General features: G+C 42.5%; 1 protein-coding gene across 11 annotated transcripts; it reads right to left on the reverse strand.

Moving 5' to 3' along the window:
* Nucleotides 1-10,038: 10,038 nt before the first annotated feature.
* On the reverse strand, nucleotides 10,039-38,750 carry LOC308397953 (transducin-like enhancer protein 3-B). Of its 11 annotated transcripts, none has more exons than XM_080884257.1 (22): nucleotides 38,260-38,750; nucleotides 37,513-37,736; nucleotides 36,984-37,084; nucleotides 36,741-36,804; nucleotides 34,764-34,808; nucleotides 28,346-28,408; nucleotides 27,513-27,617; nucleotides 24,846-24,884; nucleotides 22,494-22,696; nucleotides 21,970-22,027; nucleotides 19,498-19,620; nucleotides 18,991-19,041; nucleotides 18,427-18,582; nucleotides 17,397-17,535; nucleotides 16,748-16,920; nucleotides 16,079-16,155; nucleotides 15,737-15,986; nucleotides 14,609-14,856; nucleotides 14,331-14,478; nucleotides 13,999-14,149; nucleotides 11,985-12,061; nucleotides 10,039-11,493 (listed from the first exon to the last, which is right to left on the reverse strand). In XM_080884257.1, the coding sequence occupies exons 2-22, from the start codon at nucleotides 37,534-37,536 to the stop codon at nucleotides 11,386-11,388; spliced, it is 2,403 nt and encodes an 800-aa protein (XP_080740383.1). In that variant the 5' UTR covers nucleotides 37,537-37,736; nucleotides 38,260-38,750; the 3' UTR covers nucleotides 10,039-11,385. The 11 variants fall into 11 exon arrangements, with proteins under 11 accessions (XP_080740383.1, XP_080740385.1, XP_080740384.1 ...); XM_080884259.1 differs by having other exon boundaries at nucleotides 27,543-27,617; nucleotides 38,260-38,749; XM_080884258.1 differs by having other exon boundaries at nucleotides 22,494-22,699; nucleotides 27,543-27,617; nucleotides 38,260-38,749.
* Between the last annotated feature and the right edge of the window lie 33,339 nt (nucleotides 38,751-72,089).

Genomic DNA, 72,089 nt, shown 5'->3' on the forward strand with positions numbered 1-72,089 from the left:
CCACATGACTGTACATTTAGACATATACGTAGTGACTATGAAAGACTACAATGTTGATCTTGTGGCATACAGAGGAGTTTTGTTGAGCTGAGCTCTGGCTGGGACTGTGAACTCTACTGCAAGCGAATTAAGTTGTCTCAGCTAATCCAGTTTATTAAATGTAATATATTAGCTACATTAAAATTTGGTGTTTTCTTTAAATACGTATGGTTGACAGAAATAAGAGTTATATACACACACAGGTAAAGCTGTTGCTTGTGTAAACTAGAGCTGAAACAATAATTAGCCGACTGGCAGAAAATTAATTGGGTGCTGTTTTAATAAATGGCTGATTTCAGTCATTTTTTTCCAGTAAGCATGCCAAATATTTACAGCTTGCACCCCATTAATGTTGATATTTTCCAGTCCAGTCAATCAACAGAGAGAAAATTGGCAGATATAATGTTTAGTTGCTGCTGTGGACATAAAGAAACATGTTTATGTGACGGATGTTGTGTTTCAGGCTCCCGATCGGTGTGAGCTCCTGTTTTGGTCTCCTCCTGCTGCTGTAATAACTACTGAATTAATATTCACCGGTGCGCATCATGAACCGGTGCTGTAGGTAAAGAGCAGCCTGTGCTTTCAGTGCTGAGGCTGAACAACACAAAAGTGAAACAAAGCTGCAATTTTGCAGGTTGTTTGCAAATGGATTTCTCTGCAGCCCTTTCACAAAACACCGAGTAATTTGATCAAGTGTTAATATGAAAAATATTGCTTGTGATAATGTGAACCTGACAGTTATTTGTAGTAAAGTGTTCTTGTTGTATTTTTTTTTTAATACGGTAATGAGGAGTCTCCCTCTGAGTTTCTCTTAAGTGGCACTTTTGTCCTGTGATCCTAATTATCTCTGAGGACCTCCTTATTAGGAGGAAAGAAGTTTATAATCATGTTCAATTAGTGCTCCTTCACATTTTATCTGAGCCCTTCCACTGTGCTAATGACTTATTTGTACCAATTATTTGCTTTGCTGAGCTTGTTAACCCCCGCATTCACCTTGGCAGTTAAAGCGATTGCTATGAGGAGTGCTTTAGCGTTTCCCTTTTACAGGCCTTATGAAATGAAAAACTGAGTCCTCCGTGGGTCTGTGAGCTGCTTTTTTCTTACCGTAGGTCACAAAATGCACGACAAACCACAAAGTACTTCAGACCTCATAACTTAACGATCTGTCACAGTTGCGTGTCAGCTGAGACGCTGGTTTGAGCTCCGATCTGGTTGAACCCAGGTTGTTTTCCCATCCTGGAAAAAAGTCCTGGAAATAGTATGGATAAAAAGTTTAATGGACATTTTAATGCAGTGTAGTGAAGTTTTCAACATGTTAAATCAGTTTATTACAGCAGACGAGTGATGGTCGTCTCATATCTGAAGTATAGCCTGGTTTATATGTTATTGTTGTTGATTTTAAAGGCACGTGCCTTCGTTTTTAAGCATAATATTCAGCATATAAAAAGGGTGAGAGGATTCACGGTGGATTTCTTATTTTTTGCACTGTTGGTCAGATGTAAACTGAGAGGTTTTGAAAAAGCAATGAGTCTATAGCCTCAGCTGAAAGATATTGAGCTATCGAGTCATTATTTCTTGCTTTTGGGTGTCAGTCATACATTATGAAATGCATCTCTCCATCTCTCTCACACCCGTGCAAGCACACATTATTTTTTTTCTCGTTCTTCACTCATATTAATAGAGATTGGTGTGCAAGAACTAATCAACACCCCCCAAAACAACGGTCTGAGCTGCCGTTATTAAGAAAAATGGTGTCCGGCAGACAGGGACAGATGACAGAAACCCAAAGTTAATGACTAATTAATTATCAGTTCAGTTCAGTTCAGTTCAGTTCATTTTTATTTCAAACATTTCAAACATGTGCCTTCACAATCATTACAAAATATCATTCCATTATTTGTTTGAAAAGGAGTAGGCTGAATTATCACACAAAATGTGATTAACTATCAGTATGTCAAACTTGAACAGAAGACAGCATTCACTTCAAGATGGTTCCACAAAGTGGGTACACTTAGTAGACTCATTAAAGTCAGCATTGTATACAAAGGGTTAAGTGGTCTCAGCAGAACATGTAACAGAAACCACGTAAAACTAAGAACTAAACTCAGTGTGCTCAAGTTTAATAAGCAGGGATGGATGGATGGATTTATTTATTATATGTACTCTGTGCATGTCTGAAAATCAGAGAAGAAAGAAGAAAGGTTTTCTCAAAGTTATGGAAACCCATTGGCCAAATAAATTAACCAGCATCCTCTCTGGTTCAGAAGTCAAACAAATAAACAAAGAACAGAACATGCCCTTCATCTTTGTTTTTTCACCTCCTCATAGTGAGAGGGTGGAGTGTGGAGGGTTACTCATGTTTGAGTTAAAAGTCAAGTTTTGCTTTGTGTGCTTTATGAAGCCTTCTGTTGAACCTCCTGTTGAATCATTGTTGAAGAAATATTGTTTCTGAAATAATTACCAAAAGTGACTAAATGTGCCGCATGTTAATTTGTGGATGCTGGTGCGTCTCACTTTTTCCACTGAAGGGGAAAGAAAGATGAAGTGCCGCTTCAATGAACATGACAAAAATAGACCAGAATCTGTTAAATGAAATTGAAAAAGCAGCCTTGGATTCATCATGAATGACACATTCATACCAGATAGGTTGAGGCCCGGGTTAACAACAGCCGCCACCCTGTTGACCAGTGGAAAGTGTGTTAAATGGACTAGTTCTTTTCTGTTCTAATTGAGCACTCAAAGTGCTTCAACGTGTATCCAGGGATCAAACCACTAACCTTCCAATTAGTAGATGACCTGCTCTACCTCCTGAGCTACAGGCATATATAACTGCTATCCCCAGGCAGTTTCATATCCGAGTGCTAACAGGCCTGACCCTGCTTAGCTTCCAAAATCAGACAATAGTGGGTGTGCTCGGGTTGGTGAGGTTGATCATAAGCCAAGTTTACAGTACCTGGTATTCACAGGCGGCCTCCCATGCAAGTATTAAACCAGGCCCAACCCTGTTATGCTTCCGAGATCAGACCCCAATCAGCTGCTATTGGGCGAAGACAGAGGAGGAGGAGAGGGGAAAGGCACGTTTAAAGGCAGTAAGACAGAAGTACATGTATGAGTGTGGAGGTGACTGCAGGGGCTGACTGGTAACAGGAGACCAGAGAGAAGATTCATGGAAGTATTGAAGAAGCAGAAGGTTGGCGTGACAAGGAAACAGAAAACTGAGCACGAGCATCATTGCAAAGATCTGTTGAATTTCATTACGTTGTGACATGTTTTTGGGGGGCAGGGGGGTTGCCTGCCCGTGTATAAAGTCTGGCTGCTGTTAGCTTGCTGCAGGACGGGCTCTTCAACTGTTTTGTTTTCTATTTGCCTAAAAAGCTTTCAAAGCCTCCTCCAGTCCCTCCCGGGCAAAGAAAATTTTGGAAAATCCAGTTTGAGTACTGCTCTCGCTAGTCTCTGTGATCAAAGATCAAGGGAAAGGCTTCTATAACAGTAAAAGCATTGAATTATACATAACAATATGAAAACTCAATGCACGCACACACACAAAGCCCTCCTCTAATTTGAGGCGCTGATCCTGAGTGGGCTCTTGTGTCCTGCAGAGACTGATGAAAGCTTCTCATCTTAAGGACAGGTCAGAAGATGGAGCGAGGGCTGAATGCTTTCAAAGGGACTCAAATGACCTCTGAGAGCTGAAGCACCAGCGCTCTCTGCCTCTACACAACCTCCCTTTAATCTCACTCTGCTCTCTGCCAGCACTTGGTTATCCCAGTGAGTGAAAGAGAAAAGAGAGAGCCTCTTGTTTTTATCTGTTGTCTCATACACCGAGTTTTTCTTCAGGCTACTTGGTTCAGCCCAATCGATGTGCTCATAGGAGCTGCCATCACAGGAGAGAAGACGTGAAGATAGAGAAAAGAGAGCCGTGCAGGCATGTAACTGCTGAAGAGATAGGATGGGGGGAAAGGAGGTGGTGGAAGTGGTAGATGAAAACATAAAAGGCTGTCTCAGTGAGGAAGGAGAGATGGAAAGGAGAGAAAAGGGCTCATCATTTTGCTCTCCATTTCATCTCACGGTGCTATAAAAGAGAAATGAAATCAGAAGGCTGTCAGGTAAAGAGGAGTAAAACCTTTGCCTCCCGCTGAAATGGACCGAGGAGAGAAATGGGGAGGAGAGAGGCAGAGCAACCTGCATCAGTTCTCCTTCACAGGAAAAGCTCTCGACTGTCAAGAGAACAAAACACCTTGCATCAGGCAGAGCCTTTCAGAGTGGTTAGAAGCCTTTACTGGCGCACAGTCAGCTTTTAGCACAGATTGAAGGGAAGTCTTTTTTATGAATTGAGAGAAAAAGTCTTTAATGGATTTTTTTTTTAGGTAAGATATCGAAATTTATGCCGACAACAAAATGTAAAGAAAAACAGAAATATGAAATGACATCCAGGCTCATTTCTCATACATCTCTGAAATAAAACAGCTAATGAAATCACACTAGGATGGATGTCGAGGTTAAAAAAATATCTAAGTGAAGGTTGACTGGACCTGTGTGTGGATACATTATGTGGATACTAGACCCCGATCATGAGAATTTATTTCTGTTTGATTCAGTGTGCCTCCCTTTACATTTGGTGCCGAACAGGCCGCTAATCGAAGATCGTGGGCAGGAAGGAGGGTTAGTGAGCATCCTTTTGCAAACTCATTCTCATCAAAAATCAAATCAGTAACAACAAATCTGAAACTTTAGATCAAGGCTCGGGAGTTAATTTTCTTAAGGGGTCACATGGCAAACTGGGACTGTTGTGGAGCGCCATGCCAATAAGTTTATGCAGCCCTCCTCAACAGTCCTAGTTTGCCATATGACCCCTTGGGAAAATAAATTGCCCATCCATACTTTGGACATGGTGGATCTTATACTCTCACAGCTTGTTGCACTGCTTTTCTGTGTCAGTATAAGAGCAAGAAATCCTTTAATAATAATAATAATAGTGCCACACAGCAAGAAGGTCCTGAGTTCAATTCCATCATCAGGCCGGGGTCTTTCTGTGTGGAGTTTGCATGTCCTATGACAGCTGGGATAGGCTCCAGCGCCCCCACGACCCTGAAAAGGATAAGCGGAAGCGAATGGATGGATAATAATAATTGCATTTATATAGCGCTTTTCGGGGCCCTCAAAGCGCTTTACAATACCACTATTCATTCACTCTCACATTCACACACTGGTGGAGGCAGCTACAGTTGTAGCCACAGCTGCCCTGGGGCAGACTGACAGAAGCGAGGCTGCCATATCGCGCCATCGGCCCCTCTGGCCATCACCAGTAGGCGGTAGGTAAAGTATCTTGCCCAAGGACACAACGCCCGAGACTGTCCGAGCCGGGGCTCGAACCAGCAACCTTCCGGTTACAGGACGAACTGCCAACTCTTTGAGCCACGATCGCCCATATTTAGAATTAAACATAGACAGTAATCACATCGTCTTAATTAAAGCTGTTCCTTTACTTTTTAATTGCGTAGTAGTGTGGTTAATTTCTCAATTGCAACAATCTGATTTTAGTTGTCAGTCAATTTCAGTTCTCTGTGGTGTACCCCAAGGCTGCATTCTAGGCCCCATTCTCTTCCCTCTAGTCATTCAGTGCTGATGATATGTGGCTGTACATATGCTTAAAATATGTGATGTGCACACATTTAAATCAGCTCTGTAAATACTCATCTTGACCTTTAAGTTGTCTATCACAATTTTTTTTGTTTGTTTTGTCTTTTGTTTGTTTCATTTTTAGGGGGAATTTCACTTGCCTTAAATTATCTGCTTTTTGGGCATTTATGCTTATGTGTAGGAGTCAGAGCTCTTTCTAGAAATGAAAATTAATTTCCAAAAAGAACTTTGAATCATGACTCGTCTGACCACAGAACAGTCTTCCATTTTGCCACACTCCGTTTTAAATGATCCCTGGCCCAGTGAAAACGCCTGAGCTTGTGGATCTTGCTTAGAAATGGCTTCTTCTTTGCACTGTTAAGTTTCAGCTGGCAACAGCGGATGGCACGGTGGATTGTGTTCACTGACAATGGTTTCTGGAAGTATTCCTGAGCCCATTCTGTTATTTCCTTTACAGTAGCATTCCTGTTTGTGGTGCAGTGTCGTTTAAGGGCCCGGAGATCACGGGCATCCAGTATGGGTTTACGCCCTTGACCCTTACGCACAGAGATTGTCCCAGATTCTCTGAATCTTTGGACGATGTTATGCACAGTTGATGATGATAACTGCAAAGTCTTTGCAATTTTTCGCTGGGTAACACCTTTCTGATATTGCTCCACTATCTTTCTGCGCAACATTGTGGGAATTGTTGATCCTCTACCCATCATGGCTTCTGAGAGACACTGCCACTCTGAGAAGCTCTTTTTATACCCAATCTTGTTGCCAATTAACCTAATTAGTGTTAATTGGTCTTCCAGCTCTTCATTATGCTCAAATTTACTTTTTCCAGCCTCTTATTGCTACTTGTCCCAACTTTTTTGGGATTTGTTGACACCGTGTAATTTTGAATCGACATATTTTTCCCTTGAAATGATACATTTTCTCGGATGAAACTTTTGATCTGTCATCTACGTTCTATTCTGAATAAAATATTGACATTTGCCATCTCCACATCATTGCATTCAGTTTTTATTCACAATTTGTTTGGTGTCCCAACTTTTTTGCAATCCGGTTTGTAAATGATGTTGCCAGTTACAGTCATGACAGTCCACAATCCTCACCAACTACCTCCCAGCATGTGTATGTTACACCCAGCAATTAATGTAACATTAAAATACTGCCAAAGACAGTCACTTTTCATATTATGCAGAAGGTTACGCGAGGTTAGCTTCAGGTCCTTGAGCTGGTAATTGATGTGGAAGTATCTGTACAAAATATGTCCATGGATGCATGAGCTCAGCCATATGCACAGCGCCTTCAGCCCACACGCGCAGCTAAAATCACCCCATATTGCATCCCTAAGCACCCCGTCTCCCCCTTCTCTCACATGCACAGTCAGAAATCACAGCCTTACAGCCAGCACCCCCACAAAAGTGAAAATGAATGTACTCGCCACCTGTGGTGGGAGCAGAACAAGAGAGTGGGAGAGGAAGAAAGAGAGGAGAAAAAGAAAAGACATGGCAAGTGTTCATGGCAGTGAGTCAGTACAACAGGATTCAGACGCTGACATTAATAGTATGTATCATGAATCATCTCCTGTGGCCTGTACTTGACAAAAATGCGTAATGAGAAAAAAAAAGAGAAAAGTTGCAGTTTGACAGTCTATATAGCTGTTGGTGTTTGCGTGATATTTATTTGTGAGACATTTTATCCAGAAATGCTGCCCAACAATCATTTCAGATATCAGTACAAAGCCACAAATTCCCAGAGTAGCTTGTCTTTTTCTTAGGTGTGTGTGTGTGGGAGTGTGTGAAATGCGAGTGCGACTGAATGTGTCTCTTCTGGCTGTGTGATTCATGTGAAGCCACCGACTAGTCACTCTCTAGCCGTGCGTGTACGTGCATGTCTGTGCATGTGTGTGGTTTGGTGAGCCACACTGATCCAAAGCTCCATGTCTCATCCCTCCCACCATTACTCCTGTCAGCAGGCCCGAAACCACAAACCATCCTGTCTGGAAACAAAGCCATTAAGTCACAACAACCGTCTCTGTCTCTCCCACGCCCTTTGCTTCAGTTCACAAGTCCTCGCTCCACCGCACTCCACCGTTTCATAGCAAAGTGTGCGCCGACAATCATATTCAAAGGAACAACCGACACTGAACTGTTTCTGTGAGCAAAAATTACACCTGCAGTAATCACTGCACATCTCTATAAACGTATGTACTTCTGATTTTTTCTTTGCACAGCGCGGAAGAAGAACAACCGAGCTGTTTCTATTAGCCGATGATTAATGAGCAACGTCAACTGTTTTTCCTGACAGCAAAGGAAAAATTGAGGTGTTTCTTTATCCTTTGCCTTAAAGTAAAAAATCATAATAATATATAACAAGTGGTATATTTTAAAATCAGGAAAGCATTGCAGAATTTCAGATGGCAACCGAATCTTTAAAAAAAACAAAAACAGATAACTGATGTGATATGAAAGCTGTCCTGTATCTGTCGTCATGGCTGCACAGCTCCATCAGTGTGTTAGAGAAGGTGCTCTGCTGCCTGTCCAGTAAGCGGTGCAGAGGATTATCTGCTTGTTTAGTGACCTCCTCTCCATCACTGCTTCAAAAGTATCCAGTGTGCAGCCAATCACAGCCTTCCCGATCAGTTTATCCCATTTGCTGGGTGTCACCAGCTCCCATGCTGCCCTCCTAGCAGACCGCAGCAAAGCACCCCCCATTATTTTGATGCACGTTGAACGGTTTCAGCATCCTTAGGAAGTATGAAATGCTCTTCTTCTAGTATACAGCCTCGTTGCTGGGCTTTCAGTTCCAGTGCTCCTAGACTTGTGCTTCTCTGCCACATCAACATCCTGACCATGTAGTTGTCCTCTTACATCTAAAGTTGATCGTCATCTAACTGGTCTCATTTACATTCAAACATAGATGATCGTTTCCAGAGCACTCCACAAAATCATCCACTGGTGCAGCGTCCTCCTCCAGCCCCACACCAATACATCCAACCACTGCAGAACCGTGTCAGTATTTCTGTAGGTGGCATGAGCTTGTGCTGTGCTGAACGTTTGTCTCATTTGTTTCAGTGCTGAATATCAAAAAAGCATTTTTGTTTGCACTGACAGAGTATTCAAAGAAGAAACATATAGCATAGGATGTAGTCTTTTCAAGTTTGGATTTTGCAGTAATCAGATTAAATAACATTTTTTGTTATACTTTAGATTATGTTGCTAGCTGCTATATCATTTGCATTCAGTAAGTCAATATGCCCCTTTATTATTATTATTTATACTTCTAACCACCTTAGTCTGAATGTTAAAAAAAAAGAGGGCAGTAACAGCAGTTTCAGCTGAATCAAATGAAAACTGGGTTTGAAACATTAACCCTCTCCAGGCAGACGTTGCAGATTTGCAACAGTTAAGAACTAACAACCTGATTAGCCCACATACATATTTTATGAGTTTTTTTTTATTCAGAAGTACCACTGCAGGACTTGGTTGTGCATTAGCAACAAAAAACTTAATTTGGGCCTGAGAGGGTTAAACATATTTTGTGATTTTTCATCTATTCACGTCAGGTTTGATGCCTAAGAAGTAGATTTTTGAACATGAAAAAGGGAAGCAGTATTCTCATTATCCACTTCCATGATTTGAACTTATGGTTGGACTGTATCATTAGAATTACTATTAGACACGCGTTAACTTTCTAATGCCTGAGCTTAAAGATGCTAGAATATTATAATAATTATAATGACGGCTCAGTAGTCCTTTTCCATTAAGTTAGAAATACAGAGCGGATGCTACATACTGACAGGGAAAAAAGGTCTAGAAAAAAAAAGATCCCAAAAGTAGCCAACGATTATTTTACCAAATCTAAAATTTTAGAAATCAGTTTAAAATGGTTTTTCTTTTCTTAAATGTAAAAATAACATGCTAGTGTTTTCTGGAAGGATCATTTTCGGCTGAACACAACTTTAAAAACTAATAAGACTCCACAAAGTCCCAGTGAGAAAAGTAACCTTCAGCCCACAGACCTCCATGAAAACCACAATCCACGCGAGTTGTTCTTAAACTTGGCCTTTTGTACAGGTAAAGCAAACAAAGCGTACAGTTACCTTTGATCAGAGCTACGCCGTTTCCCTGTTTACACTCAGTTTGCTAAGCTAACAGTCTGTGGGTTGTAACATCATATTTATGTAAGAGTGCTATCAGGAAGCAGAATTCCCCAAAATGTCAAAGCATTCCTATAAAGTTCCATCCCCGCGATGCTGGCTTGCGTGTCGGAGCAGTCCTTCACAATGCACGGGTGCTTGTCGGGAACACCTGATGAACACCGTTGGGTCAAACAATATGAAATGGGCCAGTCTAGAAAAACAGTTTTATTGATTTTATTAACAACTGTACATTTCTTTTCAGTGCCGACAGCATTTGCTACATACTTTGGTGTTACTCAGAGGGGACTGGTGCATTTCACCCCATTCATAATTTCTTGTGGGAAATGCTGACAAGAACCAAGAGCACAGTTTGAATTTTACACCACCTTGATTCACTAACTTGAGTTTTTCTGTTTATATTTAAGTGCCATTACCACCTCCTCATTCTTCTTTTTATTATTAACAAGCATCTACAGGCATCGAGCACGTCTGTAGACGGACCAATCCGCGCAGTCAGTCGGGTCAAATGTCTGCCTGTCTCCCCGTCACGGCCAAACAAACACGTTCCAGGAATATTGATAAGATACAAAGGGCAGAGTAATTCCAATAGCACAGATTGGACTGTTTGAGTTTGGTCTGTAGCCAGGAAATCAATGGAGCAATTCAACATCCACATTACGTCAAGTTAGCAAAAAGCACATTGTCATTCAGTTTGTGCCCGTCGCTGTGCTTCTGCTGCCAACTGAGGTCCAAGGGTTAGGCTGAGCTTAAATGTTTCCCCATCTCCCTTAAACTAACAAGGTAAAACAAACAGGGGAGAGATAGCACAGACAGAGCAGTACACTTAGTACACTTTAAAAAGAATTTCTATATATATATATATATATATATGAATGAAATTTACATCCATGTCTTTTCACGAATCATAGTGCACCGTTCGATCCCACAGTAGTCCAAAGCAGCCGAAGCTCCATCTCACACAGAAACCGTGATTTTTGTCCGTAAGAGCACTGTGACAAAAAGGCCATTTAAAAAAAAAAAAAAAAAATCTACAAGTTTGGTGCTCCTCTGATTTCCAAAAAAAAAAAAAAAATCAGCCTGCAGAATGTGCTTTAAGAAAAACAAAGCGCAAAACTGTTAAAAAGTTCTCATGTCCCACTCAAATATCAAACAGAGTGGGAGGGGGAGAAAAAAAAATCACCACAAGTACACCCAGGACATGAAAATATATATATTTTTATAATATATATAAAATGTCTTATTTATTCCAATATGTACACTTTGCACAAGATGTCTGGGGAAGGAGTTTCTCACAATGAAGCGCTGCTTCACCAGGTTACATCCAAATATTCTTGAGGAAAGAAAAAAATCAAAAAAGTGCAACCCAAAAATAAACCCAAAGACAAAAGGACGAAAAAAAGTTCATTTCTTTCCAGTACAAGCATCCTCAGGCCGACAGCGCCTCTGATTTCCACGAGTACACTTTGAGAAATCTGCAGCCCGCAGACGGTTGGTCAGGGAGAAAACTTTAATCTCAGTAGAAGTGCTGAAGCAGAGCGGAAGCCTCTTTCTCTCTAGTAGATGACCTCGTAGACGGTGGCCTTCTTGTCACCGGATCCTGTCACGATGTATTTGTCATCTGCTGAGATGTCGCAGCTCAGGACGGAGGACGACTCCTTCGACTGTGGAAAGAAAAGAAAACAGGATTACCACTGAATATTCCAAGTCATCATTTCTTTTGTGTCGGTTTTCAGGTTCTCAGTCTTGGACTCAATATTTTAACCACAAGGAGAGAAAACTATGTGATTTGTTCAGCACCATGTGGGTACACAGCTGTTTAATTCAGTCAGATTACTCATGAATTAGCTGCCCAACTGTCCTTCAGGAAGAATCGGCTGATGTCACATTAGCTCAAGGACAAAATATAAACCAGAAATCTGAACTGGAAAAGCCTCGGCTTGCATTTTAAAATTAAGAAACAAAACTAATGAGTTGTATACAAGTGCAGTGTGAGATTAAAACAATCTGAATTTAGCCATTTTTCCAGCCAAAATTATTCTAGGACCCATCGGCCTCTCTTTGCACTGCAGCTCCAGTTAAAAAGTTTGGACACACTCGCTCCTTCATGTCCAAACCTTCGACTGGAGCTGTGTGTTCGTAGTTATCCAGTTACCTGGAATATGCTGGCACCATAAGGAGTCCTCCATGCATTCAGCAGGTTGTCCTTCCCTGTGCTCACAAACCATTTACCTGCAAACACAGAACACACCTCTTTAGAGTACAATCCAATGTGTGTGTGCTGAGAGAGACACACAAACATGGTCACTGCTGTCCTTCAGTCCTGCAATAGAGCTGTGCAGAACACAGCCAACACGTGACTGTAATAACATCATCAATGGCCATAAAAACCTGAAGGGGAAAAATTGCCACTACACCAGCAATCATAAAATGCCCATAATGAAGGAGACTCGCACCACTTCCTCTTAGATAATTATTTTAATCACCCTCTGATTAATTACCCAATTGACTATTTGGCTAATGATTTAATTAGTGACAGCGCGAGCTCTGAAGCAGTGAGCTTTATTTGAATGAACTAGTTCTGTGGCGGCAGAGATATGAGACGGTGCTGTGGGGGGTCTTCGGAGACTAAATGAATATGGACATTTCTAGGAGAAGTGCAGCAGTAAAACCTCATTTGTCTCAGCCTCAAACTGGAAACCAGCTGGTCTGCCTAACAGGCACAGTGATCCTCGCTAAAAAGCATTAACAAATTTCCCTAATGATCCTGTTTGTAAAGTAACTTCTCCCATGTTCACGCGTACAGTCCTCACCCCCTGAAATTCAGACTCAGTCATGTGAGCTGCATAAGTGTCACATTTCACTTTTTACAAATAAGCTGCACTCATTAAGAGTTCATAAAAATATTCTGAAAAGCAAACAAACAGCACTTTAATCACATTCAGTCATTTCTGGATTTACACAAATGGTGGTCCTGTTTGTTTTTATAGTACAGAGAGTAGTAACCAGCTGCACAGAGACTGCAAAATCCTGGCCAGGCAGTGTGTAAAGATGTGGTTTCGAGCCCAAGCGGCTGTCAAGACAAGTTAAAGATCCGGAAAAATCCATGTTCACCACATTTAACAGGCGGCCAGGTCAGGGATGTTAGGTCAGGAGTCCAAATTCTCTCACCAGTACCCCCCAAAAAAACCTATAGAGTAGCAGACTAACCACCAAGCGTCTCTAAATATTTCACATTTTATGCATTTGTTTAACTTTTCAGTTATGTTTTCTTAACATTGCTAATACATGTTAAAGCAAGCATTCCCAAGCTGACTTTTTTTTTTATATACAATTCTGGTTGTTGGTACCAAAACCCCGTTATCAGCAATGGTTGCTCATTGTGAATGCAGAATCAATCAAGACCACATCTTCTCATCGACAGGTATGTGATACCTGCCACACACACAAGAAGATTACAATAGCTTAACATATTTTTGTACAAAAAACAAGCCAGTTCCTTTTTTTTTTTTATATAAATGAACTGGCTCTGTTTGGGTGCCATGATGGTTCAGTGGTGAAAACTGTCCACTTGAAGAAAGGAAGTTTGCGGTTTGAATCCAACAGTTGCCTTTTCTTTGTGGTGCTTGCGTGCTGTCCAAAGTCCTGCACGCTAGGTCATTTCTAAAGTGGATCTATGATAGCTGAGACAGGCTCCATGCCAACGTGACCCTTAACTGGATAAACCATTAAGAGAAAGGATGGAGAGCGCAGCTCACTGGTATTACTCATCCTCTCTGCTGCTATGACTACACTTGCTGCTCTACAGGTACTTATGTTAGAGTACACGTCCACTATAAGCAAAGACAAGTATAGTCACCGCATGATTAGCTTTTGTTTGTAGCACAATCATAACATTTCGCTATCATCATGTCTGTTTGCTTCATGTCTGTCCCTGCTTGCAGGTTCTGTTACACGTAGGGAAGCATTGTTGTCATCAGCTCGAGTAGCACACAATTTCATGTACATCCCTCATTTGGTCGTGCCGTCCTTCGTGTGGGAGTATAGGATTCATGCCAAAATCTGGCGCCACTCAAACATTAAACACTATAATTGCCAGATAAAAGTGAAATGAAACTTTCTTGCTCACAGGTCTGTAATATATAAACAGCTCTTCCTCTAGTACTTACCACAGTAGGCGAACTTGAGTGAAAGAACGCAGCTTTCGTGCAGGTGCAGCTGGTACTTGTCAGGCTTGGTGTGGTGGAGCACCTCCACATTGCTGCTCTCCATACCCACGGCCAGCCATTCCCCAGTGGGACAGTAGCCCAATGAGAAGATCTGCAACAAGCACAGAGCAGGATCAGCAACAACATCAAAGCAGCCAAGAATCCCCTAACCAGAATCATTAAAACAACCCTTAACTGCTACTTCTAAACTGAATGCCTAAGACATGTCAGAAAGGTTACTCAGTACTATAACTGGATGTACAGAAAAGTTTTTTCCCCCCACTTTTTGTTACCTGTGAGGTAAAGTCATGCTGCTGGAGCTGTCGCCCTTCCCTCAAATCCCAGGAGCGGACCGTGTTATCGAGTCCTCCGGTCCACAGTTTGGTCCCGTCGTGGGAGATGTCAATACAGCTGGCTCCATCCGTGTGGCCCTGGAACTGCCTGGAACAACAAGATGCCAAAAATTAGACCAGGAACAAAGAAAGTTCTCCATGCAGGTGTCTTATGTTGACGTTTGGCCGTTTTGTTAAATGCAGTGTTTAAAACAAATCCCCTGCTCCAAAGTACTGACCTGACCAGGGTCTGGTTATGGAGGTCCCACACAGCGATGTTTCCATCGGAGCAGCAGGAAAAGCAGACCTTGGCGTCAGGGCTGATAGCCAGTGCGTAGCAAGCTGGGGCAGAGGAAGTGAGCTCAGCCTTTATGCGGGGCGTCTGTGAGGCCAGGTCCCAGATGGTCAGTGTGCTGGCCTCGCCACCCACTATTAGGGTGCGGCCATCAGGCAACAGCTTGCAGGAGCGGATGTAATTGTCTCTGTTCTGGAGCATAAACAAAGACAGGGTATCGCCCCAATCTTAATGACTGGATATAATCTGTGTGTTGTGTTTTTTTTTCCTACATGTGAAATATCTGCATAATTAGTGATTTGAAGAAGACGGTTATATTTCTGCTGAAAAGCAAAGACATCAGCGACGCACATCAGTGTATTAATTTAAGGCTTCCTTTTTTTAAACTCAAAAGCAGATTTTCTTTGACAAGTTTTCACACTGTAGCCGACTCTTGTTTCTGATACAGCGAATATGTGGATGTCAGCGTTAACAAGAGATGCAGAAAGAACGTGTGGGGCTGCAGCTGTTGGCCAGGCTCCGAGAAAGCAAGAAGACAGATCAATAGGACCGTGGGAGCTCTTGGTGGAATTAAAACAGCACCCTGATGACTTTATAAGACCCGATTGCACTCTGGACGAACCTTAAGGGTGTTGGAGGCCAGACGAGTATAACTGCATGAAGCTACAGTATCAAAATGAGAAACGGGAGGCAGTTGGGAGGAAGTAATGAGCTGGGTAATGGCAGACAGGGTTGGCCAATCAGAACATCATTACTCAGCAGGCTTTTTTTCCCCCTCCCCCTCCCCTTACCAAGGATTATTTCAGCACAGCAGTGAGACACTATGCTGAATTATTCACATCTGTGTCTGCTGGGATCAGGAGGAAAGCTACTGGGGGATGTGGGGTCAGGCTACATTTGATGCTTAAGAAAACTCTTAATGAAGTGACCAATCACACAGACTTCATGAAACATGAATGCATTATGTCTGTGCTCTGGTTGGAAGCCTTACAACAGCTAGTCTAATGACACGCATCTAAATCACATTTCACACTTTCTCCTCCTGAGACTTCTAACGAAATAACAAAGTTACCAGGCAGTCGAGTTGGGACACTGGGCTCTTGCTGCCTGGCTGGCTGATGTCCCAGATCTTGACACAACCCTTGCCACCGGTGTAGACGTGACGTGTGGGATTGCTGATGGTGACGGCGCACACCACTTCCCCGTGGCTGAGTGTGTTGATCTGGCGAGCGTGCCGTGGGATGCCTGGCCCTATCAGTGCATCTGGAGGGAAGGGCACGGGCTGCATCTGACCATCTGCACTTACGTGAAAAGAATAGGCTCTGCAGAACAGAGAGGAATGGAAAAGCTCATTAGAAGTTCAAGCAATCCATTAAATGCAAATCTAGTTTAAACACAAAACCTAAATACTCACGGTTTTCCTCCAGAAATGGAAGTGAGGCTGGCTGGCAGCCCAGAGGCTCTCATGTGAGGATGTGGGTCGAAGCCCGCCTGCATGAACAAAACGGCGGAACAGTTAGCAAACAACCTGCAAAGATAAATCAGGCTAAGCTAACATTCGGATTGCAGCCTTGCTTTAGGTGCTTACGCCTCGGGGAACCCTTGTACCATTGTTTCCAGGCAAATCCCTTGAAAGGCACAGACTGAGCTTCACTGCATACAGCGGAGCTTTGCACAAGGCTATAACATCCCACATGCTAATGCTAATGAAGGGCTCAGAGATTTTCAAACATGGAGATGCATTTGAGGCCAAGATTTATGTATTTTTCTCTAGTCTTTAGAATGCTAACTAGCCAACATCAAAGTAAAGGAGCTGGGCCGTCTTTCTACTTTCTCATTATGTACACACAACAAGCTGCAGCCAGCCAAGCAGAAATATTCACAATGAGTTATGGAAATGCAGAAGGAATGCTCAAGTTTCTCAAAGTCATTTTGCAAACACAACCTACTGTAGCGGCGGATAATAAATACAGCTGTTCGCGAGGGCTGCCGTTATCTAACGGGCAAATCATTATTTATTCAGATGTGTGTGATAAATCCTCATTTTCACTAATAAATGCTTTATAGAAGCTGGAATAGTTACAATTGGCGAGCGTCCGTAGGCGGCGGCGGCTGCAGCGCTCATCTGTGGGGAAATGAGACCCGGATACACGCCAGGACTCGTCAGGGATCCGTTCATCTCGTGATGACCCATCATGGCAAAGGGAGTGGCATAAGAACCGGCGATGGACAGGGGGGTACGCAGGGCTGGCGCGGCTGACGGAGAGAAAAAACAAAACAAAAAAAAAACAAACAAAAAAACCCAGATAAAGATAAATATAAAAACCTCATAGAAGAAAGAATCATTCATTCTGTTAGGCATCAAACAATGATTTGTTACAGTGAGCGCAGGGTTGCATTGAAAATTGCATTACATTACATGGTTAGGGGGTTAGGAATTGGGAGCAGCTTTGGGTGAGGTGTTTTTGTCAAATTTTAAAATGAACTTTAAATGTGAAGGAGATTTTTTTTCCCCTTGGTCCAATAAGACCCCAGTCAAATTCAGTTGAAATTCAAATTATTAGTTGTTATGGTGGTTGGTGCTGGGAACTATACATTTTTCCTAACAACCAGTCGGTGCTGGCTTGCCTGTGGGCCTGTATGACTGGATGTGACATTTGGATGATTTGATTACAACCCCCCCCCCCAAAAAAACAAAAACAAACAAACAACAGTATCTTGCAGATACTCACCCAATGCCTCCATCATGCCGGACGGTTTGCCCATAGTTAGAGGCCGTAGTCCTGGAGTGGTGCTTGTTCCAGGTGTCGGCGCCTCGTTCCTCGGTGTAGGCGTGTTTGACTTCAAGCTTGGCGTAGATGACTTGTCATTCTAAAAAACAGAGATAGTCTTCAACTTTTAACCTCAGTGTGATTTGGATCCTATTACTGAAAGTTGTAAGTTCACATGTGCGTGCACATACACATGGGCACACAAACAGCATCCATACCAGAGTTCAAAATCCCCCACAGAGTCAAAAATACCCTCACTGGCAGGAAAATCCAGAGTGACAATCTGAGTGGACGGCTTGAGGTAATCCAATCTAACACTGACACTTCCATTACAGCCATGGTGTGTGTTTGTGTGTTTGGGGGTACGGATATAAACCTTTGCTTAGAAGTCAAGCTTATTAGGAGTGGCTAGACATTCAAGATGATGTCCCAAACACCTCTTATAATTAATCCAAATCCTTCAATGTTTGGCAAATGGGAGGCTGAAGAAGTGGGGGTTTAGCCTAGTGACATTATAGGTGGAGAGAGATGATGTGGATTAAAAAGCTATCCTAATCCTTAGCTTTACAAAAAACATTTCACTAACATAGCCGTGTCAGTGAACACTTCAGTATTAGAGAAAGTGGGAGTTGGAAGGAGAGAAGATGAGTTGCAGCATAAAAAGACAGAGACAGCAGTTCCCCCGCTGCTGTGTCTCTGGGTTATTTACAGCCTGAGGCCGAGGGAGAAATGACCATTTATTGGGTAAGCCATAAAGGAGATTGAGAGGGCTGAGCCATAGGGTTTGATTTCCTGAGAGTGCATCTACCCTCTGCCCTCGCAAGCCCCGCATAAGAGCTAACTGCTAAGCCTGCGTATTAGTCTTTCACACAGACATCCACTTCACTTGACAAATGCTCTTTAGTGTGTCAGTTCAGCCTCCCCTGCCCTTCCGCTGTAACCTCCTTATTTCAGCTTCTCTCTAGTCTTGCAGCATGTCACTGACACTCACATGGGCGTGGTCCTTAGCTTTAGAGGACGGCGTGCTGCCCGAAGAGGCGACAGAGGCGGGGCTGTTGGGGGCAGCATCTTTCTTCAGGACTCGTGATTTATCCAGCCCGTTTTCAGGAGGGGAGTGAGCGGGGCTAACTCGAGGGGTGGCCGGATCCTACAGAGTTAAATGAGACAGACAGAGAGCGAGACTGAGCAAACAGACTGGAGGAAAGCCACTGGCATGTACATGTAGGTCAAACAAACCGGGGCCTCATGTGCAAACACAGATAAATATACTCATGCACGTTCACATTCTCCTTCTCACACACACATGCACGCACTTCTCATTCACCTGTCACCCCCTTTTTCTTTGTATTCTTTGTCGCACTTTCTGCATGAGTGGCAAAAGAAATACAGCAAGTAAACACACACTCATCGCACACAACCAATATTTTGATAGACTTTTTGGCAATGTGGAAAGGTGTTGAGGCTTCGGCAGACAAAAGAGAGCTGTGTTTAGTTTTGTGTTCAGCCTTCACACTGAAAAATGTGACTGAGCAGCTCAGTTTAATTGCAGTCTTACCTCATTGGAGACATCCACCACCAAGTCATCACTTTTGTCTCCATCACTGTCCTGAAATGACGGAGTAACGGGTTAGCTCACTGGGACGGCAAAAATTACAGCATAAACCAAAGTGGTCCACATTCTTGACAGACCAGATGTGAAGACTGAGAATGAATGAGCTACAGGGTTATTTGCTGCACACAGAGAAAAGTTCAAAATGCTAAATGTAACACTTTGCCACAGTTTCTAATATTTACATCTTCAATGAAGTGTCTTTGGGAGAACTTTGCAACCTGGCATTAATTTTAACTAATATGAAGACAAGTCTGTGGATAGAAACAGTATGCACATAATAAACTTTGCATTTAGCGTTAAGTAAGTTTCATTACTAAGCTAACTGAATAAACTCAGGTATACCCTTCCAGGAAAACCGCAATTAGCAATTGAAAGGTAAATTTTGAAACGAAACAGGCTACAAACATCATCATTTTTTATTATTTGGACGAAAAGTAAACAAACACTCACATATCTGCTCATGCTGTCTTTGTCGTCCACTTTGCGTTTCTTGGACTCGAGACCATAGTCTGATGAGCTGCGGTGCTTCTCGCTTGCTGCCCGCAGGCTGTCTGATGGCGAAACTGAGTTATTCTGCCAACAAGAACATGCAGACAGACCACATCAGTCTCCAGTTCCCTTTTAGTCTCTTTAAAACAATAAATATCCTGAACTATATGTGCTTAGAGAGCTATGAGGACATTACGGTGTGTTGCATTATGTAGAATTGCATTTTAATAAATCTCTGAAACAATCTTTCAGCACTTTAAGCTGCTGTCTTGGCAACCCAATATTGCAAATGAATGGAGTTATCGGTTGAGTGGAGCCTGTGATGTAGAGCAAACTCTTTTCTGCCAGATTGTGCCCTTCAGCAAAGTCACTGTTTTGTAGTTTAAATGCAGCAGGTGACAAACCTTGATGAGAGGCGCATGCTACCGAGCAGTGCGTTTTCACCCAGAGAGGACTCTAGTGCCCTTTCCTTTGTCAGACCAGTAACACTATTGGGTGCAAAGCTAACTGGACAACAGTCCTAGACTGAGGAAACAGCTAGCGCATAAACACAGAGAACACCAATGGGAGAGTGGTACACAAGGTGATGAAAGAGCAGAGGCAAAGAGGAAAAAAAATTGAAGCATGCACACACACAAGAAAGCCAGAAACACGCTACCAACTCAAACTCAACAAGCCACATTCATAACAGTACTGCATAACAGTAAGTACATGCAAATAAAAACAAAACTGACCACAAAAACCAAGTCTAAGGCTGCTGCTCCTGTATGTGTGCTTATCTCTGTAATGTGACAGGTCACAGTGAAAAAACACTGACTGTAGAGTTCATGAAAATGAACTAATGTTTTTAAAAAAGAGGAAGCAAAGAAAGAGGCCACTAAGGGAACCTGGACCAGAGAGCAAAGTGAAAGAGGGTGCTGCCAGCAGAGAAAAGAGCCATGAAAGAGAGAGTGAGAAAATGAAGGGGAAAGGAAGAAAAAAAAAAAACCAGAAAAGAAAATGAAGGCAGACAAGAGAGCAAAACAGGAAAGGAACTTGGCAAGCAATGAGAGCATAGCAGTGTGGCAATGAGTCCTCCCCACTAGTGGGAATGCTCGGACAGGCTGGCACTCTCTCAGAAGCTGCAAACAGGGTTTTTGTAGTCTGGGCGCTGGTGTGGTGGGGTGGCACTGCCAAACAGGCCAAAAGGCAGGGGGAGAAGGAGGGAGGAAGTGTAGGCGAGAACACCCTGAGGATAGCCCACACTGTTAGGTAGCTCAACAAATCCCTGCCTTCATCAGAGACAGAAAGGCCTGGTGAAAGAGGCAGTAGGGAGGTTTCTGACATATTGGCTGACTCAAAAAGAAAGAACAGCATAGAAAGGTAACAGCTTGAAAACCTAGTGAGATAAAAACCTCCTAAATTGAGGAGAGTGTGAGGAAAAAAAAGTGTGCTGGAGGAGTTAACAACATACACTTCCACTACAGTTGCCCAACCATTTACGCTAACCAAGCAGCTTTTGGCCTCCTCCTCAGGTTCAGCTGCTGCTGTGGAAGAGTTTTAATCTGGTTTGGTGCAAAGATAGACCGATAAAAATCTACTGCAGCCTGTCTGTGTATCTGAAGCCTTTCAAGGATTGCTTAGACTCAATAACCCTGCACTTGCCTCCAACTCCAGTATCAGATGACCTGACACAAAAGGACAGGAAGACTGTGTGCGCAAACTGGAAAAGAGAGGGAGAAGACTGTGGCGGGGAGATCAGGTAAGGTGGCGTTGGCAGCCGCTCGTCACCACATGAGAAGAGGGACGAGTTTGGGTTCCCTTCAGACATGAGTGGGTCCATTCAGGATGGTCAGTCAATGGGAACTCAATCTGGCCAAGCAGATCCAACAGAGCGTTGCACTCTGGCTAACTGAGAGCTTTAAGCTAGCCCAATAAACAAGGACCTTAACATGAGAAGGAAGAGACTGTGACGGCGAGAGACTGGAGGGTGAATCAAAAAAGCGCTGGAAAGGAATGAATGACTAAGATAAGAATACAGAGCAGAAAAATAATAGAATTAGCAAAAGAAAAGGAGACAGGTAGATAAGAGGGGATGTAAAGAGCCAGGTAGGGGACACATGCAACCAGTAAATCCTTTAAGGTGGTTAGGGATGAAGAGAAGGAGAGTCAAAGTCGCTTTTAATTGTGCTGAAATTAAAGGAGGTTGCTGACTACTAATCCTTGCTCAGTGATTGGAGTCATTTTCCACCTGGATTAGATGGCACTGGCTTATTTGGCCAGACGTAATTATTTGATTCAGTCAGCTTATACCCCTGTGACTACAGCAGTGTGTGTGTGTGTGTCCGCACATGAGTTTCTATTGAACAAAGAGCTGTCGTCTATGTAAAGACACCTAATCACCAAACACAGTAAGCAAGAGAGCGACACACAGGAGACGGAGAGTCAACGTACCGTGCTCGACTCGCGTTCTTTCAGAGGAATGGCCAGGGGCGAGTGAAAAGATGAGGGGCCAGGAGAGAGAAAAGCAAAACACAAATTAGTATGGGTGTCACCAGGATTACTCATATCAGCAACTCAGCAGTATTGATTTTGATACCACTTGGAAGACATGTTTAATTTTCATATTTAAGATCAACAATTATTAACCTGATACCTCAATTGCTGATATGTTAATGGCTTTTAAAGCCTTAATACTAATGGTAAAGGAATGATTACAACTTATGTTGTCTTGTGTCAGAATAAACTATTTTCATGCTGACACAATCAAGGGATTGACAAGAAAAACATCTAAAATCTAATATAAAATTTTTTTTGTCACACAAGCATTTGGTACAAAAACATTTAAAAACCTATATTGATGTGTTTCACTGATTAATATATTTGGCTGGAGAAAGCAGTGCTTGGCAGCTACAGTTAGCCATCATCCCTAAAATGCCATAGGCAGCGTGTTTGTGTGTGGCAGGCTTTGCTCCTCACCTCGGTGCTCCAGGTCGTGGTGGTTCTTCTCATCCTTCACAGGCAGGTGGGCTTGGCTGCCAAGAGCGCCTAGAGCCAGCAGGCCGGAGCCAGCGCCCGTCACGGGGGGGATGCCGGGCGGCTGCAGGCCTGAAGGGTGAGGGGGCAGTTGGACCGGGGGACCGTGGGCAGCGTGAGAGAGGTGCTGAGCCTGAAGCTGCTGCTGCTGCAAACAAACGCAGAGAGACGAGAGACACGACAGAGGACAAGTGGGTCGGCTGGGAAGTGGATCCATGAATGAGCACACTCTGCTGCATTAGAGCTGGCTTTGACGACATTCAGTTGAAAGCCAAACAGTTTATGCGTAATAGCTGCCTGCAAGTGTCCGCCAACATGTGGATCCAGCTCCACCAGGAAATAGTGTGAAATACCAATCACTACTTCCCAGAAAAACTGACAGGTGTTTGAGTATAAAGATATTCAATTTAAATTCCTATTAAAGAAAGCAAATCAGAACAAGGAGGAGCTGCAGCCACATGATATTTACCATTTGAGGCTTGAGCAACACTTGAATTACAAACTGCCCCAAAAAGGCTGTTTCACCAGCGATGTAAAAGTTAGCAAACCCGTGCAGAGTTTGCACACAGATGACTCATAATGTTCCTCCTCTGAAAGGACCCCGACCTCACGTTTGTTCTACACGTCTGGTTCTCTTTAAAAATCACGCTCTGCACTCATTACCACACTGATACGCTTATCACTGCAAGCTTTACAAATTGCTCATTGTTTTGGTACGTGACCTTTATCTGACAACTGTGTTTGACTCAATAACACGTCACCTGTGGTCGCCAAAAACGATACAACGCTTTTGTTCACTCCCAAACCGCTGTGCTTCAATCATAGCTGGGACAGTTAAAAAAAAAAAAAAAAAAAATCAATAGGTCTACACTTGAAAACCTCAAAACCTTTCAACACTCTGGAAAACCAAGCAAGCATGCACTCCTTCAGCAAAATGCTGTTAAGCAGAGACGGCGGAGAACACACACGGCTCCCATGACGCCCTGAATGTGTCTGTGAGAGAAGCAACCAGAGAGGAGAGAGAGTAGATAGACAGGAGTTAAATAGCCACTCAGGCAAGAGGGAAGCAAGTGCTTTAAAACAAGATTAAATAACACTTAGCACATCCATCAACTGCCTCTCCAAAAAGGGAGAAAAAAAAAAAACAACATGATTGCTATTCTGCTTGCTAGACAGAACTTCAATAAGCTCATCCATACATTCATTACATAAAATGGAGAAACTAGACAAGGGTATATCTAGTGACTTCCCACATTTAAAGGCTTATTTAGCAGTTGGCCATTATTCAGTCAGCTCATTATGCCGAGCTGGACCTGAAATCGCACAATGGATATAAGCAACTGAGGGGTGGCATTGTTAATCGATATTGTACTGCTTTGCCGAGCAGCCTATTTGTTGTGAAAAAAGGGAAAAAGTGAGAAGGGGGAAAAGAAAAAACGAGAGAGAGAGGAAGGGGCAGCCAGAACAAGAAAAGGAGGGAGAGGCAGAATCAGAAAATAACAAGAGAATGAAAGAGAGTGAGCGAGGGATTGAGGCAGGGACGTCCCTATTGAGTGTGCCTAATGAGGAAAAGCGTGCAGGGATCATTATCAAGAAGCCTCATTAGCGAGCTATGGCTGAGGAGGAGGAGGAGAGACGAGGGAAGGGAGTCGTGAGGTGCAGAGAGAGAAGAGAGAAGAGAGAAAAGAAAAAAAAAAAGAGGGGGAAAAAAAAATTTCAGAAAATAAATTGCCTCCAATTCAATATTCATGGATAAAGAGCTGGCTTCCTTTCACACTTATCTTTTTTCATTATGTGTAAATGCCGCAGCAGCTCAGGCAACTTCCACAGGAAACAGGCAATTAAAGTTAACTAGGCGAAGCTGGCTCCCTGCAGAACAGTACTGTCAGGTGGAACAAGCATCAACAGCACCAGCACAAACCAGCTGGCACCCTGGCTTAATAAGTCTGGCAATGATCGCCACATTACCCACTTATTCTGTGCTTTACAACAGTTTCGAGCTCATCGTATCTTCTTCGGTCGTCACAACAAAGACTCTAAGATTTGGATTACAACCTATGTTTGAAGCAGAATACAGCAGTGGAAGAACGGGGGTAACATTTCTGAGGTTAGTCGTCAAATAAAGAGATAACGTTCTGTCAAATGCACAACACCAGAGTCGGGCAGAGTAGAGGCCAAAAATAACCTGACACGCCCCAAGCTGTCCTTTGTCTCCAAAAGGCATCATTCCCCTTCACAAAAAACAGACATTTCATTGCAAGCTAATCATTCAAAACCCTCCTCTCAACACTGACCGTGAAGGCTGGGTAGACGCCACGAGGCGGGTGCAGGTGCTGGGTCAGAGGAGAGAGCAGAGATTCAGAGGTAGGGCTGCACCTGATGGCTATTTTTAATACAATCATTTATTTTTCCTCATTAAATCGACAAAAAGCCCCAAGTGATGAATTCAAATCGGATGAAGACAACATCTCACAAAAGCCGGTGATAAGTCAAAGCATGTGTAAATTTGGACACTGTAGTCACACTATGTAAATGTAGACACTCTTACTCTGTAATAAAAGACATACGCATAGCCAAATAAAACATGCAAAGGAGAGGAGATCGCTGTTACTGGAGTGACAACAGCAAAACTTGACGCTGTGAAGGTTTATGTCGTGTTCTGCGGATTAGCATTTACATGATACGTGATAAGGAGCACACCGGCTGTAACTGACTTGTTAACCATTATCCCAACTACAATCTCGCCCTGTGTCAAATTCATGGAAATGAGGGTAGGAACATGGAAATGAGTCTGCACCTCTGACACTTGTCAAATCAGACTCAATCATACGCTGCTTCTGGCCAAAAACTCATGCAAAATAGGGGAGAGACCAGTAGAGACCAGCCTTATGATGCTGTAAAAATTATGCTAATCTAATTATTTTTAGCCCTTTTATTTAGGAACGACTTTTAATAAACTACACTACCAAACCAGCTAGAAAATTGACCGATCAGCTTTCCTACGGCATAATGCTACCTAACAGATTTGTTTTTATGAGTGAGGCCCACATTGAAAGAAAAACTGTTTTTGGCCTCAGTCACTAACAGCTATTAAGAGAGGGTGGGGTGGTTCTGTTACGTACTCCATACAGTATGTGTGTATGGATTCTTTACAGTCAGGTTGTCTTTACATGACAACCTGACAGTACAGCAGGTGGTGCCTGCAGGGCAAATCTCTAACTTATGCATGTCTCAAATGCACTTTCTGATCCAACTGAGGTGAACACTCCCTGAGTTTGATGCTCCGAGTGTTTCTGAGGCTCTAATGTTGAGACGCTAGAGCATCACTGCCTCACCCACCCTGTGGGGGCATGGAGATTGATCACCTGCCATCTTTTCAACCCTATAATTAAGCCTGTTTTCCTGAGTGTATTATTGTGTGTGTGTGTGTGTTTCAGGCTAGCCCTGCCTATCTTTAATGAAGGCAGGGTCAACTCCTGTTGTGGAAAGGACTTCGTTGGGAAAACCCCCCCAAAAAAAACATAGAAGCGCCAATAGTGGATAATTACCCTCGGCTCCTGGCTCATTAAACTAAACCGAATTTTAAAATCCGCTGCTCAGTCGACAGCCTCCGATCACCATGTAACCTGACTATCAAAACCAAATACGCATGTATGTTTTTAAGAAAAGCAAATGCAAGATCCGGGCAGTGCACAGGCTATATTTCAGAGTGGATTTTTTGGGGAAAGAGTTTCCCTGTACTGTCTGCTAGATTTAAACATCTGGGATTTTTATTTGATTTTTTTAAAGAAATAAGCTCCAACTGTTAAGTTAACCAATGTGATTTATTCGCCTACTGTTCATATTAACAGCTTTACAAATAAACAATTTAGTTCTGCTTACTTTTTTAAAGAATTAAAAGCAAAACATTGTTGCAGCTTGTCCCAATCATTTGCTCCATTAAATATTGGATTGTAACAAATAACGCCTGAAATGAAAACTTTATTTATTGTCATCATAATTCAAACAAACAAACAAACTTGTTGCACTTTTTACCCATAGCAACAACATAAATAGCTAAATTAAGCTTGTTAAATGACATGACTTAATTATAGAAGCTGTGGCAACCATCAGGGAACAATGTAGTAAACAGTAGGGAGGAAAAAAAGATGTTCCTGTTCTCCCTATTCTTCCACAACTGCCGAAATCTTTTATCCACTACACCTTTCAAATGCTTAGTACCTGCTAAGTTCATGCTGCTGTAATCTCTGTTGTAATCACAATGGCTTGTCCTGACCTGACCACTCTTAATTCCTCGAGCTATTGGGTCAGAGGTAGGGGTAAGCCTGTTGGCTGGGTCCTTTTATCTAATTAAAGTGCAGCCAAAGTGAAATCTGAGAAACACCATGATCTGATCTCCCAGTCTGGACTGTGTTACTATATATCAGATGTTCTTTGACTCTGGCTGAGAGGAGGAAAATCAGAGCGGAGCTGCAACCTGGGTGCTGACGGGTCATGGTTAACCAACAATCAGAAATTACAGCAAAAAAAACAAACAAACAAAAAAACGCCATACTGACAGCACATTGCAAACATTGTCAACTCAAATAAAAACATAATAAACCACTTGAGACCAGGGCAAGTCTGTACAAGTGAAGAGGACGTGATGTTACTAGTAGCATTCAGTCTAAAAACTCAAATGCCACAGACGGGTGAAAGAAAATTGCTGCAGATTAATATGCTAAGCTACTTTTATCCCCTTTTCACCCCCATTTCCCCTGTGAATCTATTGCCCTTTTCCCCGGTTATTCTTGACATGCGACACTTCAGCCAAAGCTTAGAAAGGTCAAATACACCCGTGAGCAAAATGTAGCACGCTTCAATAATCTACATATCTCTATCTGAATGCTGGTCCTCCTTCACGTATGCAGTTTTGCCTCTGGTCTCGGGTCAAATGAAGGAAGAAGAGGGGATATACACACAGTCAGAGGCAGATTGGGAAGTCCACGTACCCCGATGATAGCATTCAGCTCAGTCATTGTCACCTGCTTGGCCCGTTCAACAGCCTGAGCCACCTGCTGTTGATGCTGCAGGACACATAAACAAAGATTAGATCACTGATGGAGAAGAATAGTTCCCGCCTGATGGTTCATCTAGACAAGTAGACACTTAAGCTTGGGGGGGGGGCCTCCATAATGCACGATAGTCATTTAATGGCACTTATCGTCAATAAAACAACACATCAATGTACTACATAGCACTCAACATAATAGGAGAATCTTCTACTAGGTAAAACAAGACATAAAAAAATACTCCGTATTGTATTTGTTATATGTATTATAGAAATGCAGGTCAGAGTGAATCAAAGGAACACTGAAACTGAAATCTATTGTCTGGAGGTTTGCCGCTTGAGGCGTTTGAAGGTTTGCTTTCATTTCATTTCCTTGTGCATTAATTCTCATCTCAGTTTTCCAGGAAAGCCAGTTCCTTCAGAAGAACTGATTTATGTGTTTATGTTTGACTATTTGCTCAATGTTGACAGGATGAGCTCGAAAAGGGGCGATATTTTTAGAAGTGGTCAGTAGTTGTTTGACGTTTGAGTCAAATACATTATTTAGTGGGCTAAAACTGTCAATTTAAAAAAAGAAGGGGGGGAAAAAAAGGGTTTCCTCATTGTTATGTGCAGTGAATCATCTGTTGTTCCCCAGAGATTATCTGCACAATAGTCATCATCACAACTACAGTAACAGCAGAATGTGAAACAAATGAGTCTCAGTCTCATCCCTGAAATGCTGCTGGCTGGGTTGACACTCACCTCTTGTGACAAGAATGGCATGATCTGAGCCAGAATTGCATTGAGGCGCTTGGCAATCTCAGTCTGTAGGAGAAGAGACAGAAATGATTAGAATGACATCCTTCCAGCATACTGCATGCCTCAGACAACAGAATAGCCAATAACATAGCACTAAATGTTGCAGTGTCCATCCGGACACACCATGTATTTCTTAACTAAACTGGGACCGCCTTAGAACAAATTTGCTTCCCCCTTTCTCCTGCCTCCATTAAGCTCAGGCCTTATTTCATTAAGGCCTGAAATATGCTAATACCATCTGGCTGGAGAAACCCTAATGAGGTCCATACTTCATAATTACGGCCCATACAGAGGGGGGGGTAGGGCGTGCTGAAGCAGACAGGTTAACTCTGGCCCTATCTATCAGAGGCATCTTTGGTATCGACCACAGAATATTAGCTGGCAGAGTAAGCTGATACTGGAGGGCTCACCATACATGGAGCACTTTACAGTGCTGCATTTGGTCAAATGGATATGCTGTGCTGCCCGCCTACCGCACTTGAAGGTCCCTAGACATTTTGCCCAAGCCCATTTCCTTTTTTTTTTTTTGAATCTGCACTTTCCATAGAAAGAGATGAGGAAGATGCATAGGAGAGGAACACAAAAGTAGAAAGCAGAATAAAAGAGAAGTGGTGGGGTATGTGTGGGGGTGATGAATGGTGAAGTGAAACCCTCTGATGTGACACTAAGGTAATGTGGTTTGACTGGACCGGGGGAGGTGAACTAATTGATTCTGAGAGATTAGGGGTGGAGGCCCAGCAGGTGTGTGTGGGCTGAAGAGGTCCTTCCCGCCGTTTTATACGATGCTGCACTTCACTCATTTTCTCCCTTAACCTTGTTTGACTGTGAAAGGGGGGGAGGGAGGAGGTGCCAGTAGCTTTCTGCACAGCCTCTGAGGAGGGGGGAGAAACGAGAAAAGAGGGAGAGAAGAGGAGGAGAGAGACCTTTGCTGGCCTGTCAGGAATTATCTCACAACCCCCGTCTGACCTCAGACGCACTGTGCTTTCTCCCCTCCTTCCTCCTCCAAACGCTTCTTCGCACCCCTTCACGCTAATCTCCACTACTCTCTCTGCCCTCCCTCCTTCCTCTTCCTCTCATCTCCCCCCTCTTCTGTTGCTGGGGCAACACTATCTGGCACGGCTGATCGTTATGTAAATTGGGCTGGGGCTCTGACCAGAACAGCCTGTAAAATCATATTAGGCGCAGCACAGAGGCAGGTCATTAAATTGAATTTTCGGCCTGTCGATCTGATCAGCACGGGAAATTAATGAGGGATAACTGGGAGACTGGAAATGGGGGTGGTGATGGTGGTGGGGTTCTTCGGAGACTCATAAACCATCATCATTAGGGGAGGCTGGATACAATGACACATGGGTAGGGTGAGAGTGTTTCAGTATCACACCACTTCTCTGGAAATGGCTGCAAGGGGAGCAACATGGGGCCTGTAGAAACGGCGTTGCGCTGATACACTCGGCTATTAGAGCAACCACCATACAAACCCTCCCTCACGCAGAAAGGCATCCATTTGTTCGGTGCAAATCACCACTTCAGAGCCACCACTTTTAAGCCAAAAAAATAAATAAATAAAATTCACTGAATTCAGGTGCACCTTTGCTTTTTTTGAGTTGTTTAGTACTGTGCTAAAAAACACAGATTTCTCTCAACAATTCATTCTGAAACATGAGCTGAAGCACCAGGTGCTTTGAGAGCTGAGCTACTTAAATATTCCCAAAACCCATGGCTTCCTCTGAAATACCCCCCACCCCACCCCTCCTCGACTTTAAATATTACTTTGGAGCCAGGAAATAAAACAATGGAGCAGACTTCCTTTGCATCCATTTCTGTTGTACTTTCTGGGCCCAATTTATTGCAGTGTCACACAGGACCGTCGATTTAAGAGATCATGAGGGCAAACACGGCTCGCATGTCAACCTGTGACTGTAAACCCCTCAACCGAATCGCTGATGCTGCCAGCTACATCTCATCCTTCCGTGTCGTATTTAGTCACTCAGCTCTGTTCAGACAGAGTTCATGCGTTAAGGAGAGCAAAACAGGCAGATGGCATATCTGCACGTCTTTTTGACAGCCAGCCATTCTGAAGGGTTAAAATAAAAAAACAACAACAACAACAAAAAAAACAAAAAAAAAACCTGCACACATTGATAACAAATCCAATGACTTGCAGCGCTCGTAACGACTCCCACTTTACTTTGCAGGCACTATTTTCCACAGTGCTTTTAGTGGCAGAGATGGGCACTGGAAAGAGTTTACTGTCACTTAAAGCCACTAAAAACAGAAGCCTTTGAGCTGGCAGAAGCTTTTCACTGCAGCTCCACAATTACAGGTACTCAGGGTTGTCTAGTAGCACCAGAGTTTGGAGAGGCTCTCACTCTCACTCTCTGTCTCTCTCTCTCTCTCTCTCTCTCCATTGCCTGCCCCCCCCCCCCCCGGTCAATGGTGCGTTGAAAGCCATTTGGCTGTTTGTCGCTCCAGGCATTAGCCCCCGAGTGGAGAGCTGAGTCTCTGACGAGGATTCAATTGGTGAGGAAAACAAGTGGCATATGATGGTGGGGGGTGGGGGGCGCAGAGATGGCTGTTTGGGAATTATCTTCTCAGCCAGAGCAGAGAAAGAAAGAGGCACTTAGAGGTATCTTGTTCATTACAAATGCATGAAGAATATTTTGCATGTGCATGTCATTCTATTTTGAGCACACACACACACACACACACACACACACACACACACACTTTTCTGCAGGGGGAGCATATGGAAACAGGTTGTTTTCCAACAGATTACATCTGATTTTGTTAACGCTCAAATCATCAAATACACAACATTTTTTTATGCTTCTTATTTCTGAATTATGTAGTTTACATGTACACACATATTCATGACAGGCCTGTCATCAGCTGGTTTTAGCGAGCGCGCACACACTCATTGTGTAATACTGATCTTCCAGTCCTTCTAGCCTGGCTATCAAAATAAAGCAGGTCTCTCAGCCTCCGGTAACCTCGTCAAGCTCCCTTGAGACACACACAAACACACACACAGTGTGTGTGTGTTCTCATAGTCAGTTTGTTTTGGCTTTGAGAAAGATCGGCCATCATCACCTTGGCAAACAATTCCAGGAATCCTGTATAAATTATTCATTTGCATAAGCTCTCCCGTCTCCCTCCCTCTGCTCCTCCTTTCACCCTCTTCCTCCAGGAAACGGACTTCACTCTCCTTGACAAAGCACTTTCTCTGTTTCCCTCATTCATTCAACAAGTGAGGAAATGGATATGTGGAGCAAATTCACAAAATGGCTACCCAAGGTGCAACTAAGTTAAGCAGCACAGTAGAAAAATAGAGGAATTTATTCATCAGGCTTTCTAATCATGTGGCACTCACTTTGCCAAAGAGAGAACATTTGAGAGAGAGAAAAAAAAAAAGAATAAAAAAAATCAAAATGTAGGCAAGCGTACGAGAGATAAACAGGGACCACAACAGAGAACAGAGGGAGCGAAAAAAAAAAAAAAACAAACAAACAAAAAAAAAAACACAAAGCATCCCCCACCACAAAGTCAGCAGGGCACGATGCTGAGGCAGCCTAATGAGCTGCACTAATTAAAATCACTTATTGACAGCAAGCGAGGGTGATTACCTCCACCCTGCACTCTTTGCCATCATAAGAGACACTGTCAAAACAAATTACCCCCCGGCAGACGCACAGATCCCTTTCATAGCAACTATTCAGCTCGGCGGCAGCAGTAGGGGAAACTGTATCTGCGGGAACTTGAATTGCAGTGTTTGTGTGTAAAGATTGATTGAATCTTTATTTTGAACATGTTGAAAAAGTATAAAAAAAAAAAAAATAGAATTAAAAGAGACAAATGAACAAAGCAAACAAAAGGAAAACGAGCAACCACAACTCCAAATAACGTCCATGTTCAAAAAGGAGCAGGAAGAAGCATAAGCTTATTTAAAGACACAACTGGTGCTACCATGTAAGGGATGGGGAGTAGATATTTATGTGCGCCCCGTGTTTATACCTATTCCCCCTCTCTTTTCAATCGCGCTCTTAGTTTATCATTTCTTTGCCACACTGCAATAAATCTTCAGCACAAGCGAAGTAATATGCCTGCCTGCATCCAATAATCCAGCCTCCCTCCGGTCGCACCAATAACAGGGACAGCTGAGGGGCATCTGTTTACCACTCGCTGATGTCACCACAGACACTCGTTCACCAGGGATGGGAGATCGTGTGTGTGTGTGTGTGTGTGTGTGTGTGTGTGTGTGTGTGTGTGTGTGTGTGTGTGTGTGTGTGTGTGTGAGAGAGAGAGAGAGCGAGCGAGCGAGAGAGAGAGAGAGAGTGTGTTGGGGGGGGGGGGGGGTGGGCATGCATTATTCAGAGATCTCAGTCGTCTCCACCGGGCTTATTGATAAACAAAGGAGATGCAGAGGAGAGGACAAGTCGATTAACCCATTTACCCTGAAGGCCCTCACTTCTTTCCTGTCTCCACCCCTTACCCCACCACCACACCCCTTTTTTTACCCACTTGTTTTGTCCACCGCCACCATCATCTAACCACAACAACCAGCTCCACCCCCACCCTGCATCACTACAATCTCCTTGTTGCTTTACAGAGAAACGCTCAGCAACGTGAAGGAAGGGGGGTGGGCAGCTCCACGATAAACTGTAAACACACCTAGTAAGCGCGCATGCACACACAGAGACACACACACACCACGTGCCTACAGAAAATGTCTACGCTTGATGAATTGCGCAGTGTGCTGCTGTTCCAACTGGGCTACCCTCCCACTGATGCCATTAACCTTCTGGATCTGAGGGCCATGAAGCCTCCACCCCACCCCTCTCCATCTCTCTCTCTCCCCCTCTGACAGACTCCCACTCTCATACATCATATCACACAGCTAATGACACAGGACCATCATTCACATCACATCGTTGGGGCGGCGGGGGCAGAAAAGGGAGGAGGGCGCAATGAAAAGACATAAGGGCGCCAAGAGGAGGTGGAGAAGGAGAATTAGGGAGGCAAAAGCGACTGAAGGAAACAGAAAGCAAGTGTGAATCAGAGCAAATGGAAATGTAAGTGCAGGAAGATAAAAAGGGGGCAGTCTGGAGATTATGTTCATCTTTTGTTCTTCTCCTTTTAAAGTAAACAGAATAAAAACATTATGCTGATGTGATTTCACACAGCTGACTACAGCCTCGGGTCACATCGTTAGCTAAACGGAGCAATTTTGCTGTGCTGTCTTCAGGTGCAATCTGACTTTTACAGAGGGTTGATTCTTTATTTGGGCCTCTGGTGACTACAGTATGTGTGTGATTACAATATCTTACTCCAACTATTCCAAAAATTCTCTGGCATACAGTCCAGATCAACCTGTGCGTGCATCAAAACTCATCAGGTGAGATTTCTCAGAACAAGTACAGACATCTTACAGGTAGAAGCCACAACTTACAGCTATTTTTATTCTCTGGATTCATGTTAAAAAAACAAAAAAAAAAAACAAAAAACAAACCTAGAGCCCAAACGAACATTCTGAGGGAATAAATTGTGTCCAATAGCCAGTCCAAAACACCCCAACCCCACTGAAAACATTATTCATGTTAATTCTCTAGATTTGCAACTCTATAGTATTATAGATTTAAAAAAAAACAAAAAAACACCACACACACACAGGCCCTCAAAGCACTGCTGGAGTTACTCAACTTTTTGTTTCTTGCTAGAGGACTGTTCAGTAAGTCAATTCACTATTGACTACTTCACTACTATCCCATTATCGGGACGGTTTCCACAAAACAAAACAGAAAAGCAAAAAAAAAAAAAAAAAAGAAACCACCAACCTGCTTCAAACAGTCTGGACATGACAGACCAAAGATCAACTGGAAGTACACCAACAAATGTGGCCAGCGCTTCTAAACCTAACTCAACGGTAACGTGACATGGAGTGAACTGTGGACATTTTTGATACAGCATGATGCCCAGTACTGGGTGGCAGCTGAACTAATGAGCTTTTAGCTCAAATGGCACTTGGGAGGCTTGGAGAATAAAGCAGGCAACGTATGTGCTCACTCACACACTCAGAAAGGCAAACCGCACACACGCACCATCTTCTCAGAATTTGCGCCAAATACTTCACTTTAATCTTATCAAACCATCCACATCAGGCAGCGTGCCCTTCGTGTTGTTTAGCCTGTCAGCGTTTTCACTACAGGAAGCCAGTATGTGTACGCTCCCAGAAGCATTTAGGGATGAGGGTAGAAACTAAGATCAGGTATGCATGTGTATGTGTTTATATTCTTAATCACTAGGAAGGGATGGGGGAGGGGGGTGTTTTGGCTGTACACAAAGCATCTCTGATATGGCTACATACCTGTTTGTGCATCTCAATGTTAAGCCCGTAGGACATCTCATAGTACTGTAAAAGAACAGAGAGAGAGCAGAAAAAGACATTATAAACTTAAATGAATTCATATGTTGAATTAATTAGAGACAGATGTTTATACATAATGACACCATTCTTAATTGAGCAAAACGCAAGACAGTCCAAACTGCTCTAGACTTTTCTCTGAACGCACAGAGAACTCGTGCAACAAGACAAACAGTGGTTAACTGGTGTGACATCTTATCGGTCCCCTCAAGCACCCAAACAAGAATAAAAGAAAGTCAATCACATGTAGAATAACAACTGAAGCGCGGGCGAACTGACATTAGCCGACGAGGCTGACATCTCAACGTGCATTTTTCAGCCGCGGCAGACGCTCGCCTGGCTGCAGCGCCTGTTTACTTCTACTTGGCACGGCCTCGTCTTTGAGCGCAAACCCCGTCCAGACAGCAAGGAGAAAGCCAATACTATTATTGAAAACAACATTATCTGCTGCTGATTGCCAAAAAAGCTTGCAAGCCCACCAACAGATACAAACTAAAGCCTAGTAGTTTGTCTGCCTTGTTTATCAAACACACAGCAAACAGCTTCCATTTATTGTAGCTACTCCCACCACCTTCTGGTTCCTCACAGGGAAAATAATATTTAACAAACGTACTGCTGCGTTTGGTTAAAGTCATTCCTTTCATGTACAAACAAGATAAGCACGCACATACACAAGTGTGAGGTCTAAGTTACACAACTTGTCAGATAAAGATTGTTCTTTTTTTCTCTTTTTTCTTGCCATGCACACAATGAAGCCTTTCCTGTATTAGCAAGAAGCTTTGAGCTGGCTTGTCTTTACAGAGGCACAGATTTCTTTGTCTCCCATTTGATCATCAGAGAGCTCTGAATTGACTATAATAAGATTTAACTGCACTCTTGGAACTGTTTTACATTTAACCCTTTGCAGCACTTTGATAAGCATCAAGTATTATCTCACTTCTCAAGTGTGGTTTCCATTAAAAGGTGAAAGCTCTGACACATGCAGTGCACAAAGCAAGCAAAATGACATGCAGCAAGTACGCAGGGTCAGATTTTTAACTTCCTGCTCTCTGACTTCGAACGTGATTTAAGCTGCGACTAAAAGCTACTCATCTAGTAAATGCCCCTGGGTGTTTTTGGCAATGTGAAACCCTTACAGACACATTTTGAACTTGCATGCTTTTGAGTTTATAATCAGAAACAATACAGAAACATGAGAACATTTCTCATCTGACAAACTGTGATCAGCACATCTTTAACATTTTTGAATGAAAGGGGGGGGGGGGGGGGGGGGAACCTAAATCCATTTCTTACTTTGATTATCAAATGTAAGTTTTTTCCATTTTCCATCCATTTTTTTTTACTAATAGAGAGATAGATTTTACTGATATTTCAATAACAAGTAATTATCCAACAAGTAGTTCATTATCGTTGCAGCTGGAAGGAAAAACACACAAAGTCTCCCAATATGTGAGAAATCTCTGGGTGTGACCACATGGCTCACTCTGGGAGAGTTAAGATTTAAAACTTTCACACACACACACAGGAAGCTGTCTGATTCACACACACACACACACACACACACACACACACACACACACGCACACCCGGCAGACCAGTCATTAACCCCCAGTGGGCCATGCTGGGTGTGTTAGGGAGGGGCGGTGGAGGGTCATAAAGAGGACCCCAGAGCCACTGAGAGGAGGGGTAGGGGGGGTGGTCACACCCCACAATCAATAGTTGGACGTTTGACCTCGGCTAGAGTTTCACACCCCCTCCCTTCTTATCCCATGAAAACTCAGACGTGAGTCAACAGTCTTAACACAGGCTCTACAAAAACAACCAGGTTCTTTTCAGCACCTGTGACTGTTCACCACCTGAGGCGAAAGGGAGGAAACGCCATTCAAATCCTGTTCTCGGCTTAATAGCTGTAGTACTCACCATGACGTAGTGACGCTGCATCTCCGTCTTTTCGTTGGCCAGTTTGTCGTATTCTACTTTAAGGCTGGGTGGAGAAGAAAAAGCATTGCGTTTGTAAAAAGGATCGGTACACCGCTGCAAAACGTTTGGTTTTTGTGCGCCACGTTATGATTGCACAAAGCTACAGTAAGGGAACAAAACATCAACGGCTTCTGCTTCATGTTTCCAGGAAGCCGTTGGTTTTTACAGTAGTCTAGTCATTACCTGTGGTACTGGGCCTGCAGGAACTGAAATTCATCTTTGATCCTATCGCAGGACTCTGCTACTGTGAACTTGAAGCCAGGCTGCCCTGGCTGGTGAGGAGCCTGAAAAGTGTGAGATTGGAGATACCACAGGTGTAAATAACATCATCACATAGCTGAGCTCTCTCTCTTGGCACCTCCTCCTCTCCTTTATTTTATTCTTTTTTTTTGATAACACCCCTCAGTCCTTTTTTAATGGTTTTCACACAGTGCTGTTTTTTTTACTGCACAATTAACTTTCAGGACCGTAAAAAGAAAAAAAAAACTGATGATCTACTTTACGAGTTCAACACAATCTCAGATCTTGTTTCCAATAAACACCACCTCTCCGTGCCTCTCCTTGCCACAGTGAAGCCCTCAGCAGCACTGATGCAGACCATAAATAGTAAGGTGTGGATCAGCAGCTTCACTCTGACGAGCTAATTAGGCCATTTTGAAGGGCAGCGCTTCTGCATCAATTTACAAGCAGCGACTAAAGACGGGGGACTTACCGGATGCCGGCCTTGTGGATACATGTCTAGTCTTTTTTTCCACACGGGAGTCTGTGTGTTGTTTTTCTCGTGCTTTCTTTCCGTAATCCCAGTGAAGGTGCGGTAAATCCCCGCCACCCCCTCCCCGATATGCGCAGGATGGCGGCGGACAAAGCCTCGTTCTCGGCTGCGAGGCGCACACTCAGAGCCAGCCCAGCGGATGGATCAGCTCCTTTCTTTTGTACCTAAACAAACAGAAAACAGCTGGATCACGTTCACAGCGCCTGAAAGCAACACGAACGTAGAGCTTTATGAACTCTCCGATACACCTTGTGCAAAATGCAGAATAAAGTAGTTTTCTTTTTTTTTTGCCCACTAATTCTCTGAACGTGTGTACCACAAAACATAAATCTGTCGTCTAGATTTGCAAAAGAAAAGAAAGGGAAAAAGAAAACCAAGAGTGGCAGCAAAATGCGTTTGATGCCACGGATCAAATAAATCCCAAAGTTTAGACTTTTGATCACACCCGCAACGACACGATGCGCTTTTTTTTTTGGCTTTTTCCTCGTAAATCTAACGAGTCGTCTTCCACTAGAGGGTAAAGAAAACACGCAACTGTTGTTTTTGGTGGTCCTGGAAGATCAGAAAACAAGGAGCTGCTGCTTTCAAAGTCGGCTGCCATAAAGCCACCGCCACCACTACTACCACCCGTCTTGTTAGCGGCTCTCTTCATGTAACCCCCCTCTTTTTTTCTTTTTTTTTTTTTACCTTTGTCTCGACTGATTCCTCTCCTCCTCTCCTCTGCACAGGTAAGAATAATGTATATGAAAAAAATATTATCCACACGAAGCTTAATATCCGGTAATCTGTAACGTTCACCGCAGACAATTGTCCGTCGTCGTTTCTGTTTTTCATACACTTCTTTGCTCTTCTTTGCCCCCTTGAGAGTCCTTTAAAAGCCCCGGTGATTCCCGAGACTGAGAGCGCCGCTCAGTCCGCTCGGACGCTGGAAACCCCTCGACTGGGACGAGTTTTTGACCGCAGACAACTTCAAAGAAAGCCTCTGTTAGATCCAGTAGCAGCTCGAAACTCTTCCAGTAAGTCCAGGGATTATTATTTTGCGACTCAAGCGGTTCTTTTTTTTTTTTCTTGTTTAAAATGTCGGCCGTTGTGAAACGCACCGCCAGCCTGCAGTTGGGTACCCAGTTCCTCTGCCGCGCGCTGTACCACACACAGACTGTGCACTGACACGAGGACCCGACTGCCGAGAGAGGGGCCTCGCGCTAACCAATTGGGTTCTCCGGAGGAGTTTAGCGCCGAAGACCAATCACAGCGCGTCAGTCCCACGTGGGGTACACAGCACTGTCGCGTCCTGATTGGGCCACGATATGTGACCTCGCATGTTCGCCATTTTGGATTTGAAGTGACATTCGGTGCGTTCAACAACTTGTTCAAAACAAAGGTAATAATTTATATGTCCGTGCACTGCAGCGGGTGCCCGAGTGTTTCACAATACTACACGGTATGTACCAACGAGCTGTACAATTTAAAACAAGTCTCGTTCTCAAATAGAGAAAATAACCCACCCCGAAAATAGAAGGGATCATTTTAATAAAAGCTTTTCGCCTTCAAAATCTGCTCACTATATGAGCAATTATAACTGAAGCTGGCGTGACCCTGAAAAAGAAGGTTATAGTTTGAAGCTTGACTATTTCACTGCGCTCTCGGTTGAAAAAGAGAGCTAGAGATGCCAAGAAAAAGAAATACGTCCTATTTCTGTGCCAAGAATAATACGCGCTCATAGAATTTCATTCAAGACTCGAAGTGCGCAGATGTGAATACCCCTTCATCTACAGCAGAGTGTCCTTTGAGTGACTTGAATTGATCGACCTATTTCTAACGAGACCTCAAGCATCTACAAGCTTTCCTATCAGCAGCACTAGGTAGGCTACAACACGTCTGCGCCTCAGCCTATCACGTGTTTCTCACTATGCCCTGCCCCACGTGGGTTCCCTCTTTCCCTCCACCCCCTCTCCCCCCACTTCACCGCCTTTCATCCAATGATCTCGCAGCTGTCTTCCTGCGCGGCTCACCATTGGCTAGGGGCTGGAAAAGCTGTCAGTCAGGAGTCCTAGTTGTCAATTAAACCCACGTTGGGTACGGCGCTGACAAATGCCTGTGCTACTCTCCCTCCTGCCTGCGAACAGTGCCTGGAATGGCTGCTTAATTAGCTTCGAATGGCTTTTCCTTTCAGCTCAAACAATCTGTCACTACCATGTGGTAAAAAGAGCCCTGCATAAAACAAAAGCAGGAGAAAAAAAAAAGCCAGTAGGGGCTAAATATCAGTTTGATTCCCCCCCTCCCTCTCCTCTTCAACCCCTCCATGAAAACATTTGCTGCAAAACAAAGCTTTTACCTCGCTCAAACACTGGATTCTCTCACTCATCTGCTTCTGCTCTCATTTTCTTCTAAAACTAGATTCATTTGTTTACCTGGGTGTCCATTTAGCCCCTGCATGTTTAAATTTAGGGACCAGATTTTTCTTTTTGCTTGTGGCCTGGCTTTACCTGACCCACATGACATTTATGCTTTGACTGATATATTAGCATGCTGTGAAATGTCTTCCCCACTGTTTCATTTCACCTAGATTTAGTAGTCATATATATGTATGTATGTATGTATGTATGTATGTATGTATGTATGTATGTATGTGTGTGTGTGTGTGTGTGTGTGTGTGTGTGTGTGTGTGTGTGTGTGTGTGTGTGTGTGTGTGTGTGTGTGTGTGTACACGTGTATGTAGGCTATATATTACACTTTGAATTAATGCATCCTAGCATTAATAATGGTGATAGCATGTATGACACTTAACCACATGTCGAGAGCAAATTTAAGAGGAAACTGCTGTGACAACAAATGAGAAAGGGGGGAAAATGTGAACTGTTTCAGAATAATACTTTGCGGTGACCATAGTGAGAAATACTCTATGTTATTTGTAGCATAACTAAGTGCCAAAAGTCAAGAAGTATATCAAATTTGAACTGCAGCTAGCATGCTGAGAGCTTTAGCTGTTGCTAAGCAACAAATGTATCCCTCCTGCAGATGTGGTGACATCAGTTGGGATAATAACTCATGCACTGAGGGCATGTCAGTGAGCAACACACTGGCAGACTTTAAAGAAGGCCCTTTTTTTCCCCCCTGCACAGAACTTCTCCTAATGATGAATTATCTGTAGTCCTCGCTGTAATCATGGCACTCTGAGTGGGAACGCACTTAAACTACATGCAAACTCTTTGCACTTCTCCAAATCTGAGCTTCCTGAGGGAACTGTTAGTTCTCAGCCAGGAACAACCGCTGTCTGGCTTTGTGTTTCTGACAGACACTTTGACTCGTAACCCATTAACAGGTAATACCAACGGCCTCCCATTATTCTATTTAAAAAGAAAGAAAAAGTCACTCTTGGAAAAAACCATTTCTGTCATGTTTTCCAATCTGATTTAATAATTGTGCCAATTTCCTTGCAAGTTTTCAGGCCCTTTTATTTTGTTATGTTCCATAGAATTTGACAACCACACAAATACAGAATATCAATCAAATGTGTAAAGAAAATTAAAAAAAAAAAAAATTCTGAATTGAGCTGTCATGCATCCTGTTTCTGTCAGTGGTCCTTAAGGCTGCCTCTAAAAATTCACCCGAGTCCACAGCTATCCGAGGGTCATCAATTTTCTAGCTACTCTGGTCTGAATTAGCCGACGAGCTTGTAAACTTGTAGCTTTTTCCTGTTGGTTTGGTTTCTTTTTGCACAGAGAACGCTCTAAGTGACCTCGAGGTGATCCAAAAGTCGTCACTACAAACCGCATAAGGACGTTCAGTCCTCTTACTGGATGGATGTGTCTCGGTAACAAAAAGTAAAAACAGGAAGAAGGTGCTGTGTTCTGGACTAATAGATATTCTGTCGGCTGCTCCCTTTAGGGAATCATCTGTCTCCATCTCACCCTACCCTCTTCTGTCATGCCAACCCCGCTGGATGTCTTCCTTCACTACATCCACAAACCTCTTCTGTGCTCAGCTTCTTTTCCTCATGCCTGTTACCTCTATCTTCAAGATCCTTTGTCCAATATATCCACTTATTCCTCCTCTGCACATGTCCGAACCACCTCAGCCTTGCTTCTCTAACTTTCTCTCCAAACTGCTCAACCTGTGCTGTCCCTCTGATGTACTCATTTCCTGTCCATCCTGATCACTCACTCAAAACCTGAGCATCTTCAGCTCGGCCTGCTATCATCTATTTATTTATCTACACATTTGTGGTACATCCCAGAATGCAAAGCATAGCCGGTTACAGGTAGGTGTTTAGCTGAGACACCTGTACACTTGGAAATTGGGTCATATCAAGGCTGGGAAAAAAATAAGCTATAAGCTCCACAGACCTGCGAGAAAGCATTGTGTCAGTGCACAGACCTATGGGGGAACCATTTCTGCAGCGCTGAAAAGTACCAGCCTCATTAACTCCGTCCCTACAGTCAAACACGGTGGTGGCAGCATCAGACTGTGCATCATGCCTTTCAGCGACAGTCCCTAAAACAAGGGACCAATCAGGGCAGAGGGAAAGATGCATCCAGAGAAATATGAATCCATTCTGACTGAAAACCTTTTCCAGGAAGCTCAGGACCTCAGGCTTGGGTGAAGGTTTAAATTTCAACAAGACAAAAACCCAAAGCACAACGTCAAGAAACCTCATCTGTCAACATCTGGAGCCAACAGAGAATCATTTCTGGAAGGACCTGGAAATGGCTGCAACCTGCTTGTGCTTAAATGTACCCAACCTTTAAGGCCATTCACAAAAAGACTGCACACAAAGGTACTTCAATTAAGTAGTTGTGAGGGGTGTCCTTCATAAAAGAGATATTTCATATTAAAACATATAAAAAAAAATGTTTTTAGCATGGTCATCATGTACTGAGTGTAGGCTGATGAGGAAAAACAAAAGTCTGAAACATACAATGTCTTACATTTTAAAAACTGCTGCACATAATCACAAGAAAGCTTCCTAAAGTTTTGTTGAAACAGCTTAAGTGACGTGATGGGTTCTAATCTTTAATCTGCTGGATATGATTTAATAATAAGCATTAAAAGTTCATTATTGAGTTATGGAAAAATTCTAATTATCAACTAATCTTTCTACAAAAGAACAGAAAAAAACCCACTGGAGCAATTTCCTCTCTGCCTCTCCTCTCTTTTGACCTTTGACCTTAATCACACAAACTTGCGGGCTGTACCAGTGCATTCTGCATGTTTCAGAACAAACGCATCCAGACAAGAGCAGATACACAAGTTCAGGTTTCATTTAGCCTCCAACTCTGAGTAAGCCCTGTTATTTAGTTTAAAAGCGTGCCGGCACGAGTGGCTTCACCTCACAGGCTCTGTGTGTATTTGCACTGCTTACTGCAGTTTCTAAGTACATCCTAGAAACAAGCCAACCAGGTGTATTAGAGACTTACGCCCCCCTCCCCATAGGTAAGGCTGTTAAGGTAAATCTTAACGTGCTCTGCAAGAAAATACAAATTACTGTGACTCTTAAATTGATTAAATTACCCACTGTTATTATGTAGGATGTTAAAGCACAGTTTTCTCAAAAGTCTAAGTAAAGTGCTCAAGAAAATAAGTATTACTCTAATCCACTTCAGAAATAAGAACAGCCAATTGATGTGTAAGTTGCCTCCCAAAGGCACCGTTTGCGCATCATCATTTTCATCAAGTCTACATTAAAAACAGGAGCGTGACAGTTTGGGTAAGTTTGTTTCACGTTCAGAAACTACTTCTCTGTGTAGCCTTTGCTATCAGATAAAGGGCTCACTGTGTTTCAGGTTTTACTCAAGACATTCCTTGTAGAAAAACAGTTTTATTACGTTTTATCTACATGGTCTTATGTACTATAATGCTTTTACAGTAGGTCTAAATAATAATAAAAAACCTATAAAAATTTGATAATTTAGCAACAAAAAACCCAAGAAGAGTCAAATCCACAACAAACAGAACCTAAGAGATGGTGTATGAACACCAACACAGGAAGCAGTTTCAGGTGCATTATTTTACATCAAAACTAATTTCTCTCCTGTAACTCTTACATACCAAATCACCGGGCAGTGTACTCCAACATGCTTTGGTATTTAACCCAGAATCCCCAAAAGCATTAACTACTGTCCAATCGAATGCTAATTACATTTAATTTAATGTAGATGCTTCCCAGGTTTGATCCTGGGTCTGATCTAAGTATGAAGGAACTGAGTGGACCAAGTGTACGAGCTTTGCAGCAACAGCCAGAATTTTAAACAGTCCAAAACCAACTGCTAGCATATCTGCATCATCCCCTATTCATCATAGCTGTACTCAAGTGGGCATGTACTGTTGATTTAAGCAGAGCTGCTGGTCAGGCATGCTGATATTTGTCAGTTTGCTCTGCGCTGAGCATCCTGGGATCGGTATGTGTAGGCCCGGTGTAAGGATGTGGGTTATCTGGGAACTGGCAAACACAGTGGTGGTCTCCACAGGCCCGGGACTCTGATTCAAGAACCACATACAAACAGACATTATCGTACAGCTTCATCTGACACATCAAGGACCCCGGACGTGTCTCTCTCACACACTCACAGTGACACACAAACACTCACACAAAGATTCACTTTTCATCCCGCTCAAGAGAGAGTGGCCTAGATTAAGCAGCAACAAAGGAGCAGGCTTCACCTCTGGGATAAGGGGGGGGGGGGGGGGAGTCCGCCCTTGTAGACCTCCGCACTGTTTATTTGCACTGGAAACCCAGACGCTGTGAAACTCCCACTCTGAGGCGCTGCACAAATATTGAGGCTATTTGCAGAGGTGGTTTTAATTCTTTACAGAGCAATGATTGGCTCTTTCCACTACCATCTCTGCAAGAGCTTCGCCAATGGATTCCTTAAGCCTTTACTGCAAACCCCCCCACCGGCCAACTCACACCAGCTCTAGAATAAATATCACAGATGTATATTTTTAATGGCTTTAGTGACCACTAAAGACTCAAATCCCAATTATTCTGCTTATGATATCAGATCCTCTGCTCAAACAAATACTCAGTACCAAAACCACAGTTTCTACAGAAAACCAATGCTTGGTTTCTGCTTCTGCCGTACACCAACACCCCGATACTTCCTGAGAGGACTAACTACGTTCAACTTAGCGTTCGGGGGTCTGTCGGGTGAAAACAAGGATGCTATTCTCAAGATACTTGGTGTGGTTGCGTGACATTAGAAATGAATAAAGACTGCACACACGTTCCCCGCAAGAGTGGCCTCACCTTTGTGAAGCTGTGAATTTATCAGCATCCATCAGATTAATGACTTCATCCATTCAACTGCTCCCTCTTTGAACCACCTGGGTCTCTTTCCACTGGTAGAATGCAGAATTGCGGCCCATTTCTGCAGTGGGGTGGTTGGTGGGGTGGTCACGGCACTATTGTGAAGCACCCACTGACTCTGGATTATTGACATGCTTTCACAGGCGAGTTCAGGCCTTGAAAGGAGACATTCCTCAGAATAAAGGATCCAGTGTGTGTCGCGGGGGCTCTAAACATGAATAGGCCCCTAAGTGTATCGCTGTGACTCATCAGCTTGTAATCAACGCATATAAGATGAGAGGACACTAGAAAGAGAGGCAAACACAGACTTGAACAGTCCTACAAAAAAACAGCAAAGGCTTTTTTTCCCCACCTTTAGCTTGTTTGTCAATCTGATACAGACTGTGTTGAAAACATAGATGTAGGCACCGTAACGACATCCACAGGGTCAGGGTCCTCTTTCTATTTTGAAACTGCATGTACTGAGCACATGACATCACATGTGAGGCCCGTTCTAAATAATACCCCCCTTTGTGGTCCATTTTTAACTCTAACAGATCAAAAAGTTATAAAATGAACATCATTGTATTAAATAATACATAAAAATAAGAATTCATCAGAATTCACAGGTCAAGGGAGTTTCTTGTAGACTTCTATAAAAATCGCAACCACAGGAGTCGCCCCCTGCTGACCTCTAAAATTATTGCAGGTTTCAGGTATTTCAGCAGTGGCTTCTTGCATATGTCTACACACAAAAAAATGCCGAAAACAGTCAAAACATTTGCATTATACTTGCAGAAAACAGGTGTAAAATACTCTCCATAGTCTCTTCTATTCGTTGACAGAATAGAAACTAAGTTAAACAAAAGCGAACTTCAAATACATAAAGCGGATCTTGAGGAATTCTTTTTTGTTTGTAAAATCCGATGTGGTGATTTGCTGCAACTGGCCCTTGAAAGCAGGCACAGAAAACTTGCAAAGGCTCCTGAAAACACAGCTGTCTATCAGAGCAATTTGTTGAGGTACTCAAGGTAAACATGGGTGAAGAAGTGAGGAAAGACGGGAGGCTCGTCGTAGTGCCTTGACCAATTTCCTTTTGTTCTCGTCTTTCCAGGGAGCTTGGAGTTATTAAACACTCCGAGCTCCGAGACTGCTTGGGAAAAGTATTTTTCTAGTGAGGAGTTCATGAATAATTGCTTTAAAAGTGCTGAAGTAATACTGTATATTAATCACAGCTTAACAGTGGTTTGCTTTAATAACTGAATTTGACTCGTTAATTGTCGAGTTTTGCAAATGCAAGTTAGCTGTAGTGCTGCTCTGTGGACCTACTGCCCTGGAATGTGATGTTAAGCGCTCGTGCAGTTGGAGTGTTTGCCGTACGCATGCAGTTTCAATTTGAAATGGGTCCACGGTTGTTGATAGTGGAAACATGATTGAGCCTTTTTTTCACACTCCTTTGCTGAGCATTAATGAATTCACAATGGCTCTGCCTCTGGTGCTGTCTGTGATTAATAAGCTCATTTAGACAGCACTCATTGTGACCTGGTCTACAGGCCAGCACCGTGTATGGCTCTTTAGTGGGTTGGTGTTATTTTTTGTGATTATCATCCAAGTGGCTGCTGTAAAAAGCAGGTCAACAAAGTGACCTTATCCTGTCCTTCAGCTGGAGAGTGAAAGAGAACCTAGTGATGACAGCGAGGCCTACTTTGCCTTTAGCAAGTGAATGAGCATGATTACGTGGAAATGAATAACATGGTTTTCATCGCGCTTTTAAGTATGCCATTTTTGTGTTGGTTTTGGCCATCATATGGCAATTTTAGTGACCTGGGTAAGCCCCTATCTCACTGTTGAGAAACTCAAATGTGGGAATTGGTGGGCATTCATCCGTATGGTTGGAATAAAATAACACAGCAAATATTCATGTCTTTTACCACTGTATGTTTTTAAAAGTCTTATGTCACCTAATAATATATGAAACAAGTTTCACAGGGGGATACTTCTAAGGCAGCGTTCCCCAACCCACAGTGCAGTTGGGATTTTGCAGGACTGCACAGGAGCATTACTGTGGTGATTGGAAACCACCTCTGTACACTTCACAAGTTTTCATAAATTACGCATTAAGGAAATGGCATATGGTAGAGGGTCACACATGGATATATGTGTACATCAGAAAAATAATTCCAAAAACCAGAATGTGTCCTTTGGAGACACGGGTCTACTTCAACATCTGAAGTGCCCATTTATACACATTTTAATTGAAACCAGGATGTTTTTATAAGCAAACCTGATAGATTTGGATGATAATACTGCAGGATTTGATGGCTTGGGATGAAAAAGCATTGTTCAGGCATCCATTGCTTACCATTCATTTCCTTATTAGTAGGAGAATGAATTAGCAGACTCTTGATTTAGCTGCAAGATCCTTTACATAGAACATCTTGTTTTTATACAATATGTCTCCACTGTTCACTATTATACTGTATCTTATAAAATGTTTATACTTGGTTATGAAAAAAATCAAGGTTATGATTAACAATGCAAATTAGACGTTGTTAATCATAAGCAGAGGTTTACAGTGAGCTACGCTCCTTGTTAAACTTTACAGAGGAAGGAAAAAAGGGCTGAATAAAGTATGTGAAAGCAGTCTGACATCTTGGTGGCATTTCAAATGTCTCCCTCATGTTGTGATGTTTTTTTATCAGTCGCTCAGCAGGTTACAAAGGCACTGAGTTCATTATGACCTGAGCAGAATGTGTTTTTCCAGGGAACAAGCCCCTACAGGCAGCGCCTTAGGACTACAGGCAAGATTTGGTGTTTGGCACTCTTGTATACCTCAGGGGGGACTGTGTAGCATTTATGGATGTTTATGGGGAGCATGCAATCCAGTGCAAAGGCTCCTGTTCTGTTTTCATGCGTGTGAACCCAGTCAGCCCTGTGAGATAAATGGAATGAGCTAAATCACCAGGGAGATTGCAGCCAGGCCATTGATTTTATGGGTCATCAGATAACACTGGGGCTTGCTGAGCACATGCCCTTCAGCACGAGGCGAAAGCTATCATTTAGCCAAATCAATAGCTCTAATTACCCCGCTCCACCCACCGTAATGAATTCAGAAACTATTCTACTATCTTCATAGGACTGGAGTGAGGAAATACAGTATCGCTGATTGCACGGCACTAAATTAACAGTCTCAGGCGGAAATATACTTTTACAGATGCTTGGTCATTTCAGTCTACTACCTTAATGTCAGGCACTTTGTGACTCAAATCTATATCGGTGTCAACCAGTTTCTACTAGCTGATCCAGCCAGACTCTGACTTAGCACAGTTAGCACAATATAACATTTCTGCAAACATGAGAAAGTTCCAGTAAATGGAAGTTGGATGGAAACTGAAAACACACTGACACACATCTTTCTGGCTAAATAACACACAATATGTGTGTATGTTTGCCAACATGAGGGTTAGCTACCAGCTAAACACACCAATGACAGAAGGATCACAGGATATTTCTAAATTCTTACCGATCAAAGCTACTTTTAAAGCAGGTTATGACACAGAACAGAAAGTTGCTGTAAAATAAATACAGTACTCCAACTGCAGATGTGGTTTTTTGTTTTCTCAGACGCGTCACCGGATTTGAAACAAAAAAACTCTCACAATGCACAAAAAAGGAAGCCTGGGACTTTGTTATGGAGTTTCACCTTCACTCACTGCTCTATTTAGATTTCCTCTCAGCAGCACTTTGGCTTGATGTGACATTAACACACTCCACTCGGTCCAACAGCATCTCGTGTTAATATCTTCAAGCCGTCCACTTAAGAGTCAGTGCTGTTGTAGTGTTATACGCTCCCTTCCTTTGTCCCTGACCTCCAACATGCTGAGTGCTGCCATCCTGCTATCAGGTTTCTCCATGCCTATAACGCTGCAGTGGTCCACTTATCACCAAGGCTGGCACACTGCCCACCGCCCATCACTTTCTGTCTTTCAGTCTCTTATTCAGACCATAAAAACAAGTGTTACTAACTTTAATGTTATGTTCAAATTATACAGCAATGCAATACTGATCGTAATATTAATATTAATATTAATATTAATATTAATATTAAACAAAGATGAGAGAGCTCCCCAAACTTTGAACATCTAAAACCTTTATTTTTATTTTTCTGAAAAAACATATTTTTTGTGATAACCATGTGAAACACTGTCAGAATATGAAAGAGGAATTATCACCTGAATCTGCAGCTTGAGTTTCAGCTCATTTTCAGCTGTCTGGCCAACAGAGACAGATACAGTAAGCAACTAGCTGTTGAACACAGTGAAGCATTTAGCAGCTAAACAGCTGCAAATTTGGCAGAGACACTAAACTGTGAATGTACCAATGAATTCATCACTCAGAAACTGTAGTTTATGAACTACAGTTTGGAGGGTTTTTTTTGTTTTATTTGGCTGGCATGCTAAGATATAAACTACCTCTAGCTAGCTGTATTAGCAATATCCTGCTGGGCGCATGACACAAGTAATCAAATACTACTAGAATTTAACTCACTGCAAAAACTGGAGTACAGACTAATTGAACAAATTGTTATTATCAGAGATGCTCTAAAAACAGAGGGAGATGGGGCAAATTTAGCTAACAGAGGTGAAGCAATTTGTTTTTTTGGCCCCTTATCTGTGGTCGTGGTTTTCAGGGGAATAAAAACTGAGCTGAAAAAAGGAGTGAACAGTGCACTTATATTTCTCATTGAATGATCACACAAATTATCTAACATGTTGATCATATTTACCTGTGGGTAAATAAATACGTTATTGCTAACATTGCTAACTATTTGCTAACAAGTTCACCACTCCCAGTGGTTAGTAAAGCCCTATTAAGAAGTTCAAAGCTGATTCTTTAAAATGTATGCTCACTACTGCCATAATTTACAAAATGGACTTGACGTTTTATCCAAGCTGATGTTTAAAAAAGTAGCACCTGAGCCGATAAAGTCATCAGAAAAAGGCACTTCTCAGACTTTGACCCTTGTCCGTTCATGTTTCTGCCACACACATATATCCCAAAAATATAATTGCAGGTTTAAAAGTCAACAGTTTAGAATGAGAGCATTGTTATATGTGCTGAAAACTATTTAAAAAAAAATATTAGTGTTAGTCAAACTCAGTTTACATTATGGGCCACATGCAGTCCACTTTGATTTGAAGTTGGCCCGACCAGTGAAACTGCTGATGATAAATGTGTAAAATTACATAAAAACCTCCTCGACCAGACTGTCCTGTAATTCTAAGATACAACGTTTTTTGTTAATCCTTAGAAAATTTGTTTATTTAAACCATGGATGCACTGCAAAAAACAAACAGACAAACCCTTCTATAGTATATATCACTAAATTATTTTGTTGTAGTATGAAATGCAATGTGTGTGTGTGTGCTTTTTTATGTCCACCTTCATATTTTCCAAAGCCATCCACTGGGCCAGATTGTACACTCTGCCAGGCCACTTGTGGTCCCCAACCCTAATGTTTGACATCCCTGGTCTAAATCATGACAAATCTTCTATCAGTTACAATCCCGGCTTTTTCACCCCCTTTTTCATCACCTGTTTGTTAAACAGCTTGTTAAATTTAATCGTCTTTTGATAATATTTCTATCCGACATTTAACACAAACTCAGCAAATATTTATAGTGAGTTTATATTTTCACCTAGCCATGCAGTTATCCAGGTCTGAGGATATTAGAAGCCACCTACCGCAGTGTGATGTTACTTGTCATTAAAAAGCAAAACTGAAAACTCCATAATTAATGACAGTCTCTTTCTCCATGTCACTATGTGTATACGTGTGTCTGTCAAACAGTGCTGCCCCCAAGCTGGCAGGCTGCTGCAATGCAGGCGTGCATCCAAACACATCCAAACATGCCCAGCAGCTGGCCTCGGGGCCACTGTAGCTGTTTAACCCGTAACAGTGACTGATTAGAATACCAGTGACAGGAACTGAACCCAAAGCAGTTGTTGACAGGGGATATTAAGCAAAGTGGGGAGTCCAGCCACAGGGATTTGATGATGCCACCGGGGAAACATGTGCTGGCCTACTCAGCGGTTCTCTTTAACACCACAGCATCCAAACAGTTGATAACAATATCCAAGAGATGAGAAGTGGCTCGTACCATTTTACCCCACAGCCACGCCAGAGGCAAGTGAGAAGCAAACGATTTAACTCCACGACAATTATGGAGACAGTCGATGTTTGTCAGCTCTCTTCCACTGTACTGTTCTTTGGTTTTGTTTTTTTCTTCATGGTCTGTTCATTTGCTTTCCTCTATCAATCACAACTAGCAAAACTGCAAACAGTCCTGCTGCTTAAATACAATTTGATCCTCACGTCCTTGGGTTAAAGAAACCACAATTATTCATTTACATATTATGTAAAATCTTAGGTCAAATGACTAACTCATCTTATAAACTTTGTCCCCATTTTCCAGTCTTTGAACTCAGTTATGCTTATCACCTCATGACTTTAGCTCTAAGGCCTTGTGTCTTGTGCATAACTTGGAAACACCTTTAATGGCTGTACATAACTTAAGCATCTCTGACCTGCTGTTCCACAATTAAGAACAACACGATTAGTCTTTATGGTTATGTTTTGGCAACATAAAACACCTTTACCATAATCCAACAATAACCTGTTGAGTTGTTACTGTATTTCCTGTACACATTAAACACTGCTTCTTACTTATTTTGTTTTAAAAAAAGACATTCCTCACCTATTTATTCCCTTTAAAAAGTAATTTGTTACACTACTCTTTCCACTACTCCACAAAATGGCCTAAGATGTGTCATATAATTGCTGCTTGATAATATAACGCTAAACCACCCATGTGGCTATACCTATCATTTTCCTAATAAGGAGGGCATGTTGTTACATTCTTATCTTTATAAATGAACGTCTAAATCTTCGCCCCTGTAAAACATTCTGCCATTTCTGTCCTGAGTCCGAAGATGGGACAAAAGTAGTTACTTTCTTTATGTCGCCCATCATCCAGATAATTGGAGGACTTAGCATAAGTGATGCAATTATTTGATTAGTAGCTACTGTATAACGGCCATCCATCCATTTTCTTTATCACATACCCAATTCAGTGTTGTGGGTAGGCTGGAACACATCATAGCAATAACTATTATGTGATTAATGCATTTAGGAAAAGTAATGCCTTCAGCTTTGAAGCCCTTCTTTTGTGGAAACTGCTCTTAGTTTAGATTCAGGAGACAGACACCCTCTCTAGTTTTAAGATTAGGCTTAAAACTTTCCTTTTTGATAAAGCATATAATCAGGGCTGGATCATGTGACCCTGAATCCTCCCTTAGTTAGGCTGCAATTGGCCTAGGCTGCTGGGGGGGCTTTCCCATGATGTACTGAGTCTTCATCACCTTTTTTCACTCTGTGTTTATTCACCATCCCGCATATGTTCAGTTATTATTAATCTCTGGCTCTTTTCCACAGTGTGTCTGTTCTCCTGTCCCTCACCCCCAACCAGTCACAGCAGATGGCTGCCCTTCTCTGAGCCTGGTTCTGCTGAAGGTTTCTTCCTATTAAAACTGAGTTTTTCCTTCCCACTGTCACCAAGTGCTTGCTTATAGAGGGTCGTCTGATTGCTGGGGTTTTCTCTGTATTATTATTGGGTCTTTACTTTACAATTTAAAGCGCCCTGACACAACCGGTTTTGTGATTTGAAGCTATATGAATAAAAAAGAAGAAAAATAGAAGATTAATGTGTTACAGGCAAATGTAATAAGTTTTCATTAATGTCTTGCTTTGTTATGTAATTTAATGTAATTTAATACCTTCACATTTGGGATGCAGGACTCAAACCTTGACCCCCTGTGAAGAAGTCCTGTGTTTTGTCATGTTTCTAAACTTAAAAAAGAAAGAAAAGAACTTCTCAAGTAAAAAGCACAGTCCAGACAGTTACTGTCAGGATTGAGTGAGTGGTACATAAGAACTAATATTACATAAAAACACAAACCTGCTCTTGCTTCCATCACAGGGTTTTCCCAAACTTATGAAACCACACACCTATCGGAGTAGAACTACCACAGAAAATACGCCTAAAACTTGAAACACTAAAGTATTAATGGCTTTTTGGTCTTTAGGGAAATTTAATGTGATTCATGTTGTCACTGACAAAGAGCCATTAGCACCCTCCAACACTCCCCCAGAGATCCACCCTTCATGTCTGATTGTGTTTCACTGCTCGACAAAGTGCCACCTCAGTGTAATGAGTTGTTCATAATTTGTCATCATTCTGCCTCTTTTGACAAAATAACCTTTTGTTCTGCTTTGCTGTCCACTTCACTGCACTCTCCCAAGAAAGGCTTTTAGAGGCGTCTACTTCAGAGACAAAAAGCCGGACTGTGTGTGCAAAAGACGTGTGGAAGACAGCATGTTTCTTTTACTTATATTATTCACAAAGAAGCATGCATTTAGGTCCGGTCTGCTCAAAGCTAATATTACATTAATAAGGACTACAGTGCTCTTTATTAAGTGCCCACAAATATTAAAAAATTGGTAATGCATCATGCATCCTTTCCCCATGGATTGATGGGTTGATCTGAAATAAGGGATGTTCCTCAGTGCTCTCATGTAAACCATCATGCATAAGGACAATATATGTGACAATAAAGCCGCAGTAGCAACAATATGAAACTTTTTTTAATAGATCTGTGCATAAAACTTTGAGTTTTGGGACTCTAAACCTAAACAGGCAGTTATTTGTGATGATTACCATAGTTAATCTACAGACCTCAAAGTCAGTTGTTTATGAGTTCAGTAATAAAAACAATGCCGGATTTAATTTAATACATGTCCCTGATCATTTGGTTGCTTTTATCTGCTGTGTGAGTCAAAGAAAGCGAGTTTGCCTGATTCAAAAGTAGTATCCCACATTTACGTACCCACTGCAACCATTTATGCACATCAAATACCCAGCAGCTGTGCATTTATCACAGCTCCATCCACCGAGAAGTCTCCGCATTTACAGCACTAAAGTTAAATATCCAGAAAATGTAGTTACATTGCAAAAGGCTTACAATGAAACTACAATTTCTTTGAGGCCATTCTCTCAAAATATCTCATAACCGTACTGCAATGACTGTACTCTATATGCACGTGCTTAGATACACTTAGACATGTAGGAAGCATAAATACACATTCACTTCTCCTATATTAAAAGCAAAAAACTTGGAGGACAGCTTTTGGTTTCCGGCCTAACATCAGCAGATCAGTCTGAGACACAAGACCCATTTTATTCCATGAACACAACGATTTAATTGTAATTTCTCCACACATATCAAGAGAAATGCTGGTCTTGTCGAGCTCATCAACACACTCATAGTCAAAGTTTTAAACAATCAGCCGTGTGATTAATGGTCGTCTGGCTTTACCACTTTGGCTTACTGCCAAATGTTACTGATTATTTCAGCTGATTAAACTGATATTTTAACTTGTCACATCGTGTTTTAATATGATAAGATTGAGATAGAATATGCAGTAGAGATGCAGTATGTCAGATAGGAGGGCAGATAATGACTTTACTTAGTGGATCATTTATTGGCCATCATAGGATACCACAATCATTTACAAAGTCACAGTTTTTATCACCGTAGCAATCCATGGCCTAGTGTTAACTCGACATAAAGATGATTTTGTATATGCAATAGTCAATGATGCTCTTTGTAATGGAATAAAGAGCACCGGTATTAAATGAGCATTCAGTGTCAGCAGATTACATGCAGATACAAATTTTACACTAGCATACAATTAGTATCTGTATGAAAGCAGTACAACTGATGATTAATTGATTCACTCTCATTGTAGATCTGCTTTGACAAGGTGAACTGAATCTTGCTCAAGATAAAAAAAAACATCTCTAATGTTCATATATATATATAATTATTTTTTTGCTATTATCGTCAATATTTCTATTAACCTTGCATACCATTAAGTGCAAAGCTATTGCAAGAAGAGTAAGGCCCAGCAGTCAAGCGAATCTTTTCTCACAGCCCCCACATCCATGGACAGAGGTGTTAATCCCTTCTTCCATTGCTACTTTTAAAGCTGAATACATCATCTTGCACCTATAGTACCATACTATTATAACATGTTGTCAATACACTCATATTCTGAAGTTAAGAAATTACAACTGTGCGATTGTGATACTGTTCAAGACACAATTTTAATAGTGTCCACATTAGCTTGTTCAAACTAACACAGCCACCTCACTGTGATAGCAGTGTACATGTTATTGAAACTTGAGGAATATCTGTGCTATGCGCACTAACTGCCAAATATCTGGTGTGTTACTCTGACTTGTTACTGAGACATACAGAGTCAGGCAGATTATGAGGAGTCTATACATATACAAGGACTAATCAGCTTGGACAAAAATACAACTAAGTTAAGCATGTTTGTGATTTCTCTGCACTATGCAAGCATGCTGAGTAGATGAAACCTATTGCCTTCAAATAACCTGCCCATGTCCTCTCATCAGACATATGTTCCACCGTTACACTGTTTTCAGTTGAAGCTAAATTAATATGCAAAAAAGGGGCTTTCAGTTAAATCAAGAGCACAGAACTGTCAAGTGTAGAAGATTGTTGCCAGAGGGGCCTTGCCAAAATCACAATTAAGCTGTCACAGCTACCGTCAAGAACACCCTCTTCAAGCTTTTCTCTCATTAATTGGGATTTGGGGAGTACCTGGGTCTCCTTGGTAGCGAGGTTCAAGTGGTTGTTAGTGAATGACAGAGCAACCACTTGAGCCTTTCCATCCTCTAGGCCTGAGAAGATGAGATTGTTACAAAACGTGATCAACAGCCTCTCAGGGGTCACAATGCGGGGCTTTAGCACCTCCAAGAGTATGTACGTTACTCCGTGCTCTTTGTAGCATCACCCACAAATATGTTTTAGAAACTGAAGTGCCTCTCCAACAACAGACATTTCTGTCATTCAAAGAGCCACACACACAGAGCACTGTATTATCCAGGGTCAGCCTGTTTTTAAGTGGCTTTAGCAGTTGACATCTTTACAATGTGCAGAAGATGTGCGCCTGAGATTTGCAGGTGAGTACTGTGGATGTACACAGTACACTTCATAAATACTAAGTGTAACATAAGAATTGCAAAATGGGAATTCCACAAGGTTCAATATTGGGACCACTACTATATATTAGTGAGACACCAGATAGCTGTAAAGAAGCAGCGTGCCACATGTATGCTGATGATGCAGAAAGGTGCCAACAAAGAGTCCACAATAGCCTGAACAGTTGGTTAAGAGTCCCACATTCATTTCATTGGTTGCACTCAGGAGGTATAATTACGACCATGTTCACAATAGTAGTTTAGTATAGGATGCTAATAATTGCTCTAAATTGAATTTATCATTATTTGCATGTCTCAGTTTTGACTGAGACCATGAAGATCAGCCCTACAGTCACATTTCGAGTTTGGCTAAAGAGGGTCAAACAGATCCACATAAACCTCATTTATATTCATACAGTGACACATACCAAAGGCCTCAGTTGAAGACTGAATAAAGAGACAGCAGCAAGAGAAGGAAGATTTGGCCCTACTGCCAAGCTCTTAGCTAAGACAGCAGTTACAATAGCTGGGGGGGTGAGAGAGGTTACAACTATTCAATCTCTATTAAACCGCATCATCTGCCTTAAAGTCATTTAGATGTGCTCCCAGCGATAGCGGTTAATGAGATTAAAGAACTGCGATCAAGCTGTGAGTAGCCAGCTGAAGTAGGCGGATAGAGCTGAAGACACGCTGCACCAGCTCTGACTGAAAACAGAATTAGTGTTGGGTGATGCTTTTGTGTCAGTGATTTCGGTGTACGTGAAAACACACATGTCAGAATTAGTCATATACTAAAATGAATAGAGCATTCATTGGCTTCCTTATATCAGGTTGCGTGGTTAAAAAAAGCTGAAGATGACTGTGTTTTTCTTTTAAATGGTTTAGATTTATATGCTCGGAGGTAAGACGACACGGTCAAAATGACACAGTCCTCTCAAGAAAAACAACATTGTTAATCACTAAAGCTCCTCATTTTGTTTACTAACCTACACACTTTCTTTAAAATGCTATTTTAGTTTTCCTCTTAACCTCAGTGAAATACACAAAATCATTAAAGATTCAGCCACTCATTTCAGTTTTATTATGAAAAACAACTTCCAACATCAAAACATCTTCCAGAAGGACCTTACAGTAGCTAATAAGCTAGGTGGTTAATTGAAATGGTGGTGGAGTAGCAACAATTGTGTTTCTTTTCTTTGTTTCATATGAAAATAAACAGAATGTCAGGGTATTGAATAGTTGTTAAGAATATACCATCAGTGATTCAGAATAAATCATCATTCATTCATATATATTCATATTTAATAAATGCAAAAGGTAATTGGAAAATGAATTGATACTGAAAATGACTGTAGATGCCACCCCCGTTATTTATGCAAACAAAGCGATCCTCAATATTTGAATGCAGATGTTTCAATATGATAAAATGACGCAGCTAAAGATACATTTGTGGGACCATATGTTTCTCATGAAACCATTAGCAAAATAGAAAGCGCAAGCATTCTGAAGCCATTAATGTGATCTGATTTAGTCAGGTAAGTAGAGAGTTTTGAAAATGTCGAATCAGTGTCTACATAATAGGGAGAATATTAACATTCATCAAAAAACAGCAAATATAAAATTGATTCAATACTCACTCATGAGCACTTTATTGGGAACACCTGTTCTGCTGCTCTTTCGTGCAACTATCTAATCAGCCCATCACATGGCAGCAACTCAAAGCAATGAAGGTTAAAGTGGGACTCAGAATGGGGAGGAAAGGTGATTTAACTGACTTTGAACGTAGCATTGTTGTTGTTGTTGCCAGATAAGCTGGTCTGAGTATTTCAGAACATGCTGTTCTGCTGGGATTTTCCTACATAATAATCTCAAAGCTTACAGAGAATGGTCTGAATAAGCAAAAAACATCCAATATCCAGTTCTCTTGGTGAAAATCCCTCTTTGATGGCAGATGCCACAGGAGAAGGGCCAGAGTGCTTCGGGCTAATAGAAAACCAGGAGTAACTCAAATAAGCGCTTGTTATGACCAAGGTATGCAGAAGAGGATCTCTGCACAGCACATCAAACCTTGACGCAGCAGAAGACCACACCAGGTGCCACTTCTATCAGCTAGGAACAGGAAATTGATGCTACAGTTCCCCAAAAGTGGACAACAGAAGACTGGAAAAATGTTGCATGATCTGATTAATCTTGGTTTGTGAAATTTGGACCGTAGGGTCAGAATTTAATCTGAACTGACAGTAGTTCAGGCTGGTTGCAGTGGTGTAATGGTATAGGGGTATTTTTCTTTATGGCACATTCTCAGCCCCTTAGTAGGAATTGAGAATTGTTTGCTGACCGTGTCCATCCCTTTATGATCATGGGATGATCTGCCATGTGACACAGAATGCCACACTGGGGAAATTTACTTACTTGAGCGGCACAGAACTCAACAAAACTTAAATCATCTCAAACTGGTTTCTTGTTGGTTTCCACAGTTTCAATCCAATAGATTTGAGATCTGGGATGTCACAACTGTGCGATGCTATGATGTCATTATAGGCCAAAATCACTGAGCAATGTTTCCAGCAGCTTCTTTAATCTATGCCACAAAGAATTAAAGCAGCTCTGAAGGAAAAACTGGGTCCAACGCAGAATTAGCAAGGTGTACTTAATAAAGTGTTTGGTGGGTGTATATCTCATATGAACACGGGCATGCTACTGGACAGAAAAAAACTTTAAAACACACTAAGAGATGGAGAAGGAGCGAGTGTGAACATGCTGCAGGGATTCCAGATGTTTAATATGCTGAGCTGTTGTCAAGGTTGGTGGGGGGAACATTTCTTGTGGCAACAGTAGCAGTAAACCCACACGTCGAACCATCCCACATCTGCCTATAGAGCAAAGAAAAAGAAGAAGAAGAAAAAGCCAGGTGTCTCTGGAGGCACCCCTGTGATACATTTCTAAGTGTCAACTCTAGAACCGTGCTAGAAAAAAAGTCATCTCCCTTTGACTACTCCACTATTTCTCTACTTGTTTTTGCCACACAGAGATACAACCAAAGCCCCTCCAGGCACAAGACTTCACACAAGCCCCTCAGTGCTTGGCAACTGACACAGAGCTTCTAGTTAAAAATACCCTCACTTCTTTAGCAGCATGTAGTGTAAGAACAGCATCTTGTTCCAGCTGCCGCACTGACAAATACAAGTGGAAGGAGACAGCTGATGGGAGGAGAGAAAGAGTAAATACATTAAAACTCAAAGAGTGGCAAATTTAATCAGGACCAAATGGAAATCTGTCTGGTGAGGACGACGAAGAGGAAGAGGCTGCTTTCCTCACGTCTCTGCTCGCAACCACATGAAAGAAGGGCAGCCGGCGCTCTTCTCCTTGGATCAATTCTCGATGCATTCCGATTCCTGATTGATAAAATGTTGATTGCAGTGCTTCATTGTTTCCAATTAAACCTCATTACACATTCAGCACTCCAGTTTAATTATCTGACATCAGTATTATAACACCTCGCCTTGCCGAGTGCCAGGGCTGTAAACATCAGTGTGATATGGGCTTGACACACTCTGAAAGTGATTAAGCAAATCAACATAAATTAATGAAACTAATAAATCACGGCGTGCGATTGCAATTTTCCTGCTTGTCTACGCTGATGAAGATCTCAAATACGTTTTCCCTACAGTGCTTGAATTATGCGCCTGCGCCGCTAGATTTCTGTTAAACAGCTTCACCGCGACGCTTTCACACACCAAACAAACAAAAGCAATTATGATGAAAGGAAGGCTGGAAAGACCACTTAAATATAGTCCTCTGGCTGATGGGAATAATTTATGGCGTATTAAGATTTCATGCTGAGTTCCTCTCATTCTCTTTTATTTCTCTTGCACTTCTGGATGATACTAGCATTAAAAAAAAGGAGGGGGGGGGCTTTTCACGCGTGGTTCCAGGATTGACCATCTGTGCTCCACATTTTGAGCAAAGGTTGAAAAAGCCAAGGGTATCAAGGAGATTTTGCTTGTGGGCCGTAAGCAGCTAAACACATGAAAGGATTGGATGAAGAAGTGCAGGCGCAATCTGGATGCTATTCAGAAGATATTCGATTAAAAGCAGCAGCTCACCAGGCGAACAAGCCAAGTCTCCCCACTGTCTCCGTTAACTGCAGTCCTGCTCTTCTGAACGACACTGACAGGCTGGGTTTGAATATAATTGGACAACGAACTGATTACATTTACAGCTGAGTGACAACACACCAGGAGAGGAAATGAAGTCATGAAAGTTTAGACCGTGCAATTTCGTAAATCATTACTCTGAAACACAAGCAAGATCACATTTTCTGGCACAGCGCTGAGCAGGCCGGGCCAAACACCACGTTTGGGAAACATAAACCTCAATCTCCGATACAAGGAATTCATATTAGTGAGCGTGGCTGGATTTCGTCAAATGATTGTGGAGTTTGTGGACAATTTATGAGACTGACTTTCCCGAGCGGTGACGAAAAAAATAAACAATCCCAGCATGGCAGAAATTCTTCAGCATCGGGATACTGGGAGCTTAAACGGCGCAAGTTGCTAACTTCCCTTCAGAAGTCCTCACCGATACTTTAATTTGGTTTCCTCTGAGAGCTACGGTGCTTAGCCCTGTTGCCAAGGCTGAGCGAGCAGGGTCCCCGTTGAAATCTGCACAGGTGTCGCCATAGTTTCACAGCTGTCTGGAGGCTTTGACACAAAAACACAATGCACAAAGGAGGAAAACAATATCAGCGCAGATAGTTCACTCAACAGTGAACAGATCAGGAAATAGTACAGGCTTAGGGAATACCTCCTCCTGTACAACCCTGTGACTGATCTGAACAGACAGACCACCTCTGAGAATCAGCAGAGCTCGGTGCATACAGCCATGCCAAGGATCAATGTCACCGTGCTAGCATGCTGGTGTTTAGCAAGTGTTATACTTGGTGTGATTGCAATACGAGTCATATGATAAAAGGTCAGGGAAGTTATTACAACCCATCACTGGAATAGAGCGATGTTGCCAAGATAATTCACAAGTAAGTAAGCAAATTTTACAGATTTAAAACCAAAGGGATTTAATTTCAATATCTTTCTGTTAAGTGTCCGTCTGTCCTCGCTGAACAACAGTTCAAACAGTCAAAATTTCATGACAATCATATAATTATACAGATGTCCCAGTGGATCCCATATTGGCCCTGCTAGCAATGCACCCAAAGCTCATTAAAACAGAAAGACAAACAGTTTCAAAAACTACATCTCTTCCTCAAAGTTTACAGGCTGTAATGAAGACTCTAACAAGCACTTCAGAGTACTTGAATAACAACTACGGCACACTGGCAGTCTAATTTTACATTTATTTATCTCCTTTAAAAAGAAAATGATCTATAACTCTTGAATAGTCGAGAATGGTACTCTGAGACTAATACCATACTAATCCAAAAGACAAACCATTCAGTCTTTGTAAACAGCTGAAGCTTATCGCTACATGTAGCAGCAAAACGGCATCAGTTGGAGAATTATAAACTACGCTGGGTATTCAGCACAAAGCCAGCCTGCACACTGTGCGTTTTTCAACAAAGTTAATTGTTAATTAATTCTTTAAGAGAAAACTAATTGGATATTCTTCTGGCATGCTGGCATATGTCTGCTGTTAAATCCCAAGATAAGTCGTTGATATTTGTTTTAATAAGATTTCTCATGTTATGTCATTTCACCATCTCCCAGATTCAACCTCGTCTCAATCAATACAAAACAATTTATGTGAGGAACCGGTATCATAGCTGGAATCCACTTTCCCGACATTATCAAAGGTTATTAGTAGGTCAGCTAGATAAGACCTCAGAAATTTGTCCAGACAGTCAACATATCATCCCATTTCATAGGGGCGTACAGTGAACTAAAACTTGATTTTCAAGCAAATACGTAAGCAAAACAGCCTCTAACATGACAAGTTCGAGCCAGGCCGAGCTGACGGAGCCCAGGATCTGGCAGCCTCATTCTTCTGACAGCAACCCCGCTGGGGTTATCCGAAAGCTGCCGTCTTCAGACAAGTGTTTCCCCCCTCTAGCTTGAGTCGCTCTGCTTCACAGGGTCAACTTTGGTGTACACTTTCCGCAAAACCGATTTTTAAAACATTCATCGCTATGGACAAAATGTAATCTACTAAACTGCGTGCAGGTATGTTTGACAGCATTACAGACAAAGCAATGCAGGAAAATCCACATCATGTTTTATAGATTATCCTGAAGCTAACTTTGCAGTCAGCAGAAATAATTTGGTGTGAAGGGTTTCTTGAGATTGCAAATGACATCTAACATGAAGCTTTTGTTGGCGGTCTCTTCAGCAAAAAGCTTTGTGTCTGCAGAGGAAAAAAAAGAGATGGGGGGCTGGTGAAGCTGTCATCACTTCGATGCACAAGTTCATCTTTCCTCACCGCTGAAACCCGTGGAAATTGAAGCTGCATGCCACTTGCCTCTGAGGAAATCCAATCAGCGGAGGCTTCCAATTAAGCCAATATCCACGGATGAGATGGAGGCTGACTCGCTTTTGTTTTGTTTCGCCTTGACGGCCACGCGCCGCCCTCCTCTCTCTCTACATAGAGGAGTGTTTGTGTGTCACAGCACTTTTTCCCGATGAGTCCGATGTGATCTGTCGTCCGTCTCCGTCATTCACTCCACCCCCACCCCCCCCTCTCTCCCTCTGGACTCCTTCCATCACTTGTCCGAGTGAGAGAGTGGCGTGACAGTGATGTGATGGGGCTACGCAGACTGTCAAGATGGATTGCTACCTTGGGAGACTCGCCCGCACACATGCACACACAATGGATGTGTGACACACAAACACACAGGCAGAATCACACGTGCGTGCATTCACCCATATTCGCAACACACAATCGCACACATGCATGACTGTACAATCGCGGATTCTGCCGCACACATGCACGGTCCAGTGAACTCCTGGGCCTGTCAGCCGAAGGTCGCTCAATCTGACACAGTGTTCCAGCTGGAAACAGGCCAAGGGAGGCATCATGCTTCCGCTGCATCCACGCTGACTTGAAACGCACACACGCACCTGAGCTATTTCCTACCTTTCACACATACTTATTTAAGCACGTTAGTGTAATCACATGGTCTCTATTCCTGCCATCAACAATTAAAGTGGTCAGATTTTCACATGTGAACACGAGCTGAGCGTGCTTTAAATGTCTTACTTGTGTACAAATATGAAAGTGCCTATGATGTTAGGTATGATGGTCACATGACCCTTTAATCTGATAGTTCATGTCTGCAGCAGGCCTGTGTAAAACTGTCAAATTGCTCTGCTTTATACAAACAAACCTCTGTGCCCTTTAAACCGCAGACACACACACACACGATCACAGAGCAGTCAAGGATGATCAGTGTGAATCCCTGCCAAACACAGCTTCCTCTCTTCTGTGATGTACACACACACACTCGCACAAAAACACACCAAACGCACAAATGCAGAGGCCTAACCCCGGAGGACAACATGTCAGGCAAAGATCTGAGAACACATTTTCGACTTGGCTGAGCAATCGAGCGGTCCGGGGTCCACTCGGGTGCTGGTCTCTGCCCACCCTCCGTCTGCCCCTCCTTCTGCATCGCCGATCAACAGCGAGTAGCTGATGAGGTCAGTCAGACAGAGATGAATCTATACTCTGCTGGCACAGCCGTATGTAAGACTCAATCCCTGTGTTTTATTCTTTAACTGTGCACCGCCACTGCTGCTTTTTGTACCACCGACTCATTCAGAGGTTGTGACTTTGGCAGCTTTTTGTTCACTTGAGGGATCCTTAAGAGATGCTAAAGCTAAGCTGCAGCTCTGCGTATGAGACAGCAGAAAGGAAGCAGTAAAGGAAGAGTTATTCAGAAAAGCTATGACTATGAAGTACTTAAAGCTGCGACTTGTGATTCAAATTAGATCAAATGTGTCGTCCCATCAACAAACTTCTACAAACACAAGAATACCATGTTATCATTATTAAAGTGGCACTCCTTCTGCCTCTGTCCCAAAGACTGGATGGCATCCCGTATAAGAACAATCAGTACTACAGTAATAAACAGACTAAGTTAGTGATCTAATCAAATCCAGTGTTTGAATAGTTTCGAGAGCTCTCTTTATTGACTGAATGCCTGCCTGAGGTCGGTTTTTATCGTTCCTCCTCCTTGCCTTCCTTGCTTCCTCGGACTCTTTTTCTTTTCCTGCTTCCCACAATTATTTTCATTGTTTCATCCGCCATCCCAGCTACCAGTAGCTACCAGGGAAAACAAAAGCGCTGTCATCTTCCTGTCTTGGTTGCACAACCAGCCTTCTTTTTCAGGGAGATTTGGTACTCAGTGGCAGACAGAGTGGCACAGTGAAAGCGAGGCTTATAGGGAGCCAATCTAAATACAGATGTGTCATTATCCTGTAACCAGTGGGAGAACAACATTTACACCATAAATAGTTAAAGCTGAAAACTTGACTGCTGCCTGTGCAAAAATGGCTGATTATTCTGTACTAAGTAGACTAAATGAAAACCCAGGAGGCATCCTTGCCAGATCTCTAAACCACCTCAACTGGCAAGTACCATCCATCTATCTTCTTGCGCTTTTCTTGGCCCAAGTCATGGGGCAGGAGTCTAAGCAGAGAAACTCAGACCTCTCCCCAAACACCTTCTCCAGCTTACCTGGGGGAACACCAAGAGACATGTAATCTCTTGGGTGGATCTGGTATACCCCAGGGCCTCTTCCCAGTACATCTCACCCAGTAGGGCGTCCAGAAGACATCCCTGAACCACCTAGACTGGCTCCTCTCAATGTGGAGGAGAAGCGGCTGTACTCTGAGCCCCTCTCAAATCACTGCACTCTTCACCCTAAGAGAGAGGCCAACCGCTCTTTTGGAGAAGGCTTATTCCCACCACTTCCTACCACTATTCTCATTCTTTCAGTCACTACCCAAAGTTCCACCAATGACTAACTTCCAGTATATAAATGCTAAATGGAGAATTCAAGAACTCTGACTGGGACGTTTCTGGGCAACACTGAATTTACAAAGCCATCTTCAGTGTAAACCTGCTGCTCGCCACAACTGCCTTCTCTACGGCAGTGAATTGAAAGCACGAAGTATACATTTTAGTAATGGGGCGTAAGTAAATTATGTACATGAAAATAACTCTTATTTTCTTGGCTAGAATACATGACTCATTGGGCATTTCACACAAAAATAAAGAGAAAAGGTACAGGTGTAAAGAAACAAAAAAAAAAACCCCGCTAACGACCGTGGAGGATGAGAAAATTAGTTCTGACAGAATCTCATTTGAAGTGTTCGGTAATTAAGCTGCAAAATGTGAGCATTTGAAAGTGAAGTTGATATAATAATAACTATTATTTTTAGCAGGATCACTTGGAGTCAAGCCTGCTATTACAACAGTTATTAATACGAGCTGCATTAATGCGTCCGTCACCATGCGGCGTGGCAGACTGAAAACACAGGTCATACCCATTTACCAAAAATATAAACATCAGAGTTTCTCAGTATTCATAATTGATTAGAACTGCATTAGTTAAAAGGATAATTAAGCCTCCAGTGTGGACCTTTTTATGAGCATGTGCTTGGCAACGTAGCACAGAGCATATGCAGATTTCTGTCTGTCATGGTCACCCCTAACCTTCTTAACCTCTACCTCTATCTCTACTCTCTCCATCATGTGCACATGTGTAGAGTATGAACTCTGCGTAACCCTCCCGCAAGTGGGCATGGCAGGCCCAGTTTCCACTGGCACTGGGCCTGTGGTTCTCCTCTCCATTCCTCACGGGACTGTGAAGCTGCATGGTGTGGTAGAGTAAGCTAGCCCTCTTAGTTTACTTGCTAACCAGTTGACCCAACTTATTCTCCTTCATTAAAGATTCTGACGAAACCTGCCTGACCCACTCTAGCTCACAAAGAAATACTCACCTGTGGATTTCAAGAGACCTTACCAGCACAAGAGCCTGCAGAGAAGAAGAGAATCCCTCCCAGTAAATACACGTGTCTTACCTGCAATTTTACCCATAAAAGTAACCACCACCAACCAATGCCTGCAACCTGTGACCTTACTGAACCCTTATGTCATATGACCACGTGGACTTGAGACTATTTGAACACCAACTTTGCTAACATACTAAAAAGCTGCAAATTCGAATCTGTTGTGAATGAAAAAGTGTTAATTATTTGAAGTCTTTGAACTTTTTTTCCAGTGCGTCTCGCTTCGGAATCTTTTGCACCGACTGTGACACCGTCCTGCTGCTAGGAGCCAGGTGGCTTTTGTTTTTGTGAGACTGCTATTGAGAACGTCTGTTCTCAATAGCAGTCTTTCCTCTGAAGACCTATCTGCTCTCTGTGCTCCACTTAGACCTCGAGCCTGAAAGCCACAGGGGAGATGAAACACACAGAGGCACAGAGGAAGTGGTGGGGGAGGTCACTCTAGTACAGAGACAGTTTATGGTACAACACAGACTGCGTCACAGACGAGACCGTGTCAAAACACAGACTCAGAATACCTCAGCCACCACCAGCGCTGTGTGTGTGTGTGTGTGCACATGCAGATGTGTGCATTAGTACCGTGAGAGAGGGAGTCAGCAGCTCACAGTTCCTTGTCGTTATTTTTAACCAGTGCTGTGGTGGTTGAATGAGGAAGTGTCTGTCTGGTTTTGTGTCTTGCTTTAGGCACACCAATCATCTCTTTCTGCCTCTTTTCTCCAGCTATCTCTGTGAGAGAATAAGGCAGAAGGGGAGAGAGGAAATAAACTGCATCTTAAAATAAAAATGTGTACGCAAAGCCAAGCTGCTACTACGTGTTTTGATGCTCAGCTGAGCACTGCGCCATGTTTAACAGGGTTTTGTATGAAGTCTAGGGTGTTTCTGTGTGAAATGAGAAGAAGTCTGCTAATGAGCAGTGTGTGTGAGAGCTCCGTGCTGACAGCAGCTAACCCCACCGCTCTCTCAGACACACTCGTACACACATACACACACGAACATGCACACATGTCCTGGGAGACAAGTGTGGAGAAAGTAGTCCTAGTGTGCGAGTAGTAATTAGACTCCCATCCATTAACACAAGGGGCTGTGGAGGAGGATAAGCAGCAGGTGTGTGGGTGTTTGGGTGTGTTTCTGCCAGCGCGTACTTGTGTGTATCTGTGTTTTTGCTGTGTGCACATGTACACAATAACACACGGTTAATTGCGGTGACTTTGTGTATGTGTGTGTGTGTGTGTGTGTGTGTGTGTGTGTGTGTGTGTGTGTGTGTGTGTGTGTGCATATACAGCATGCCTGTGCATATGTAGCTGTGTGCTAACGACACTGTGCAGGAGTGTGCACAATGACCCTAAAGTATGGATGCATCTGTTACAGGAACTCGGCAGCAGGTGTGAACACAGCACAAAGACAGAGAAAGCGTGTTCAAAGACGAGTTTGTTTACACATTCAAAGTCAATGAGGCACAGGGGAGGAGAAGCTCAAACTGCAGCGTTTCCTCAGTACACCGGGGGTTAGCCATTTTCACTTCTATCAGCCACACTTCTAAATGAATTCTTTGTATGTTCTCCAAGTCGGGCATTGCACTGCTACTCAACAATGTAAGGTTGTAATAATATAATGTTACCGTTAAAGGGACACACGTTAATTGTGGATTATGGAGTACAGGGTGTGAGACACGATCGATGCTCTCAGCAGGCTTCTAATTTTCAGAATTTTTCAGCTGTATTGTGACTTAACCTTACCTACACAACGAAATGACTCAGTTGTCAGCGGCATGAATCACTCTGGAGAGAGAAATACCACTCTGTGTAGTTCTGTCTGTGATCTAATGTCACCGTCAACAGGCAAAGGGAAGACTGAGTTCTCCCAATAGGATCAAGTTGGATGATAGCTGATGTCTTCAGCTTAGTCTGCAACAGAACCCACCACCACATTTGTAATATAACACTACTTAGTATCACTTTTGAATGCAGTGATTTTGTAGTTCAAAGATAATTCTAGCTACTGTCAAAAAGACCAGAGCAACGTTAAAATTATCTTTTCAGTTGTGTTCTGTTTTGTTAGATCAAATTGAAGTTCACCTATTATTTTTAAAACAGTTTAAAATTTTCAAAAATTAGGAAAAGCAATCAACAAAATGTGAAGATGTAAGAACTACAACTTTGTCTCAGAGCCTATTCATTGTGTCCTCTGTAGTGGACTAAAAAAGTTAAACTGAAAGACCGTTTTTCCTTGGTTCCTCAGAGGGTATTGTATTGAAGAGATATTGTTAGCATGCTAACCAGCTAGCATCAGACTATACCTTCACCTATTACAACCCTATACATGAAGGGTACGTTTAAGCCCCTGTCACATCCAGTCTGCCCTCAGTCTGATATGAGAGATAGATGTTGTCCTACAGTCTATTCCTGTGTCCCAAACCGTACACTTCCAAACTTACACAAGCCACTCTGAGTATATTCATGCCATCAAGAACAGCAACATAATGTGTACTAAGAATACCTGAATAGTGTATTTAATGAATATAATAAATGAATAAATGGAACACTAGATACTTGCTACCTTTAGTGATTGCCATCTTGTCTCCAAGTCCAACACTGTAAACACTACTTCCAGTAAATGTTTCATTTGACTCTGTCAAAATTTATTCACTTCCACTAGTAGGTACACAGTATTATTTGAAACCAATTATTTGAATGGAAACATGCTGTATCGCGCATGACGAGGTAATGCATTTATAACAACATGGTAAATGCAACAGTGGCTGAAGCTCGTTACAAGCAACCAGGGTTTTTTCTTAGCCTAGCTCTGTTTCACACTTTTACAAACTTCCTTCCAGCCACCCTCCATCCTGGTGCCTACAGCAAGCTGAAGCAGCATAGCTACTCAAGCAGATCACCGTCAATGTTGGTTGGCATATTTGATCCAATTCGAGCAAAGATTTAAACATGCTAGAGTGTGTCCTAAGAGAACATTTTGTGGAATGAAATTAATCAGTTTGTTATTGTAAAACCCACAGAAGATTATACTAGCATAATGTGCACATTAACCACCTCCACTAATAAATAGAGCTGGCCTGGGTGAGCACCAAGTGCACCAGTCTGTTATTCACAATGTGATCACCTAGAACTTGAGCTGTAATGACACCGCTGTAACCCTACAAACAACGTTTGCCATAGTTTATCTCATTGTTCCAAATGGGGTGTCGGTCTAAGAGGAAACCTAGCTGAACTGATCTCTGATTAGTCCCTCGGGCCTGCCTGGCTGAGAATACAGAATGATGCAACATGTAAATGTCACCTGATGGGATTCTTTTTATTCTCCGTATAATGAGATCCCATTAGCTTAGAGTTTCCCACTGGATTTGGAACCACTAATTTAGGAGATTACTGGTCTCTTGATGAGATCAGTAGGGTTGTAGGCTGGATGTCTTGCCAGGGGCGATGTTGATTGCCGGCCTTGCTTTGGAGACACCTGTGGGAAGAGCCCACCCAAGTGACTGCATGCGTGTGTGCGCGTGTGCATTTGCGCGTCTAATCTGAAGGGTTGTGTAAAAGACTCAGAGGGGACTGAGGAGCAGAGCGGCTCTGAGCGTGTGTGAGACAGAGAAAGAGTGAAAGGAAAAGCGAGTGAGTGTGTTAGTATGCTGTATACAAACCACAGCTTTGCTCCATGCTGTAATTTACCCTGCCGCCAAAACCACTGCTGCTTCTGCTGTTGCTGCCTAGCGCTGCGGCAGAGTTTAGCTTCTCTGGCTCTCTCGCTGGCTGGGGTTGGCTAGCGCCTGTAGACGGGGGTTGTGCTAACCCTTTGACTGTTTGTTTATCTTGCAGTCAGAACCAACCATTAAAAGTGGGCCCTTAGTCAAAAGCACAAAAACAGACGCTTGTCATGTTCGAGGGCTGTAATTGTAGCTCTCGCGTGATGTTTTTATTTTCCCTCTGACCTCACTGGATAAACTCAAGAAGCCACTTAACATCGGGCTTGGCTTGCCAGATCCCAGAGAGAGCGAGAGAGAGAAAGAGAGAAGCAACATGCAGTCAAAGAGCACTCGTTTTTCCCCTCCCTTTTTAATTCATAGCTGGGAGCACTTGCTGTCGCTATGCACTTTACCCTCCACTTCTGACCATATGAAAGACTGGGTACCTGTTGTGTGATTATACCATCGTAATGTGCCGCCTTTAAATCTTAAGCACTGTAACTGGCACTGGGATCAACTTGTTGAATGCTACCACACAGGCTGTAAATGCCTTGTTTACTACGTGAAACGGGCGTCTTTAAATTAGCTTCTTGCAGATTGCTATGCAGAAAACATTCCAGCCCCACAACTGCAGGGATTGGGACAAAACATAGCTTCTACTTTAACATCATCCCAATACAATGGAGTCCGTGCTCTCTCACTTCCTTGAAATGTTGACAGAAAGGAGCTCAGAGGTTCCAAACTTCACTTGTGGTTGTCATCAATTAAGCTGGAAACACAGGGTACTCTGGGGACACAATCTCCCGCTCTGCAGCTCTCCCTCTTATCCGTCTCTCTTTATCTGTGTCTATGTCTGCTTAGTGTCATTATGAAATGTGCAATTATAGTCACACAAAAGCAGCAGCCTTCTATGCTGTTTCGGCTCTAGCAGCGGGAGAATGAAAAGAGGGCAGAACAACATCAGAGTGAAAAGAAAGACAAAGTAATTCAGGAGAAGAAAGAGAGGGAGAGAGGAAATTGGCTTGGTTACCATTCTCCATCTGACAGGCGTAATTGACAATTTTGAGCGAGGGCGTTTCATCTAGTGAGGTGGAGGAATTTAGTGAGATTAAAGGTTAAGGCAGCCTAATTACTTCAATAAGACATTCAGGCATGTTCAGTGCTGTTGTTACATCAACCTACAATGTAGCGGTACAGATGATGAATTTAAAACTGCGGCTCACAAAAGAAGAAGGAATAAGAGAAGGAAGTGTTGCAAACTCGTTGACAACATCATATTATTCAAGCTTTTGAAGTCAGACGTTTTGGGTAGGAGCTTTTAGGGTCACGTGTCTCTCCATAAAACCAAAAGATCGCGTTTTTGTGATATATTCTGAAAAATTTAAATATTATATTATGTTTGAGGAAAATTCAAAGCACAAAAAGTGGATATGTCGATATGTCAGAAGTGCTGTATACTGTCGACATCAAACTGCATATTAGAAAAATAATACTTGCCAGTAGTTCAATGGGCTCACAAGAAATGGTAAAATTATCAAAAAATGCAATAAATTTATTTGTTTACAATAATACAAATTCTCATTTTTCTTCATGACAGTCAGCACGACAGGGCCTCATGTATTGAGCTTTAAAGTATAAAGAAAAGTACTTGCTGCAGCTCAGAGCAGGAATGTCACCAAACCTTTAGATGCCAAAATTCTGAAAATGCAGCAAACCTTTGTTTATTTTTTCAGTTCTGTTGTTAGTGCAGACAGGATGTATATACAGTAATGTTGTGGGAGGAAAAAAGAGTACTAAAATCATTAAGTGATTAGATACTCGTTTGCTTCATTATCAATACTAAAGGCACCTTCTTTGCCTCCTCTGACACACAACTCAACACAGCACCTAGACAGGCAGGCACAGGCCCCTCCCACCACTAGCAGCTGAACAGTACTATAACACATTTGCTGAAGCATCTTCAGGATTGACAGCCCAGTGTTTATGAAGAAGGTCAGTAAAGCTGGAGATTCAACAAAATTCAACTATTGAACAGTTTTCATGAACCTGGCTACGTTAGCCACTTAACTATTAGCAATTACTCACATTAGCCATCTGTTAAGTCTAAGGCTAATAAAGTGTTATCAGTCCCACCTATAGTTAATAGACAGTGTTAATTTAACAGGATAACACAATTATTTGTGCCTATGTTTGTGTTATGGTTCTCATAAGTCCCAAATTTAAGCTAAGAAAAGTCTACCAACCAACCAGACACAAGCAGCAACAGCCTACATTACCAACGAAATGTGGTGTCTAGTCACCAGAAGCACAGAAAATAAACACTTGCATGAACCAACATTGTTCTAATTTATATTTTTAAAACTTCCTCTTAATCCCCCGCCCCCCCA

The sequence above is a fragment of the Rhamphochromis sp. 'chilingali' genome (assembly GCF_963969265.1).
Source record: "Rhamphochromis sp. 'chilingali' genome assembly, chromosome: 6".
NCBI classification, from domain to species: domain Eukaryota; kingdom Metazoa; phylum Chordata; class Actinopteri; order Cichliformes; family Cichlidae; genus Rhamphochromis; species Rhamphochromis sp. 'chilingali'.

Coding starts and splice junctions, on each gene's coding strand:
- LOC308397953 (XM_080884254.1), bottom strand. CDS start 37,536: ATGTATCCACAAGGCCGGCATCCG. Junction 15,987..16,078: donor TCCATTTCTGGAGGAAAACC/GTGAGTATTTAG, acceptor TCTGTTCTGCAG/AGCCTATTCTTTTCACGTAA. Junction 14,479..14,608: donor CATAACCAGACCCTGGTCAG/GTCAGTACTTTG, acceptor TTGTTGTTCCAG/GCAGTTCCAGGGCCACACGG.